Consider the following 72,089-nt stretch of genomic DNA (forward strand, 5'->3'; position numbering starts at 1 on the left):
TAATGAACCCCTCCCCAAAACTATCATTAGGAAACACATCAGAGAGTTCCCCTTCATTCATGAGAAAATACAGCTGCAATCTCCTCAGGCATTTTAAGGTATGAGTCTTCAGTGAGATATTTTTCTTCCTCCTTTATGGTTGAAAATTAGAAAAGCTGTTGCCTACATACACAGAGGCCTCTCCAAGCAGTCAGATCATATTCCAGTTTGGTGAGAAAGCCTTTGATTAAGCCAGCTTTCTCTTCAACTGCTATGACAGGCCCAGGAAGAAGATACCTGCCTTGCTAGAATGATTAACTGGCTGTGAGAAGGAGCTCTAGTATGAGAGCAGAGCTGGCTTCTCTATACTACGTTCTCAGATCAGAGAAACAAAGGATATGCAAAACTGACCCCAAAGAGAAAAAAGTCAAAAAGTTCATACGTTTTCACAGTGATCCTCCTAGTACTCAGAAACACACAAATATTCACTAACACAATGCTCACGCAGTCTCCACCTACATACAGGTTTGATATTAAATGCAACACAAAGGTTGCAAGTTCTCCAAAATGAGATATGCTTTTAAAAACTGGTTGCACATGAGACAGATCAATGAGACAAAAAGTTAACAAGAGTATCAAGGAATTGAATACAACTCTGTGCCAAGTGGACCTAATAGACATCTACAGAACTCTCCACCCCCAAATCAATAGAATATACATTCTTCTAAGCACATCACACATATTCCAAAATTGACAACATACTTGGAAGTAAAGCACTTCTCAGCAAATGTACAAGAACAGAAATTATAACAAACTGTCTCTCAGACCACAGTGCAATCAAACTAGAACTCAGGACTAAGAAACTCAATCAAAACTGCTCAACTACATGGAAACTGAACAACCTGCTCCTGAATGACTACTGGGTACATAACGAAATGAAGGCAGAAATAAAGATGTTCGTTGAAACTAATGAGAAGAAAGACACAACATACCAGAATCTATGGGACACATTTAAAGCGGTGTGTAGAGGGAAATTTATAGCACTAAATGCCTACAAGAGAATGCAGGAAAGATCTAAAATTGACACTCTAACATCACAATTAAAAGAACTAGAGAAGCAGGAGCAAACACATTCAAAAGCTAGCAGAAGGCAAGAAATAACTAAGATCAGAGCAGAACTGAAGGAGATAGAGACAAAAAATCCTTCAAAAACATCAACGAATTCAGGAGCTGGTTTTTTGAAAAGATCAAAATTGGTAGACCATTAGAAGACTAATAAAGAAGAAAAGAGAGAAGAATCAAAGAGACGCAATAAGAAATGATAAAGGGGATATCACCACCGACCCCACAGAAATACAAACTACCATCAGAGAATACTATAAACACACCTATGCAAATCAACTAGAAAATCTAGAAGAAATGGATAATTCCTGGACACATACACTCCCAAGACTAAACCAGGAAGAAGTTGAATCCCTGAATAGAACCAATAGCAGGCTCTGAAATTGAGGCAATAATTAATAGCCTACCCACCAAAAAAAGTCCAGGACCAGACAGATTCACAGCTGAATTCTACCAGAGGTACAAGGAGGAGGTGGTACCACTCCTTCTGAAACTATTCCAATCAACAGAAAAAGAGGGAATCCTCCCTAATTCATTTTATGAGGCCAACATCATCCTGATACCAAAACCTGGCAGAGACATAACAAAAAAAAGAGAATTTTAGACCAATATCCCTGATGAACATCGATGCAAAAATCCTCAAGAAAAAACTTGCAAACCGAATCCGGCAGCACTTCAAAAGCTTATCCACCATGATCAAGTTGGCTTCATCCCTGGGATGCAAGGCTGGTTCAACATACGCAAATCAATAAATGTAATCCAGCATATAAACAGAACCAAAGACAAAAACCACATGATTATCTCAATAGATGCAGAAAAGGCCTTTGACAAAATTCAACAGCCCTTCATCCTAAAAACTCTCAATAAATTCGGTATTGATGGAACGTACCTCAAAATAATAAGAGCTATTTATGACAAACCCACAGCCAATATCATACTGAAAGGGCAAAACCTGGAAGCATTCCATTTGAAAACTGGCACAAGACAGGGATGCCCTCTCTCTCCACTCCTATTCAACATAGTGTTGGAAGTTCTGGCTAGGGCAATCAGGCAAGAGAAAGAAATAAAGGGTATTCAATCAGGAAAAGAGGAAGTCAAATTGTCCCTGTTTGCAGATGACATGATTGCATATTTAGAAAACCCCACTGTTTCAGTCCAAAATCTCCTTAAGCTGATAAGAAACTTCAGCAAAGTCTCAGGATACAACATCAATGTGCAAAAATCACAAGCATTCTTATACACCAGTAACAGACAAACAGAGAGCCAAATCATGAATGAACTCCCATTCACAATTGCTTCAAAGAGAATAAAATACCTAGGAATCCAACTTATAAGGGATGTGAAGGACCTCTTCAAGGAGAACTACAAACCACTGCTCAGTGAAATCAAAGAGGACATAAACAAATGGAAGAACATACCATGCTCATGGATAGGAAGAATCAATATCGTGAAAATGGCCATACTGCCCAAGGTAATTTATAGATTCAATGCCATCCTCATTAAGCTACCAATGACTTTCTTCACAAAATTGGAAAAAATTGCCTTAAAGTTCATATGGAACCAAAAAAGATCCCACATTGCCAAGACAATGCTAAGCTAAAAGAACAAAGCTGGAGGCATCATGCTACCTGACTTCAAACTATACTACAAGGCTACAGTAACCAAAACAGCATGGTACTACTACCAAAACAGAGATATAGACCAATGGAACAGAACAGAGTCCTCAGAAATAATACCACACATCTACAGCCATCTGATCTTTGACAAACCTGATAAATACAAGAAATGGGGAAGGATTCCTTATTTAATAAATGGTGCTGGGAAAATTGGCGAGCCATAAGTAGAAAGCTGAAACTGGATCCTTTCCTTACTCCTTATACGAAGATTAATTCAAGATGGATTAAAGACTTAAATGTTAGACCTAATACCATAAAAACCCTAGAAGAAAACCTAGGTAATACCATTCAGGACATAGGCATGGGCAAGGACTTCATGTCTAAAACACCAAAAGCAATGGCAACAAAAGCCTGGGATTAACAAATGGGATCTAATTAAACTAAAGAGCTTCTGCACAGCAAAAGGAACTACCATCAGAGTGAACAGGCAACCTACAGAATGGGAGAAAATGTTTACAATCTACCCATCTGACAAAGGGCTAATATCCAGAACCTACAAAGAACTTAAACAAATTTACAATAAAATATCAAACAACCCCATGAAAAAGTGGGCAAATGATATGATCAGATACTTCTCAAAAGAAGACATTTATGCAGCCAACAGACACATGAAAAAATGCTCATCATCACTGGCCATCAGAGAAATGCAAATCAAAACCACAATGAGATACCATCTCACACCAGTTAGAATGGCAATCATTAGAAAGTCAGGAAACAACCGGTGCTGGAGAGGATGTGGAGAAACAGGAACACTTTTACACTGTTGGTGGGACTGTAAACTTGCTCAACCTTGTGGAAGACAGTGTGGTGATTCCTCAAGGATCTAGAACTAGAAATACCATTTGACCCAACAATCCCATTACTGGGTATATACCCAAAGGATTATAAATCATGCTGCTATAAAGACACATGTACACGTATGTTTACTGTGGCACTACTCACAATAGCAAAGACTTGGAATCAATCCAAATGTCCATCAATGATAGACTGGATTAAGAAAACGTGGCACATGCACACCATGGAATACTATGCAGCAATAAAAAGGATGACTTCATGTCCTTTGTAGAGACATGGATGAAGCTGGAAACCATCATTCTCAGCAAACTATCGCAAGGACAGTAAACCAAACACGGCATGTTCTCACTCATAGGTGGGAACTGAACAATGAGAACACTTGGATACAGGGTGGGGAACACCACATACCAGGGTCTGTCATGGGGTGGAGGAGGGGGGAGGGATAACATTAGGAGATATACCTAAGGTAAATGATGAGTTAATGGGTGCAGCACACCAACACAGTACATGTATATATATGTAACAAACCTTCAGGTTTTACACATATACCCTAGAACTTAAAGTATAATAAAATAATAATAATAATAATAATAATAATAATATCCTTATGTGAAAAAAATATGGTTGCAAAAAAACTGCACCTATTTTTTCCATGATACAAAAATCACCCTAAGACACGTAAGTTGGCAGATGGTATGCTTACTGTTAAAGGAAAATTACACAGGACAAGATGAGCAAACAGAAGTTTATTTTCTTCTGACATTATCACTAGCAATATAGGAGAAAGCACAGATGACTTCTTAGTGCTCAACTCCACTGAAACAAAAGGTGGAGTAGTTTTTAAGGACGGGGTGAACTAGGGGGAAAGTACTGGAGACTATTCATGGGGTGGCCAATCAGTGCAATGTGTCCAGTACATTGAATTATTCCTGAGTTTGCAAATGTTCTTCTCTGTGACTAGGTCATCTGTATTTGCTAACTGTTAGCTATAGAAGTTAGGGTCCCACCCTCCCACAGAGACCAGGAGCTAGGAACACCATCCCCAGTTATTTCAAAGAGATCATTTCCAGGTCCTTGACAAAGACGTTTCCTGGATTGTAAACTTGCAAGAGGCTGGGAGAAGATTTACATATCAATGGAACACAGAAAGTATTTACAGTTGCATGTTTCCTAAAATACGGAATTTCTGCTCTAGGGAACAGAAGTTAAAGACCTACAGTCAGGAGAAAACCTTTCTGAAGTTCAGTCAAGCAGAAGGGAATCTTAAAGCAGTGGTGCTCATTACCCATTCCCAGCTGTTCCTCAAGGAGCCCTCTCTCTGCCAGTGTGTCTACTTTTTTCAGCAAGATAGAAAACATTTTGAGGATTCAGTTTAGGTCACACTTCCTTACTATTTTCCCACTGTCCTACAAGTTGTGTCAGCTTGCCTTAACACCCTTTACCTCTCTATATTCTGAAACTTTGTTTTGTGAATATCATCTTCAGTTTAGTATTACAATATTTAGCACAATTTATAAACATTTTTTCTAGCCTATTAAAAAAACAAAAAACAAAACCTGTGGCTGCCAGACCACATCTGGCCACGTGGATAAGATCTGGAAATCTCAGTAGCATCAGAAATAAAATTATCTAATTTTTACAGGGCATATTTTAAGAATCATTTTTTTGTAACTTTAAATATAATTAGTGGCCAGGCGCAGTGGCTCATGCCTGTAATCCCAGCAGTCTGAGAGACCAAGGTGGGCAAATCACAAAGTCAGGATATCAAGACCGTCCTGGCCAACATGGTGAAACCCCATCTCTACTAAAAATACAAAAATTAGCTGGGCATGGTGGCGCATGCCTGTAATCCCAGCTACTCGGGAGGCTGAGGCAGGAGAATCGCTTGAACCAGGGAGTCGGAGGTTGCAGTGAGCAGAGATCATGCCACCACACTCCAGCCTGGTGACAGAGTGAGACTCCATCTTAAAAAAAAAAAAATTTTATATATATATATATATATATATATATATATATAATTAGTTAGCCAAGGTAGTACTTAGTTTGCCAAATGCAAAAACAAAATCATTGACACCAGCAATTAAGTTTTAGATTTGAATTTGGTTTTACTGGGAAAACAAATATTTCAGGTTTCTGGTTCAATCAATCAATCTATAGATAGACTGATAAAGATCTATAGAGTTATATCTATACATACACACACACATAGAGAGGAATAGAGAGAGAGAGAGAGAGAATTGTGCATGTGTCAGGCACATTGGTAGATTCTCTCACACAGAATCGCATATATTTCATGATTCTTTTCCCTTTTCCCTTCCTCACGTTCTCTGGTCCCTTTCAGGGTATTTGAGTCTTTCCCCAATCCAGGTTTTGATGGTTTGTATATATGTAGGGGTAAATTTAAGTTAAATGTATGCTTTTATTAGATGCACAGTCATAAAATCCTTTTGTCTGTGTACTGATATGACAGACCTTATCCTTGCTGAGAAAACAATACCCACTATTCAACCAAAAATAGTTTAAAATAAATAAATAATGGTCCTCCCAGAGCACACCCCATGAGGACCTTCTCCTCACTCCCCCATACTCCCAACTTTAACTTAACTTTTTTAGCTTAGCTTCAGGGACATTTCTAGAGGTTAGTTTCTTTTGATTCCTTAAGGTTACATTGATATCATAATCCAACCCTAGACAGGTGACTTCCTGAGAGCTCAGGGTCTTGAGGGGGACTGAAATCCATCCATGGGCCGACAGCTCTTTCTGTTCCACACCATGCTGGCCATCTGAGTACTAATCTAATCTTCATTGAATCCCAGCCCTTTGATGCAAAACCTTTGTGTTGCTGAGGGCAGCCTGGTGAAGGTGTGGCCACCTAGGACAAAACTGAAGCAAACTTATCTTGGGGAGTGGAGGAGTTACGATATTCAAGGGGTAGTGGAAACTTTGGGCCATCCTGATATTCATTTGAAAGAGTTTCAAGGGGTTACAAATCAGGAGACATTTTAAGAGAACTTCAAAACTCTGTTAAGTCATTTTGTGACACTATTTGACTAAAAATAACTACTGAAAACTTAAGTGTTAGACTTTGGGAATTTATCGTTGACTTGAAAATAGTTAAATGTAGGCCGAGACGGGCGGATCACGAGGTCAGGAGATCGAGACCATCCTGACTAACACAGTGAAACCCCGTCTCTACTAAAAATACAAAAAAAAAAAAAACTAGCCGGGCGAGGTGGCGGGCGCCTGTAGTCCCAGCTACTCGGGAGGCTGAGGCGGGAGAATGGCGCAAACCCGGGAGGCGGAGCTTGCAGTGAGCTGAGATCCGGCCACTGCACTCCAGTCCGGGCGACAGAGCGAGACTTCGCCTCAAAAAAAAAAAAAAAATAAAAAAATAAAAAAATAAAAAAAAAAAAAAAAAAAAAAAAAAAGAAAATAGTTAAATGTATCAAAATTGACAAGACTGTTAAGGGAACAGACTCAGAAAAATACACTGTGAGGAAGGCATTTCTCCATAGGCCCTGTTTGAATGAAAATAGCTTTCACTAAATAATTTATCAGTACTGTTCTTTCCATTAAAGAGCTAGCAGGAGGCTCAGAAAAAAAAAATCTATTACTTGGGTATCAGTAGGTTTTAGATTTTGAATTCAGTTCAGTTTTTTTTTTTTTTTTTTTTTTTTTTTTTTTTTTTTTTTTTTTTTTTTGAGACAGATTCTCACTCTGTCGCCCAGACTGGAGTGCGGTGGCACAATCTTGGCCCACTGCAACCTCTGCCTCCTGGGTTCAAGTGATTCTCCTCCCTCAGCCTCCCATGTAGCTGGGATTACAGCCACCCGCCAGTACACCCAACTACTTTTTTGTATTTTTAGTAGAGACAAGGTTTCACCATGTTGGCCAGGCTGACCTTGAACTCCTGACCTCATGATTCGCCTGCCTCAGTCTCCCAAAGTGCTGAGATTATAGGCATGAGTCACTGTGCCTGGCCTCAGTTCAGTGTTTTTGAACACCTACCATGGGAGAGCACTGTGCTAAGGAATACATGAGGAACACAATCCTTCCTGCATAAGCTCTAACACAATGAATAAAAACAGGATTCTAATATCTATAGTGAAAAACAGAAAGGATTAAAAGGCATGAAAGTGGCAATCAGGTGGCATGGGGCTCAGAAAATTAATAGACCTTGGGAGTAAGAAAAGCGTGATGAAGAAACAGGACATTTAAGCTAGACTTTAAGGAAAATCCTGGGGTCTGATTCACAGAGAGCACACCTGGAATTTCCTCAGGGAGTCAGAAATGTCCCTAAAGCCATGTCAAGAGTCTACCTTGAACACTGAGTCCAAACACAATTAACCTGAGGAGACATACAGACTAACTGGGGAGGCATTCGTGAATTAGCCATCTGTCACAAATTGTTATGGTCAACAGAATTGCTGTTAAAACAGCAATGACAGAAACAGAATTTGGGCACTGAAGGAACACTCACCAAGATCTTTTTGGGCCGTACATCATTTTTGCAGCTATTCTTCAAAAATTTCCAAAAGGAGAATTCACTGTTTAAAAATTGCAAAGAGTACAGTACTTGGAATGCACTGGAAGATCTGTTCAAGGGAGCCACAAAAAACTGATGGACCATGATCTAGATGGCGAGGTCACGTGTCACAGACCACAGCCTGTGGGCTAAATCTGTCTAAGACTTCTTTTGGTAGAGTAAGCTAAAAATGGTTAGGACATTGTTCAAATGTTGTTAAAAATAAAAATTAAAACTGAAACAAACAAAAATAAACCAGAGAATATATGATGGGAAGATTATCTGTGGCCATCAAAGCCTAAAATATTTACTGTCTACCTTGGCCCGTGACAGAAAACATTTGCCCACCCTGGTCTGGATGATGAATACCTGAGGTTTGATACTGGAGAGATCTCCAGTGATTTTGTGCTCACACACTAGTATTCAGATATTTAAAACAAGTGCTACTAAATGCCCTCAAATGCATTTCTGTGTGGTCATAACTGAACAAACACATCCAAACAGGACAGATGGAAGCACTGAGGCAGAGAAAGAAAAGGATAAGAATGTACAATAAAAGCCAGATCTCCAAACCTAAATTCTTGTCTTCTAACATCTAGATGAGGTGTACTGATGACAGTTGGTTTAACAAGCATTTATTAAGATGGTATATGTTTGTGTATTTGGAAAGAGACTCAGTATTGTCTTAAGGGGTATAATACAGAGAACTGTAGCCCCTTTGAAATATGTAATCTACACAAACAAACCCCAGAAAACTACAAGCATAGGACAATAACAGAGCACAGGTTTGAAAGGGAAAAGGGAACAAAAAGTCAGAGAGTGGTTACCGCCAGATGGACCACACAATGCCAGCTCACTGAAGGGCAACAAACTTGAGCCACGTTAAGCAAACTCATGTTACATATTAGGAGAAGAAAAAGATTTCCAAAATGAGGAAACAAGGACAAGAGGCAGATATGAAGTGGGGAAAAGCCAAAAACCAATTTTGGAAGTAGCAAGAGGCAAACTGAAATTCTAGAAAGTCAAGCAGCCCTATACAGAGCGGGTCAAAAGGAAACCTTTCTGGAAGCTTTTTAACAGTTTGGAAAGTTTTGTTTTTTTTTTTTTTAATTAAAACTTGATTTCTAGTTGTTAATACTGCTAATAATAGTAGTAGTAATATGAGGTGAAGTATGGTACTAAGGATGTCTATTAACTCATGTAACATTCATAGTATTTCTGTGAGGTACAAAATATGAAACATTAATAACTCTTTACAGACGAGACCGTGATTATCAGATAAGGGAAGTAAATTCAGGGGACAAATGCAGATCTCCTTAACTCTAAAGTGAGTGCTCTTAGCTACTCTGCTATAATATCTCCTGTTCAAAGGGGGTCTGGCAGTATATGACAAAATAGAGTAGAAACAGCAACTCTTATAAGGAAAAAAATGTTGCCAACAATAGTTTTGGAGCCTTTTATTCAGGCTCACAGAGCATGCCCGGAAAAGGAGCTGGTGATGAGCATCCATTCTGAGGGTCAGGCTAGATGCCTATGAAGAAATTGAATTGTAATCCTAACCAAGTAACAGAACAGAAAAGTTAATAAACCTCTTATCACAAAATTAGACACTTGTGAAGGCCACAGACGTTTTGTTTCCCCAAATAAAATAAGACAGAAAGCAATGCATGTGTGGAATTCTGCATTTCAGTGTGTCAGTCATCATTCTCATCTCTGCCATATGCATTTATTTGTATCCTTTGCCTTTATTTCTGAAACATAAAAGGAATATTTGAGGAAACATATAAAATGCAACTATCAGTCAAGGCTTTAGACAAATATTTTAGTGCCAGAATGTTTAGAGCATGAGTTTTGATGTTTCTAAATTACCATATGCTTTTATTGTAAACAGGAACTGCTTCATTTGTTGAATAACAATGATACATTATGTTGACAGTTTCTAACACTGTATGGAGTCTGAAACTTAAAGAGAAAACGTAACCCCTATAATATTGCCAACCTTGACTACCCTGTTTCAGAGACAAAAGCTGTTTGCATTTTACCACCTTCTGTTACTGTACAGTCTTTCGCAAATACATTCCAATTACCATTGGGCAAAATCATAAAAGTAAATAATTTGTTCCCATCTATGAATAGTGAGTAACACAGCAAAAAACAAATCCTTCCCATTTTGCTAAATGGCACAGAAAAATATTGCTGGGATCATAAATGTGTACCATTCCTAGTTTTTATCTGAGAGTGCAAACCATCTTACTTTAAAAGCTTGAAAACAATCCTTCACGCAACTAAATCTTGGCTGGGGTTGTGTGGGATGATGCAGCAAAGGCTGTAATGAATGACTCCGACATCCCAGAACTGTGTCTGCCTGACAGAGCAATGTATACAAACCCGTTCTTGGCTTTTATTGGACTGCACCAAGTGTACAACTCTCCAGTGAGCCCAGGAGTCAGAAACTGTCAATTACAAAGAAATGGTTGGCGGACTGAATGAATATTTGCGTGTAATTATCACAGCATCCACCAGCAGCAAAGACTCCGGAATAGTGAACACAAATATTACTGTCCTTTCCCTGAATAAAACACCCATCCTCACACTGCGTGATATCAATGCCGAACAGAGGTGACGAGGCAGGGTGCAGCAATTTATTTTGTCAGCCACATGTGACTCAAGATGTTACTCATCATTGAACAACAACTGCTTTTGCCAAAAGCATTATTTTCAAAAATTTAAGAGAATCCTAGCTTTCTTTTGGCTATCCTAGAGCCCCTTTCTCCTCTAGCTTTCTAGTCCAAAAGAAATATAGTCAGGGCATGCTTTTAAATAGTCGTGAGCTGTCGAGCCATGAGCTTTTCTAGAGTCCCTTTTCCTCATGGACAAAAATGGAGAAGTTGATAGATATCCTGGCTCAGATATTTATAATGTTGTTACACTGATATTTTCTTTCAGTAAAACCTTCAGAGCGGTAGCTCCCAAACTTGATCGCTTTGTGAATCCATTGTAGGTGGCACCAGCAATTCAATTGCTTTGTATCAACTCCTTCCGTTGTTGAAAGAAGAGAGAAAAAGAGTATTACCATCTTTCCTGCACAGTGATGAGGTTCTTTGCTGAGCTCCAATCCTTCTAAAACAGCATCTTTTCACCTTTTTATGAAGTCATCCGAAAAAAATTGTAAGAAATCCAAAAAAAATTGTAAGAAATAATATGCATGTATGCACACACACATAGCCCTACCTAAACAAGCCAACTTCTTGGCATGTGACTTATGCAGTAGCAGGGTATCTAGCTTGGAAGGTTGCCATGCTTGTTTTAATACTCTGCTGTTGCTATCTTGAAATTCTTATTAATTTTAACTTTGAACTTGTGTTTTGTAAGAGAAATCAATGGAATAGTGGAGCATGAGCAGAGAAAAAATGTAAAATATGCATGTCCCTAGTCCTTGCCACTCCATTCACATACAGTATTCACAACGTTTCAGGATCACAGAATTCCAGTGGACCCATAATGTATGCGAGTTCAGCAAGTCTGAAACCAAGGACGAGGTAAACTTTCTTTTTCAGAAAAGTCTCTAAGTTTGTAAATTGAACTTTTACCCTGGTAAGATGAGATTCTGATTTCGAAACTAAACCCAAAGGCAAGTTCTCTATTGTGTTCATCTCTTCTGACCCTGGACATAGAGTAGGAGAGGCAGAGTTCCTGTTGGACAGCGAGGGACAAGATAGTCTAGTCCCCCACTGGGCAGAGTCTGGCCCTTGACCCAGGCCAGCTCTTCATTCCCATAATCCCTGCAGGCCCAGCTGGAGACAGTAGTGACAACAGCAGAGGTGACAGGGTGGCTGTTACGTCAATTACACAGTAAGCAGGGCACCAACAGCCCTAAGAGGGCACGCTTTCAATTCAAACTAGAACTTTCTTGAAACCCAGGGAAAAAATAGTGTTCTAAGAAACACATACAGCCAAAGAACTCTATCGTATCCTCTCGTCACTGTTACTTACCCATATTAGCTGACCACCTACATTGAAAATGATGGCATAGAAGAAAAAGCAAAGATAGGGCATTCCACAGATTTTTGGCCTTGAAATCCTCTTTATGTATCAGAAAGCCACAGGCAGTGAGTGTTCATAGCATATGTGTGTACCAACAAGTGATATGAAACCAGCTGAGTTAGTTTTATGCAGTGCTTCCATTGTTCTGGTGAGAACAAAATACATATGCACAAAAGAAACAGAAATTGTGTAGATTTGGTGATTCTACCTACCGGCTAAATGCTTTTATATTTGCATTTTAAATAGCATCACACAATATAAATAAGAATAGCAAAATCCATGCTAATAATTTTAAATGTGTTCATTTTATACTTAGAAATTTAAAATGGCAATCAAAAAATAAACCATGGAAGAAAGGAAAAAACTTTGTATTTCAGCACCTTAAAGATACTACAGATTATAAGAGGGCACCTTTTCCCAGTTTGAACAGAAGACCGCATATTTTCACTTTGCCCAAAAACAAGAAATCATGTAGCCAGCCCTGTTCCAACAAATATTTTGCATAGAATTTCATGAGAATCCCAGATCCTTATAAGGTGACAAGTTAAGTTAAGAAGATATGTATGTGTGTGTGTGTGTGTGTGTGTGTGTGTGTGTGCACGTGCTCGTGTGTGTGTATTTTTATATAATTAAATCTTAATACTTTAGATATGATGAAATGTTTATATTTCATATATATTTTCTAAATAATAATATATATTTTCATATATATTTTCTAAATAAAGATTCATGGGTCAGCAAGGTATTCTTAATAGGGGAATACCCAGATATAGAGCAATTATTGATAATGTCAAAATTCAAAAGATTCTGCTACTGAGTTCACTCCTTTCTCTAATTCTCTTATTATATCAACACCTGAAAGATCTCTTAAAGTAACCTGTGACAAGACAACTTTACTCGTTTTTTTCAAAGAATAATTTTATAAGATAATCAGTAACAAAGATAAAATGAATTTGAAGACTTATATGCTAATAAACTGAGTCTGTTCTTGAATTATCCAGAGCTCTCAAAACAATAATTATCTATGCTCCAGTGTTCTACATTGTTTTTTAATGAATACACATCAAGAAAACATTATATGTATCTAGCTGATTCCATAAATTCCATTTATGTGTCTAAATACTTTCTGGCGCTTATCTAAAATTAATCTCTAATAGAATTTAGAGCCTTTACATTATTTTTGCTCTCAGAAACCTATGAAGTACTCATCAATCATGTTCCCAGAAATTGACCAAAGAAGAGGGAAGGGAACTTAGGCTGCAATTTCAAGAAGAAACACACACACCAGGCAGAATGGCACCATTTTTTCTTGTGTGATGTTAATTTTTGGATAGCAGAAATCCAACCACGGAAGGTAGAAAAATTATTTGGCTCTTGATGACTATAAGATCCTACATATTTAAACTTACTTTTATGCCATGTAACAACGGCATTCTTTTGATGTATGGATGACATAAATTTTATGCCCAAGCCAACCGGACTCAGTGAAAAATGAACTAAGATCAAAAGACCTGGGTTTCAGTATAATTTCTGACACTAAGTTCATGGCCCATTTTAGCTTAGCCAGCCCACCTTCATTGCTTCCTCTCTAAAGCAAAAAGAATGGCATGTGTCCTACCCAGCTTTCACATTGCTTGTAAGAATTAAGAGAATGTTTGAAGGCCTCTGATGGTACAGCCATAAGTCATACAACAATTTGTAATAGCTTTTTAAAATATTGTTTCACAGACTTATTTTTCAACTGATATCTGGCTTTGTTTAGTCAACTTCAAAATATTCGCCAGGCACATGTTTCAAGTGTTGAACTAAGCACTAATATCCCTAACACACAGGTTAATTGGTATATGCTTGGGCACACTGTTGACAAATAATTTGTTATTTTCAACAAACATATGAATAGGATTGAGCATAAACATGATATTATGTATTTGAATAGGTGAAAGCTTATTGTATTTAAAATCCACTTCTCTGGAATTGAATAAAGGCTATTAAGACTATTCCACTAAATATGTTTTGTGTTCAGAAAGGTTTATGATGGGTTTTGCATTCAGATTCCTTCTCAAACACTAGGATTAAAGAGAGCAGTAAAGAAAAGCCATCAGATTTCAGGGGAAAAAAGGCATTTAGACAGAACTGCTGGGCTCTGTAGGGGTCTCATGTTTTCAGCTGTACATCCTGAGTCAAGATAAAAAGTGGCTTCATTCCAAATAGACATACACAATCCAACGCTGCACAAAAAGATGCCAGGACTAAAGTAAGCTGTGTCACTTTTTTGAACCTATATTTTGTGTTTCAAGACTAATGTCACATTACCAATCCAACACTTATATTAGTACATCCGAAGTAGAAGTTCGCTATGTGAAGAAATTGTGAATTTTGTTGACTTTACAACCACTTAAGAGTTTTACCATAATTCAATGGCCTGCCCCCAAATTTCTCTATCACTTGAGCATTTGAGAAACAAGTTTTGTAACTTTGCCATAGACCTACTGAATCAAAGTCTTCAGAAGCAGGGTCCAGGAATTTATATATTGAAAGCTCCCATGAATTTCTAAAATCCTGCTAGTTTAAGAGCCACTAAGTTCACAGTTCTGAATGTAAAGCATGAAGATATTATAATCGTACACCCATGGCCTTCCTGCGATTGGTGGGTAGTTGCTTATTTTCATTGGTTGCTTGTTTTTGTTGAAAACTAACACCTCTTGGTGAACTAGAGGGTTAAATATTAGTGATGGGTGTTTTAATTCATTGTGATTCAACGAGCTTTAACATAATACATTGGTTCTCAGATTTTAATATGCATTAGAATCATCTGGGGTTTTATTAAAATGCAGATTCTTGGGCCCCATCTGTTACTATAACTCAGTAAGTCTTATGTAGGAAGATGAAATTAACATTTTTAATAGCACCCTAGATGCTTTGAAGAGCCAGTTGAAGTAATGCTGCTGTAGTAAGTGCAGTGTGTTCTAAGATCCTACCTTGCATTTGTGTGGTGATTTGCGCTTTATGAAGAACGCTAATATTCACACTCTTATTTAATCTTTACATGTTGGGAGGTAAGATAGGTATCAGTACTCCTGCGTGGCAGATGAAGTTCAAAAATGTGGCAAATATTAAATAGCAGATCCAGTAATCAAAACTAATACCATATCCAATGCTCCTCCCAGAAATGAAAATAAAGAAAAAAATACCAAAACATTATAAGGTGCTGCCAAATCTTAAATCAGACATTTACCTGTCTAAAGATCTTCAGAAATTACTTTCAAGGAAAATCTAGAGCAAAGTTGAATAGGTTGAGTGTCTGAAACAAAATCCAAATCTAAATTCTCTCTCTCAATTCAACAAATAATTTTAGAGAATCTATTTTATACTGGATACCATGGTAAGTATTAATAAAATTCCAAAATGGAATTTTTCAAAAAACAGAAGTTAACCAATTATTAAAAGTGTGAGGAGTACTGAAAAATATTGGAGAAGTGTTATGGACTGAATGTTTGTGTCTCCCAAAAATTCAAAAGTTGAAACCTGTATTAGTCCATTTTCATGTTTCTGATAAAGACATACCCAAGACTGGGCAATTACAAAAAAAAAAGAGAGAGAGATTTATTGGACTTATAGTTCCACATGGCTGTGGAGGCCTCACAATCATGGCAGAAGGCAAGGAGGAGAAAGTCACGTCTTACATGGATGGTGGCAGAGAAAAAGAGAGCTTGTGCAGGGAAGCTCCTGTTTTTAAAAACCATCAGATCTCCTGAGACCGGTTCACTATCATGAGCACAGCATGGAAAAGAGCTGCCCCCATGATTCGCTCATTTCCCACTGGGTCCCCTCCCACAACACGTAGGAATTATGGGAGTTACAAAATGAGATTTGGGTAGGGACATAGAGCCAAACCATATAAAAACCTAATCTTCATTATGGCACTATTTGGAAGTGGCACCTCTAAGAAAATAAGTAAGGTTAAATGAGGTCATAAGGATGAGGGTCTCATCTGATAGTATTAGTGACCTTAGAAGAGGTGCCAGAGTTCTCTCCTTCCTATGCATGCACTGAGAAAAGGCCACATGAAGACATGCAAAGATAGTGACTATCTACAAGCCAGGAAGAGAGGCCTGTTCAGAAACTGAATTTGCCAGCACCTTGACCATGGACTTCTACCCTCCAGAACAATGAAAAAATTAATTTCTGTTGTTTATACCATCCAGTCTGTGGTGTTTTGTTATACAGATTATATGAATAATACAGGAGGGAAGGCCTAGACACCAGGGGCTGTGGTTGAATTTAGTAGTGTGTGGTGTTGGGCCTAAAAGTACGACCCAATATTATGTGCTGCCTAGACATCTGGAATAACCACAAAGGCCTCAAATGGCCTAACTGCAAGTTCCTTTCCCCACTCTACTCCCATAGATGAGATCCGGCAGCAAAACAGCCTGACTTATCAAAAGATTTATTCCACAGTAGTGGCCTTCAGTTCCCTTCTAGCCCATGGAATTATTCAAACAAGTCAATCACACTCTCCCTTGGGAACTAGGGGTTACTCCAACCTCTTGATACTACAAAGCCTGCTTCCCATAGCCCATGCTTATTCACTTTGTTCCCAAGCACAACCCCATGTGGCCCTGCAAGGCCTGTGACATTCTCCTCCCTCAAGTTGTGAGTACGTGGAATTAATAAACTGTTGTCCTGTCACCTCTCCAGTATCGGGTATTGCATGATCAGCTATCTCCATAGTTACAGAATAGGAATTCCTCCCTCACCAGTAGGGTGAAGAGGAAAAGATTAAAACACATTGATAGGGCTGGATCTACCTACCACTGATATCAAAAGATTCAATGTAACAGAACAATCTTTTATCATTGGTTTAATTACAATATTTTTTGAAAATGCCATTGAAAATCATATTCGCCAGTCAGATTTTTAGAGCAGGGACCTGAACCAGTAGAGGTGGACCTCTTTTCACACATTAAAGGAGGTCTTCCAAATAAGTTACATTAAACTTGGGCAATGTCACATTTTACTTTCATTTCCAAGTGATTTTGGCTAGACCATTTGCCACATAATTCTGTCAATATTTAATCCATTTGACTCTTAAAAAAAATAGCTCATAATCTGTAAACAAAGATGGATAAATACTAGAAAATCTCCGTAAGGAAGAAAACTGTGTGGCAAATAATTTAAAACAAAGACATCATTTACAATGCATAGAGACCCCTACTACATCATGTTTCGAAGGACAATGCTTTTGTATTTTTAATTTCCTTAAAGAAAAGCACATCTTTGCAGCATTTCTCTTATTTCCCCATCTAAGTAGCACATGAGCTACTCAAAACTGACACATTCAAGTGCCACCAGCAAGGCCTGAATGAGAAAGACTTTGTAATTCACTTTCTGTGATCTTTTATATAAATATTGCTTTGAGTTGGACGGTAGAAAAGCCCAGGGTAGCACTATAATGCCAACTTGACAGACACTTTACAACCTCTGCCAGTATCATACTATATCAGAATCTTGCTTAAGCATGAAAGAAGAATGTTCCAGAAATCACTTAAGGTGATAAACTAGTCCCCAAAGAGACTTAGAGTTGATTTCTCAGCTAAGTATTTCTCTACCTTTTTCATTATGCCTCCTGAAAACAAGAATGCAGAGAAGGCACCATTCTACATGGAAAAGCTCCTCAGCAGAAAGTTGTGGTTTGGGCTCTGGGCTCTTGATATCTCACTGGCTTGAGATTTCTGCTGCACCCCTTACTACCTGCAAGACCTTCAGCAAGTTTTTCTTTCTCTCTGTACCTCAGCTTCTCCATGTTTAAATAGAAACAATTTCAGCACCTCAGTATGGAAAAGGAATGAATCAGTGACTCTATGCTAGGCCCGTAGAACTGTACTTGGTTTACAGTAAATGTTCAATAAATACTAGCCACTTTTATTACAATCTTTTTAGATTTTACTCCCCTTCAAACTGTGAGACATTTTTGCTTACAATAAAATCATCTATTCATTGCTGAACAGGACCTTCAAGACGATTTAATTCAATTCTTCTTTCCTTCTGTTTTATGGCTGAGGAAACTGAAACTCAGTATCATGTGCCCAAAGTCTTGGTAGAGTCAAAAACAGAACTCAGGAATCTGGATTCCCAGAATTTTAAGAGCAGAAACGCCCTTTCAAAAAGAACTCTCAGAGGTCTCATTAAATTGTGACCCAGATATCCGCCTTATGCAAACTGTCTTAGAGGAAATCTCAAGCTCAAATTTATTTTCTACTTCAGTATTCCTTTAAGTCAGATGGATCCTTTTTTTTTCCACTAATCCTTTAATGAGAAAAATGTGAGTTGTACATACCACAAAGAGCTTCAAGTTTCTATACCAACTCCAAAGACCAAACAATTGAACACAACCTGAAGCATCATTTTTAATGTGAAAAGTTTCAAAAACTTAACCCACAAAAACATCCCTATAGAGGTGTTATGAACATATGATGGGGAAAACACAATCTCTTCAATAAATAGTGCTGAAAAAACTGAGTACTCATACGCAGAAGAATAAAACTAGATCCCTGTCTCTCAACACATACAACAATCAAATCAAAATGGATTAAAAACACAAATCTAAGACCTCAAACTACGAAACAACTAAAAAAATACTGAGACAATTCTCCAGAACATTGGTCTGGGCAAAGATTTCTTGAGCAATATTTGAAAGCACAGACAACCAAAGCAAAAATGGACAAATGGGATAACATCAAGCTAAAAACATTCTGCACAGTAAAGGAAACATAGTTAAAAGACAACACACAGAATGGGAGAAGATATTTGCAAACTATTCATCTGACAAAGGATGAATAACCAAAATATATAGGAAGCTCAAACTACTCTATAGGAAAAAAAATCTAATAATCCAGTAAAAAAAAAAAAAAAAAAAATGGGCAAAAGATCTAAATAGACATTTCTCAAAAAAGACATACAAATGGAGGGGCGGAGCAAGATGGCCGAATAGGAACAGCTCCAGTCTCCAACTCCCAGCGTGAGCGACACAGAAGACCGGTGATTTCTGCATCTTCAACTGAGGTACTGGGGTCATCTCACTAGGGAGTGCCGGACAATCGGTGCTGGTCAGTTGCTGCAGCCCGACCAGTGAGAGCTGAAGCAGGGCGAGGCATCGCCTCACCTGGGAAGCGCAAGGGGGAAGGGTATCCCTTTTCCTAGCCAGGGGAACTGAGACACACAACACCTGGAAAATTGGGTAACTCCCACCCCAATACCGCGCTCTAAGCTAACGGGCACACCAAAAGAATATATCCCTCACCTGGCCAGGAGGGTCCTACGCCCACGGAGCCTCCCTCATTGTTAACACAGCAGACTGCGGCGATCTAACCGCAAGGCAGCAGCGAGGCTGGGGGAGGGGCGCCCACCATTGCTGAGGCTTAAGTAGGTAAACAAAGCCGCTGGGAAGCTTGAACTGGGTGGAGCTCACAACAGCTCAAGGAAACCTGCCTGTCTCTATAGACTCCACCTCTGGGGGCAGGGCTCAGCTAAAAAAACAACAGGGGAAGCATGAGAGGCCTGAGCAGACGCGAACGACTCTGTCTGACAGCTTTGAAGAGAGCAGTGGATCTCCCAACAAGGAGGTTGAGATCTGAGAACGGACAGACTGCCTGCTCAAGTGGGTCCCTGACCCCTGAGTAGCCTAACTGGGAGACATCCCCCACTAGGGGCAGTCTGACACCCCACACCTCACAGGGTGGAGTACACCCCTGAGAGGAAACTTCCAAAGTAAGAATCAGACAGGTACACTCGCTGTTCAGCAATATTCTATCTTCTGCAACCTCTGCTGCTGATACCCAGGCAAACAGGGTCTGGAGTGGACCTCAAGCAATCTCCAACAGACCTATAGCTGAGGGTCCTGACTGTCAGAAGGAAAACTATCAAACAGGAAGGACACCTATACCAAAACCCCGTCAGTACGTCACTATCATCAAAGACCAGAGACAGATAAAACCACAAAGATGGGGAAAAAGCAGGGCAGAAAAGCTGGAAATTCAAAAAATAAGAGCACATCTCCCCCTGGAAAGGAGCACAGCCCATCACCAGCAACGGAACGAAGCTGGTCAGAGAATGACTTTGACGAGATGAGAGAAGAAGGCTTCAGTCCATCAAACTTCTCAGAGCTAAAGGAGGAATTACGTACCCGGTGCAAAGAAACTAAAAATCTTGAAAAAAGAGTGGAAGAATTGACAGCTAGACCAATTAATGCAGAGAAGGTCATAAACGAAATGACAGAGATGAAAACCATGACACGAGAAATACGTGACAAATCCACAAGCTTCAGTAACCGACTCGATCAACTGGAAGAAAGAGTATCAGCGATTGAGGATCAAATGAATGAAATGAAGCGAGAAGAGAAACCAAAAGAAAAAAAAAGAAAAAGAAATGAACAAAGCCTGCAAGAAGTATGGGATTATGTAAAAAGACCAAATCTATGTCTGATTGGGGTGCCTGAAAGTGAGGGGGAAAATGGAACCAAGTTGGAAAACACTCTTCAGGATATCATCCAGGAGAACTTCCCCAACCTAGCAGGGCAGGCCAACATTCAAATTCAGGAAATACAGAGAACGCCACAAAGATACTCCTCCAGAAGAGCAACTCCAAGACACATAATTGCCAGATTCACCAAAATTGAAATGAAGGAAAAAATCTTAAGGGCAGCCAGAGAGAAAGGTCGGGTCACCCACAAAGGGAAGCCCATCAGACTAACAGCAGATCTCTCGGCAGAAACTCTCCAAGCCAGAAGAGAGTGGGGGCCAATATTCAACATTCTTAAAGAAAAGAATTTTCAACCCAGAATTTCATATCCAGCCAAACTCAGTTTCATAAGTGAAGGAGAAATAAAATCCTTTACAGATAAGCAAATGCTTAGAGATTTTGTCACCACCAGGCCTGCCTTACAAGAGACCCTGAAGGAAGCCCTAAACATGGAAAGGAACAACCGGTACCAGCCATTGCAAAAACATGCCAAAATGTAAAGACCATCGAGGCTAGGAAGAAACTGCATCAACTAACAAGCAAAAAAACCAGTTAATATCATAATGGCAGGATCAAGTTCACACATAACAATATTAACCTTAAATGTAAATGGACTAAATGCTCCAATTAAAAGACACAGACTGGCAAACTGGATAAAGAGTCAAGACCCATCAGTCTGCTGTATTCAGGAGACCCATCTCACATGCAGAGACATACAAAGGCTCAAAATAGAGGGATGGAAGAAGATCTACCAAGCAAATGGAGAACAAAAAAAAAGCAGGGGTTGCAATCCTAGTCTCTGATAAAACAGACTTTAAAACGTCAAAGAACAAAAGAGACAAAGAAGGCCATTACATAATGGTAAAGGGATCAATTCAACAGGAAGAGCTAACTCTCCTAAATATATATGCACCCAATACAGGAGCACCCAGATTCATAAAGCAAGTCCTTAGAAACTTACAAAGAGACTTAGACTCCCATACAATAATAATGGGAGACTCCAACACTGCGCTGTCAACATTAGACAGATCAACGAGACAGAAAGTTAACAAGGATATCCAGGAATTGAACTCATCTCTGCACCAAGCGGACCTAATAGACATCTATAGAACTCTCCATCCCAAATCAATAGAATATACATTCTTCTCAGCACCACATCGCACTTATTCCAAAATTGACCACATAATTGGAAGTAAAGCACTCCTCAGCAAATGTACAAGAACAGAAATTATAACAAACTGTCTCTCAGACCACAGTGCAATCAAACTAGAACTCAGGACTAAGAAACTCAATCAAAACCGCTCAACTACATGGAAACTGAACAACCTGCTCCTGAATGACTACTGGGTACATAATGAAATGAAGGCAGAAATAAAGATGTTCTTTGAAACCAATGAGAACAAAGATACAACATACCAGAATCTCTGGGACACATTTAAAGCAGTGTGTAGAGGGAAATTTATAGCACTAAATGCCCACAAGAGAAAGCAGGAAAGATCTAAAATTGACACTCTAACATCACAATTAAAAGAACTAGAGAGGCAAGAGCAAACACATTCAAAAGCTAGCAGAAGGCAAGAAATAACTAAGATCAGAGCAGAACTGAAGGAGACAGACACACAAAAAACCCTCCAAAAAATCAATGAATCCAGGAGTTGGTTTTTTGAAAAGATCAACAAAATTGACAGACCGCTAGCAAGACTAATAAAGAAGAAAAGAGAGAGGAATCGAATAGATGCAATAAAAAATGATAAAGGGGATATCACCACTGACCCCACAGAAATACAAACTACCATCAGAGAATACTATAAACACCTCTACGCAAATCAACTAGAAAATCTAGAAGAAATGGATAATTTCCTGGACACTTACACTCTCCCAAGACTAAACCAGGAAGAAGTGGAATCCCTGAATAGACCAATAGCAGGCTATGAAATTGAGGCAACAATTAATAGCCTACCCACCAAAAAAAGTCCAGGACCAGATGGATTCACAGCTGAATTCTACCAGAGGTACAAGGAGGAGCTAGTACCATTCCTTCTGAAACTATTCCAATCAATAGAAAAAGAGGGAATCCTCCCTAACTCATTTTATGAGGCCAACATCATCCTGATACCAAAGCCTGGCAGAGACACAACAAAAAAAGAGAATTTTAGACCAATATCCCTGATGAACATCGATGCAAAAATCCTCAATAAAATACTGGCAAACCGGATTCAGCAGCACATCAAAAAGCTTATCCACCATGATCAAGTGGGCTTCATCCCTGGGATGCAAGGCTGGTTCAACATTCGCAAATCAATAAACATAATCCAGCATATAAACAGAACCAAAGTCAAGAACCACATGATTACCTCAATAGATGCAGAAAAGGCTTTTGAGAAAATTCAACAGCCCTCCATGCTAAAAACGCTCAATAAATTCGGTATTGATGGAACGTACCTCAAAATAATAAGAGCTATTTATGACAAACCCACAGCTAATATCATTCTGAATGGGCAAAAACTGGAAAAATTCCCTTTGAAAACTGGCACAAGACAAGGATGCCCTCTCTCACCACTCCTATTCAACATAGTGTTGGAAGTTCTGGCTAGGGCAATCAGGCAAGAGAAAGAAATCAAGGGTATTCAGTTAGGAAAAGAAGAAGTCAAATTGTCCCTGTTTGCAGATGACATGATTGTATATTTAGAAAACCCCATCGTCTCAGCCCAAAATCTCCTTAAGCTGATAAGCAACTTCAGCAAAGTCTCAGGATACAAAATTAATGTGCAAAAATCACAAGCATTCTTATACACCAGTAACAGACAAGCAGAGAGCCAAATCAGGAATGAACTTCCATTCACAATTGCTTCAAAGAGAATAAAATACCTAGGAATCCAACTTACAAGGGATGTCAAGGACCTCTTCAAGGAGAACTACAAACCACTGCTCAGTGAAATAAAAGAGGACACAAACAAATGGAAGAACATACCATGCTCATGGATGGGAAGAATCAATATCGTGAAAATGACCATACTGCCCAAGGTTATTTATAGATTCAATGCCATCCCCATCAAGCTACCAATGAGTTTCTTCACAGAATTGGAAAAAACTGCTTTAAAGTTCATATGGAACCAAAAAAGAGCCCGCATTGCCAAGACAATCCTAAGCCAAAGGACAAAGCTGGAGGTGTCACGCTACCTGACTTCAAACTATACTACAAGGCTACAGTAACCAAAACAGCATGGTACTGGTACCAAAACAGAGCTATAGACCAATGGAACAGAACAGAGTCCTCAGAAATAATACCGCACATCTACAGCCATCTGATCTTTGACAAACCTGAGAGAAACAAGAAATGGGGAAAGGATTCCCTATTTAATAAATGGTGCTGGGAAAATTGGCTAGCCATAAGTAGAAAGCTGAAACTGGATCCTTTCCTTACTCCTTATATGAAGATTAATTCAAGATGGATTAGAGACTTAAATGTTAGACCTAATACCATAAAAACCCTAGAAGAAAATCTAGGTAGTACCATTCAGGACATAGGCATGGGCAAGGACTTCATGTCTAAAACACCAAAAGCAACGGCAGCAAAAGCAAAAATTGACAAATGGGATCTAATTAAACTAAAGAGCTTTTGCACAGCAAAAGAAACTACCATCAGAGTGAACAGGCAACCTACAGAATGGGAGAAAATTTTTGCAATCTACTCATCTGACAAAGGGCTAATATCCGGAATCTACAAAGAACTCAAACAAATATACAAGAAAAAAACAAACAACCCCATCAAAAAGTGGGGAAAGGATATGAACAGACATTTCTCAAAAGAAGACACTCATACAGCCAACAGACACATGAAAAAATGCTCATCATCACTCGCCATCAGAGAAATGCAAATCAAAACCACAATGAGATACCATCTCACACCAGTTAGAATGGCAATCATTAAAAAATCAGGAAACAACAGTTGTTGGAGAGGATGTGGAGAAATAGGAACACTTTTACACTGTTGGTGGGATTGTAAACTAGTTCAACCATTATGGAAAACAGTATGGCAATTCCTCAAGGATCTAGAACTAGATGTACCATATGACCCAGCCATCCCACTACTGTGTATATACCCAAAGGATTATAAATTATTCTACCACAAAGACACATGCACACGTATGTTTATTGCGGCACTATTCACAATAGCAAAGACTTGGAATCAACCCAAATGTCCATCTGTGACAGACTGGATTAAGAAAATGTGGCACATATACACCATGGAATACTATGCAGCCATAAAAAAGGATGAGTTTGCGTCCTTTGTGGGGACATGGATGCAGCTGGAAACCATCATTCTTAGCAAACTATCACAAGAACAGAAAACCAAACACCGCATGTTCTCACTCATAGGTGGGAACTGAACAATGAGATCACTTGGACTCGGGAAGGGGAACATCACACACCGGGGCCTATCATGGGGAGGGGGAGGGGGGAGGGATTGCATTGGGGAGTTATACATGATATAAATGACGAATTGATGGGTGCTGACGAGTTGATGGGTGCAGCACACCAACATGGCACAAATATACATATGTAACAAACCTGCACGTTATGCACATGTACCCTAGAACTTAAAGTAGAATAAAAAAAAGAATAATAATGAATAAGTTTACCTTAACATTCATGATTGTTGTAGTCCTAGAAATTTTAATATAAATGAAATTCATAAAAATAAAAATAAAATAAAATAAAATAAAAAAGACATACAAATGGCAAACAGGTATACGAAAAGTTGCTCAACATCACTGATCATCAGAGAAATGCAAATCAAAACTACAATGAGATATAATCTCACCCAGTTAAAATGGCCTTTATCCAAAAGACTAGCAATAATGAATGCTGGTAAGGATGTGGAGAGAGAGGAACTCTCATACACCGTTGGTAGGGATGTAAATTAGTATAGTTGCTGCAGAGAATAGTATGGAGGTTCTACAAAATACCTGATAGAATTACCATATGATCCAACAATTCCACTACTAGGTATTTATGCAAAGGAAATGAAATCACCATGAAGAGATATCTGCTACCCATGTTTATTATAGCACTATTCACAATAGCTAATCTTTGAAAACAAGCTAAGTGTTCATCAATAGAAAATCAGATAAAGAAAATGTGGTACATATAGACGATGGAGTGCTATTCAGTCATACAAAAGAATGAGATCCTGTCATTTGCAACAACATGGATACAACTGGAAGATACATTAAGTAAGCCAGGTACAGAAAGACAAACTTCACATATTCTCACTCATTTGTGGGATCTAAAAATAAAAACAATTGAACTCATGGAGATAGAAAGTAGAAGGATGGTTACCAGAGGCTTGGAAGGATAATGGGCAGTGAGGGGAACAGGGATGGTTAATGGGTACAAAAATATACTTAGGTAGAATGAGTAAGATCTAGTATTTGGTAGCACAACAGGGTGACTACAGTCAACAATAATTTATTGCACATTTCACAATAACTAAAAGAGTGTAATTGGAACATTTGTAACACAAAGAAATGATAAATATTTTAGAGACTAGAGGCCCATTTACGCTGATTTGATTATTTCACACTGCATGCCTGTATCAAAATATCTCATTACCCCATAAATATATATACTTACTATGTACCCATACAAATAAAAAATAAAAAACAAAACTTAAAAAATAAATACTAAATGAAATAGCAGAACAAATATCAGTATTCTTGTTAGGCGTGGCCTCACTACAGAGCATTACTGCATTATCAAATTGGTGCTGTCAGGGCCTCTCTTGCTTATATGATCTAGCCCTGTACAGAAAGGTATCTAAAAAATTGATCTTTGGGAAGACTGAAGCTTTGCTCTTGGATAGTAAGGACAAGAAGTTCCCAATCTAAAGCCTTGTATAAAGAAAATCACTGACAATATTAAATCTAGTTTAGATCTAGTTGAGATAATTTATAGGTGATTTTTCCTTCCTACATCTGTAACGTGAAATTGGAATTTTCATATACATTTACACTTGGATGTTCAAAAGCTATTTCAGATTTGAATCAGAATATAGTAGTAACATTTGTACTCATGTGCTACTTTTGCAGGAGGAATGTAGGGGGCGGGTAAGAAAGGGATGCCCTGACATACAGAGGTACAGAAATGGAAATTGTCCATATTCTTATAGGTGCTCGTCACAGTGTTTAAATGATGGACATTTGAGCCAAATTATTAAGTTTTGCTACAAAGGAGGCAGCAGCAATGTAATTCTAATTTCTTTTAACCAAAATGTAATTTCATCTTTAGCCTATTTAGTTTTAAATACTTGACAGTAGAATGGACTATGACATTTATCCCATAAATATTTATTTATTAAGTAAATATCTTAAAAGTGAGCCCAGTATAAAAGATACTGCCCATATGCCCTAATTTAAATGACATCATGGAATACTTACAGCAAAGTTTCTAAAGGTTCACAGCAATTTTTTCAACTCATCTAAGTCCATAACAAATGAGTATGGAATCTCCATAGATTTTTCTGCACATAATGAATTTTGATAATATAGTAAAGGTCAGAAACTCAAATAAGGTGATCATGAGTCTCATTAATTCCAAACAATATGAAATATGCTATTTAATATTCTTTTTCTCTTCTGTGTGCCCTTTCCTTAATTTTTAAAGCAAACAATTAATCCTATGCTTTGCACCAGCATGTTTTGATTAATAAGGATTTTATAACATATGAAACAATCCAATAGCTCACTGCATTATATAACGGAATAGTCAGCATAGAGGATTCTGGAAGATTTCATTTGAAAGTTTTCACATAATGAAAAGTCATTCTTTACTTTCCCTACAGAACTGGTTTGTGACTTATTCTGTGGATATTTCCCAAGTAAATAAATACATTAATTTCTTAGAATAAAAGCATATACATTTTAAAAGAAAGCCCCTGGAAGCACATCTACTCTTATTTTGTAAAATGCTGAGGTCATCTTAAGATGGGAAAACAAAAAGGTGCCCTTAACAACTGAAAAACATAGCAGTATTAAAACAAGACTTTGAAAATACAGTTGTTAGGGAGAATGTCCGGAGCCATGAGGCCCGGAATTAGCCGACCTCTGTTGCTTGATCTCCGCAAAGCGGAGACAAGAGGGCACATTCCCGGGTTCTTTATTTACAAACCCTTCCCGCGCGTGCCCAAAGCTTTTCCCGCGCGCGCCTCAGTTTCTCACGTGCGCGCCAAAACTGTTCCCGCGCGCGCCAACATTTCCCGCGCGCGCGCAAACATTTTCCCGCCCAGGAAGATATGCAGCCTAGGGCGCAGGCGCGATCCCACGCCCGGGAAAAGTACAAACCCACGGCGCATGCGCGATTGTAATTTGAGAAGACCCGGCCCCCCGTCACCGCCCTGGCCCAACCTCTTCCCCTGCCAGCCTATATAAGGCATGACCCTACACTCAATAAACGAGACTTGATCAGGCTGTTTGTCTTGTCTCCATTTCTTGTGTTTTCTTGTCTCCTCCATTCCCACTCCCCCTTCCAGGGCCCGTTCGACTGTCCTGCAGGTCGGGACACCTGGCGCCCAAACAGGGACCTGGACACGGGGGAAAAAGTGAGGAAGAAGGCACTAAAGTCAGCCGAAAGTGAAAGTGTAAGAAATGCCTTTGGACGTCGTGGGAGCCTGCCGCGTTGGAACCAGAGGTGAGTAACAGTGTCTGATTATGGGACAAGAATTAAGCCAGCATCAAATTTATGTAGGGCAATTAAAAGAGGCTTTAAAAACACGAGGAGTAAAGGTTAAAAGTAATGATTTAAGTTTTTTGATTTTGTAAAAGAAACCTGCCCTTGGTTTCCACAGGAGGGGACCATTGACATAAAGAGGTGGCGTAGAGTGGGAGACTGTTTTCAAGATTACTATAGTACTTTTGGACCAGAAAAGGTGCCGGTGACAGCTTTTTCTTATTGGAATCTAATCAGAGATATAATAAAAAGGAAAAAGAAAAAGATCCTGAGGTAATGGCGGTGGTTACTCAGACTGAGGAAATATTAAGAGGCAGCTCCCAGACCGACCTCGAAAACTCCATACCTAATAAAGAAATAGACCTTATATCGCTACAAAGCGACGAGGAAGAGGCTGGTGTCCCCTCAATGACAAATATAGAAACATCAAATAAGGAAAAGGCAAAAAAATACCCAGTTTTACCTACAACTAATGAAAGCAAAAGTAAAAATAACCTTAACCCTTCAGAAGTAAACTGGGATAATTTGGAGGAAGGGGCAGCAAAATATTATAATTCTGACTGGCCACAAACTCTTACTTATCCCCCTCCCTATAATAAGGCTTCTGCCCCCGCAGTTATGGCAGTAATAGACCCAAAAGAGGAGCTTAGAGAAAAAATTGCACAGCTTGAAGAGCAAATAAAGCTCGAAGAACTACATCAGTCTTTAATCACTAGATTGCAGAAATTAAGGACAGGAAGTGAGAGCGTTCAATACCCTAAAGGAATAGAGAAACCCTCTCACCCTCAGAGACCCGGACAGCATGTCCCAAAAGGAAGGTCGCTTGGTAGTAGGGATAGGGAGGATTCCTCTCCTCGAGATGTTTTTCCAGTAACGGAAACTACAGATGCGCAGGGTCGAGCCTGGAGACACCACGGTGGGTTTGAATTTACTGTAATAAAAGAACTAAAAACTGCTGTCTCGCAATACGGAGCTACTGCCCCGTATACCCTGGCCATAGTCGAATCTGTGGCCGAAAATTGGCTCACTCCCATAGATTGGAATACCTTAGTTAGGGCAGTTCTTTCCGGAGGCGACCATCTGATTTGGAAGTCAGAATTTTATGAAAATTGTAGAGATACGGCCAAGAGAAACCAACAAGCCAGAAATGGTTGGGATTTTGATATGCTAACTGGCTCAGGTAATTACACAGAAACCGATGCTCTGATGCAGTATGATCCTGGACTGTTTTCTCAAATCCAAGCAGCGGCTACCAAAGCCTGGAGAAAACTTCCTGTTAAGGGGGATCCAGAAGCCTCGCTCACAGGGGTCAAACAAGGACCTGATGAGCCTTTTGCAGACTTTGTACATAGGCTTTTAACCACAGCCAGCAGAATATTTGGAAATGCCGAGGCAGGGGTGGATTATGTAAAACAATTAGCTTATGAAAACGCTAACCCAGCTTGTCAGGCAGCAATCAGACCTTATAGAAAGAAAACAGACTTAACAGGTTACATCCGCCTCTGTTCAGACATAGGGCCCTCATATCAACAGGGTTTGGCTATGGCTGCTGCCTTTAGTGGACAAACCGTAAAAGACTTCCTTGCTAGTAAAAATAAAAATAGCAAGGGGTGCTTCAAGTGCGGAAAAATGGGACACTTCGCTAGGGATTGTAAGGGAGAGCTAGCTAAGACCTTAGAGGCAAAAGCTCCAGGCCTCTGCCCTAGGTGTAAAAGAGGAAAACATTGGTCCAACGAATGTAAATCTAAAATTGACAATCAAGGAAATCCCCTAACACCTCAACAGGGAAACGGATTGAGGGGCCGGCCCCAGGCCCCAAAACAAGCTTATGGGGTGGTCAGTTTTGTACCAACCAACAACAATCCATTTCACAGCTTAGTAGAGCAAACCCAGGAAGCGCAGGATTGGACCTCTGTTCCACCTCCCACACAGTATTAACCCCTGAAATGGGACCTCAGGCCCTAAGTACGGGTATATATGGGCCCCTACCCTCAAACATGTTTGGATTAATCCTAGGGAAAAGCAGCGTCACCATGAAAGGCCTACAGGTCTTTCCAGGAATAGTTGATAGTGATTATATAGGAGAAATCAAAATCATGGCCAAGGCTATTGACAACATCATTATCATTCCTCAAGGGGATAGAATAGCGCAGTTACTCCTGTTACCATTGCTAAAAACAGCTAATAAAGTCCAATCGCCCCTAAAGGGAAAGGGAGGATTCGGATCCTCAGACATCTACCGGGTACAGCCCATTACTAATCAAAAACCCTCTCTCACCTTGTGGCTAGACGGAAAGTTATTTACAGGACTGATAGACACAGGGGCCGATGTAACAATTATTAAACAACAAGATTGGCCCTCCAGTTGGCCCACTTCAGAGACCTTAACAAATTTACGAGGAATCGGGCAAAGTAATAACCCTAGACAAAGTTCCAAATACCTCACCTGGAGAGATCAAGAAAGTAATTCCGGTCTCATTAAGCCATTTGTTATCCCTGATTTGCCTGTTAACCTTTGGGGTAGAGATCTTCTCTCCCAAATGAGGGTCATGATGGGTAGCCCAAATGATATAGTCACTGCACAAATGTTGGCTCAGGGCTACCACCCTGGAAAAGGGTTAGGAAAAAGAGAAGATGGCATTTTACAGCCAATCCCAGCCATAGGAAAATTGGATAAAATGGGGCTTGGAAATTTTTAACCGTGGCCATTGACATGCCTGCACCCCAAAAATTTGCTGATCCAATCACTTGGAAGTCAGATGAACCCATTTGGGTTGATCAATGGCCACTAACCAATGAGAAGCTTGCCGCTGCCCAACAGTTACTGCGGGAACAATTAGAGGCAGGACACATTACAGAAAGCAACTCTCCTTGGAACACCCCCATATTCGTCATAAAAAAGAAATCTGGAAATTAGAGACTCTTACAAGATTTAAGAGCAGTAAATGCTACTATGGTCCTTATGGGCGCCTTACAGCCAGGGCTACCCTCTCCAGTAGCAATCCCTCAAGGATATTTTAAAATTATCATAGACCTTAAAGATTGCTTTTTTACAATTCCCCTTCATCCTACTGACCAAAAACGATTCGCCTTTAGCTTACCATCTGTAAATTTCAAAGAACCAATGAAACGATACGAATGGAAAGTGTTACCTCAAGGTATGGCCAACAGTCCCACCTTGTGTCAAAAATATGTGGCCACAGCCATACACTCAGTTAGAGAGACATGGAAACAAATGTATATTATACACTATATGGATGACATTCTTATAGCAGGAAAAATGGGAGAACAAGTTTTACAGTGTTTTGCTCAACTCAAGCAAGAACTAACCACAGCGGGTTTACAAATAGCTCCAGAAAAAATACAACTACAAGACCCTTATACATATTTAGGTTTTCAAATAAATGGACCTAAAATTACAAATCAAAAGGCCGTTATCCGTAAAGATAAGTTACAAACCCTCAATGATTTCCAAAAGCTCCTTGGAGACATAAATTGGCTTCGGCCCTACTTAAAACTCACCACAGGAGACTTAAAACCCTTATTTGACACCCTGAGAGGTGACCCCAACCCTAAGTCCCTTAGGTCGTTATCAAAAGAAGCTCTTTTATCACTTAATAAAGTAGAGGCGGCCATTGCTGAGCAATTTGTTACTAACATAGACTATTCACAGCCACTAACCCTTTTAATATTTAACACAACACTAACACCTACTGGTTTATTCTGGCAAAATAACCCTATTATGTGGGTCCACTTGCCTTCATCTCCCAAAAAGGTATTACTCCCCTATTATGATGCCATAGCAGATTTAATTATTCTAGGGAGAGACAATAGCAAAAAATATTTTGGAATTGAACCCTCTACGATCATACAACCTTATTCTAAGCCACAAATCCATTGGTTGATGCAAAATACTGAAACGTGGCCGAATGCTTGTGCCTCTTATGCTGGTAACTTAGAAAACCATTACCCGCCAAACAAGCTTATTCAATTTTGTAAGCTGCATGCTTTTGTCTTCCCTCATGTCACCAGTAAAACACCTTTAGACAATGCCTTATTAGTATTCACTGATGGGTCATCCACAGGAACTGCTGCATATACCTTTGCAGACACCACTGTTAAATTCAAAACCAGCCATACTTCAGCTCAGCTAGTAGAATTGCAGGCCCTAATCACAGTGCTGTCAGCCTCCCCTTAATAACACTTACGACCTCGATGTAGGATTCAATCAATTCAATAATTGTTCCACCATAGTAAATATTTTCCAATCGCTGTGTGCCCCAAACAGCTCGGTTTTTATATGTGGCAATAATAGGGCTTATACCTATTTACCTACTAACTGGACAGGACGCTGTGTCTTAGCCACACTTTTGGCAGACATAGACATTATCCCTGGAGATGAACCTGTGCCTATCCCAGCTATAGATCACTTTTTAGGAAGAAACAAAAGGGCAATACAATGTATCCCCTTACTTGCAGGATTAGGCATAACTACTGCCGTAGCAACTGGGGCCACAGGCCTAGGGGATTATCCCCTTACTTGCAGGATTAGGCATAACTACTGCCGTAGCAACTGGGGCTACAGGCCTAGGGGTTTCTGTTACTCAATATACCAAATTGTCTCGCCAACTGATCTCAGATATGCAGGCCATTTCGAGTACTATACAAGATTTACAAGATCAGGTAGATTCTCTGGCAGAAGTAGTGCTCCAAAATAGAAGAGGCCTAGATTTACTAACTGCAGAACAGGGAGGCATCTGCTTGGCTTTACAGGAGAAGTGCTGTTTCTATGCCAACAAATCCGGGATCGTCAGGGACAAAATCAGGCGTCTACAAGAAGACCTAGAAAAACGACGAAAAGAAATAACCGATAACCCGTTTTGGACTGGGTTCCATGGACTCCTTCCCTATCTTATGCCATTCCTGGGCCCCCTGCTTTGCCTATTGCTCTTACTCTCTATAGGACCTTTGGTCTTCAATAAGCTCATGACATTCATTAAGCAACAGGTCGAGGCTATCCAAGCGAAGCCTATACAGGTCCATTATCATCGTCTAGAACAAGAAGATCGCGGTGGTTTATACTCACACCCTTTATGACCACCTTCCCTATGCGCTGAACTGGACAGCCAATGACGGGTAAGAGAGTATCATCTCTCACTAACCTAAGACAGGAGGGCCGTCATAAGCTACTGCCTAATCCCATGACGGGTACCAGTGATGAGATGCATTACTCCAACCTAAGACAGGCGCAGTTCTCGGGGACAATCTTCTAGCCATAATTATATATAAAAAGGGGGGACCTGTCCGGAGCCATGAGGCCTGGAATTAGCCGACCTCTGTTGCTTGATCTCCGCAAAGCGGAGACAAGAGGGCACATTCCCGGGTTCTTTATTTACAAACCCTTCCCGCGCGCACCCAAAGCTTTTCCCGCGCGCGCCTAAGTTTCTCCCGCGGGCGCCAAAACTGTTCCCGCGCGCGCTAACCTTTCCCGCGCGCGCGCGAACATTTTCCCGCCCAGGAAGATATGCAGCCTAGGGCGCAGGCGCAATTCTGCGCCGGGAAAAGTACAAACCCACGGCGCATGCGCAATTGTAATTTGAGAAGACCCGGCCCCCCGTCACCGCCCTGGCCCAACCTCTTCCCCTGCCAGCCTATATAAGGCATGACCCTACACTCAATAAATGAGACTTGATCAGGCTGTTTGTCTTGTCTCCATTTCTTGTGTTTTCTTGTCTCCTCCATTCCCACTCCCCCTTCCAGGGCCCGTTCGACTGTCCTGCAGGTCGGGACAGGAGAAAATAATTTCTAGTACTGCAAGGTCTTCATTTATTCAATACAATGTCATTTGAAAAGACTTCACACCTATATAATCTTTCAAGAAGGAAATTACATTGAATATATGACGAAAACCTTATTTGAAGCAACATTATCTGTGTCTCTTTCTTCTCCAGCTCCGTAAGAGGATTGCGTCTTTAGTTAAGAGCCTTTTTGCTTTCAGTTCTATTATCTTGCTTTTTATAACAAATTTTGAGCTAACGCTACACCAAGTAAGATCAGTAAGTCTTAGTCTCTCAAACCTTGAAAAAATACACAGAAAAGCCAAATACTATCTTTTATTTTTTCTTATTATTAAACGTGTGTCATGTTGATTCATCTTCAAGAAGATGTGAGAACTCAACATCTAGTGGTAAAGTGGATAAATGGGAAAGAAATCAAAGCAGCAGTTAAATTGTAGGAAAGGACTATAAAGAAAGTATAGAAGACATGCTAGATGGAGGATCATGGCCAATACAGAGAAGGCGCAATGTCGCATGCCTTCAGGAAAACAGTTATTACGACTCCTTCCATCATCAGTCTCAGCAGAGAAAAAGAATGAGGGTGAGAAGTCTTATTACAACTATCTCTAATAACTTCCAGTCATCAGTCCTGGGTTGTAGCCAAGTTGGCCTCACTACCACCTGTCCCCACTTGTGCTGTGTTCATCTCTATGTTTTTCTTTGTCTTCTCTCTTTCCAGAGGACCTTCCTCCTCACTCTTCACTGGCTAGCCACATCTTATCCTTCAAGTAATCAAGTGTCAATTCTACCTCCTCAAGGAAACATGCTTCATCACAGCTGCTGTAAGTGATCTTTCCTCAGATAAGACCTTGAAGCTCTTAAATCTAGCCCCCAAATCTGTCACATGTTTACCTCCCAAAGAAAAGTTCTTTCTTCCTGCATGCACCATCTTGTTTCTCCTTTTCTTTGTAATTCCTATCACTCACCAAGATTCCCTTATCAGGGGAGATGGAATTTGAGATAAGCCCCAAGTGTTGGCTGGAATTTTTTTTTTTTTTTTTTTTTTTTTTTTTGAGACGGAGTCTTGCTCTGCCGCTCAGGCTAGAGGCTAGAGTGCAGTGGCGCGATCTCAGCTCACTGCAAGCTCCACCTCCCAGGTTCACGCCATTCTCCTGCCTCAACCTCCCAAGTAGATGGGAATACAGATGCCCGCCACGACACCTGGCTAATTTTTTGTATTTTTTAGTAGAGACGGGGTTTCACCGTGTTTGCCAGAATGGTCTCGATCTCCTGACCTCGTGATCCACCCACCTCAGCCTCCCAAAGTGTTGGGATTACAGGCTGGATTTTATACATATGATGAGAGAGACGGAAGAAAATCCCAAGTCAGACCTAAAAAGTTTAACCAAGAAATGTGACCTAAGACTGGGCAGGCCTTACATAGGGTAAAATGAGTACCTAAGATGTTGTGGAAGGTGGTTCATGCAGAGCATGAGTCCTTACTCTTGTTCAGGTTGACGGAAAGTAATAAACTGGTGCACGCAATATCACATAAACTATCCATAATGCAAACAATTCTAAAATAAAATGTGATTAAATAAAATTGCATATAGCATTAAAACCACAAACATATTTCTTCAAAAAACACAAATCTGTCCAATTAGACTTTTTTTTTTTTCCCTCAACATTTTCTGTTTGCCACTTGCTCACTGATCATGTAACGGACTGAAGCAAATTCCAAAGTTTTGTGGAGAGGAGATAGAGTGTGGGAAGAAAAAAATAATCAGAGAAAGTTGATTCATTAACTATATTGCTTTCTGAGAACTTTAGGAAAACTCTTATTTAATCTATTCTAGAAGTTTGGTTGAGAGTCACTGATTTAGGGCAATAGGAGAAAATGAAGTTACACAGTTAGAGAGAGGTCAGCTCACTTGCATGAGTCTGGGTTCAGCCACAAACACTCAAGAGAGCATTTACTTCTTCCCCTCCGTGTGAAGTCTCAGTAGAATTTAATGTGCCTAAACACTCCATTCAGATATGCTGCTTTAAAATATATATTTCCTCTACTTTTCCCTGAACTATTTTCTTCTTGCCTAGTTGATTGGTGTAACTGTGTAAGCATTTGGCATTCGAGCTGAATGAGAATGAGATGAAATGGCAGCTCTCCCAACCCTCTTATTTCACAACATAGAAGTAAAACTGGCATTGCAGAGAATGTCATAATTCGTGTGTGTCAGTCCTGAGGTGTGTGAAAGTGGTTGGGAGCAGGAATGCCACAGCCTATTCAAAACCACAGATAAGAACAGATACTCTATCCTGTTGTCCAGAGTGACATCTACTGGATCAGCAAGTCCAAGACATAAATGCAAAACATTTCTCCCTTTACTCTTAAACAAAAGCAGAGGGGTGGAGGTGCAAAGATATGTAAAATATGGAAAGGCCAGTGGATCCTAGAAGTCTATTTGGGCCCAGAGTCTCCCCAGTAACTGGAATGCTGATGTACCAACTTCTCAGGAGAAAAGTCTTTGGCCACTGGAAGAGAAAAAGTTTCAGAACAGGTAAAATGGACAGAAACTGGGATAATGTCATACCTCTTTTTTTTCCTTCTGAAGAGAGAACACCCTCTCCCAATCTGAACAGTAGAGTTACCAACTTCCTAATCTTACCAAAAAGAGAGTCAATTTTCCTGTTGAGAGAGAGGTAACAATGTTCAATCTGCCAAAACTAAATGAACCTATTAAAGTGCACAACTACATACCACCTACATAGCAAAAGGTCTATGCTGTCTGCTAAGAGAGCTGTGGCCTTGCTTCAACATTGAGTCTACTTTAAAAACAACAAATGAGGAGAGTATCCAGAGAGTTGCTTCCACATATTTCCTTTTACAGTAATATCAAATGGCTATAATCAAGCAACAATAATCATATACACATAGCACGTTTTAAATAGACTGAGGAGAATAGAGGTACAAACCGTGATTTCTGCCTCTTAAAAGCTTATAATCTTCTTGGGGGTAAATGACACATCCCCACACAAAAGTAACCAACACCAGGTAATGAGTGGTCAATATCAAGTAAGAGATCACAGTAACTTTTCCTTCCATCTATTCTTCATTCTGTAGGGGCTTTTCTTTCTTAATCTTCTCCATCCCCCACAAAAATTTTCAAATATCAATGTGCACTGAAAAATAATATTTTACCCTTTCCTTATAAATACCACCTTCTTCCTTTTACGCTCCACTTTCTTTAAAGACTAATACACCTTACTGTCTTCTCCTCGTCTAGCACAAGCCCCTCAACCCACTGCAATATGACTCTGGCTCCACAATCTCACCAAAACACAAACTCTTGCTAAAGTAGAAAATGACTTCCTAGTTGTCAAATCCAAAGGGTACAGTTCACCTAAGTTTAATTTAATGTCTCTTTGCTTGTGATTTTCTCTGTCTTGGCTTCTAGATCACTAGTTCTGATTTCACTTCCTCATTGCTAAATTCTCCTTCTAAGCTCAAGTAGTCCATCCATAAGCATTTCTGTGAAAGACTGTGTTAGACACTGGGGACATAGAAATGAACAAGTTGCTTTCCCTACTGCTAATTTCTCTTCCTCGAGATCATCTCTTAAACACTTGTGGTCCATGGGTTTTTTCGGTCCTCAGACCTCCTCTTATGCAATAGTCTCTCTAAAAGGAGCTTATCCAATTTCACTGGCTGTAGCCTCTACATGGATTTTTCTTATACCTGTATATCCAGGTCTCCTTTCTGCTGCTCTCCAGTCCTTGGTTTCCAACTACAAACTAAACATCTCTATGTGAATATCCCAAAGGCATATAAATGCCAACATTAAAAGCTGGATTCATTATCTTCTTTGCTAAAAACTTCCCTTATGCTCACAGTAGAACCTTGTCCTCCATTCACTTTCTTTTTTCTGTCGCATCCAGCTGAATAGCGTGTTCCAATAATTCTGTTAAAAATTGTTTTGTCCAGGTGTGGTGGCTCATACCTGTAATTCTACTGTTTTGGGAGACTGAAGTGGGAGGATCTCTTTAACCCAGGAGTTCAAAGCTTCAGAGAGCTACGACTGCATGACTGCACTCCAGCCTGTGTGAGAGAGAAGACCTGGTCTAAAAAAAAAAAAAAAAAAAAAAAAAAATGGTTTTGCCCCTCCATTAAAAAGTGGGCAAAGGACATTAAACAGATATTTCTCAAAAGAAGACACAGAAGCAGCTGACAAACATAAAAGAATGCTCAACATCACTAATCATTAGAGAAACGCAAATTAAAACCACTATGAGATACCATTTTACACCAGTCAGAATTGCTAGAAAAGTTAAAAAACAACAGATGTCGGTGTGAGTGCAGAGAAAAGGGAATGCTTATATACTGTTGATGGGAATATAAATTGGAACAACCTCTATGGAAAAGAGTATGGAGATTTCTCAAAAGATTAAAAATAGAGCTACCCTTTGACTCAGCAATCCCACTACTGGGTATCTACCCAAAGGAAAAGAAATCTTTATATAAAAAAGACACCTGCAGTTGCCGGTTTATAGCAGCACTATTCACAATAACAAAGTAACCTAACTATCCATCAACAATTTACTGGATAAAGAAAATGCAGTGTATACACACCATGGAATACTATACAGCCATTAAAAAATAATGAAATCATGTCCTTTGCAGCAACATGGAGACCAATATCCTAAGGGAAATAACTTAGAAGCAGAAAATCAAATACTGTGTGTTCTCACTTATAAGTGGAAGCTAAACAATGGATACACATGGACATAAAGATAGGAAAGGTAAACACTGGGAACTCAAAAGGGGGAAGAGACAGGAAGGCAGTGAAGGTTAAAAAATGGCCTATTGGGTACAGTGTTCACTATTTTGGCGACAGGTACACTAGAACTCCTACCATTACAAAATATATCCACGTCACAAACCAGCACATGTACCTCCAAACCTAAAATAAAATAAAATTCTAAGAATTGTTTTGATGTAAATTTCTACTATTAAAAAAAATTAAATTAAATAGCCTTCATCAGTTCTTTCTCTCTCCAGTCTCTCTCCTTGTAATCTTCTTCAAAACTTCTACCAAAAGTTTTTTCTGAAATGCAAATCTGTTCATGGCACTCTTTTACCAAAATTACCTCATGATTTCCTACAGCACAGAATGAATATTAAATTCCTTGGTAAATTGTTCTGTGTGCTCCATGAGCCCTCCATCCCCTACAATCTATCCAATTCAGAATCATCTTTCATTTCTCCCTGAGGCACTCCACAAACTGCAGATATACTGAACTGCTTAGCGTTCCCCAAACATGAGTGGTTATCTACACATGGATGCCTCTGAACAGGGCACTCCTGCACAGCTCTTTTCAGAGAATAAGGTCACTAAGGCTATTTGAACAACTCCAAAATTAAGTCCAGGAGCCTAGGCTTGAATAAAGTGCTAGAGAGTAAGAAACTGAAGGTGCAAAAGGGCACTCAGTTTATTTCTCCAAGAAGTTTTCCACGGGAAGAAAACCCTTGAGAAGTCAGGGTCACAGCCAGCCAGTTCTATGCATTAAACCAGAATAATGAAAGTGAGAAAATGTACCACAGAAAAAAGTCAGCCAGTACTCCTTGTGATTGCCATGTTGAGCTGCTCTTTGAAGCCAGACAGAGAATCAAATCTGATTCTTAAAGGGCTCACGGCAGTCTGAAAATATACATCAAATCACATTCAATAATCAACAAAAAGAAAGCCTTTCTTAGTTGCTGCTATATTTTCAAATCTCTATTTAGATTAATAAATACACTTCTGGAGGAGGTTAACCATATGAGGCAATTTCTCTCTTTTGCTAACAGCCAAGATGAAAAAAAATGATAAATTGCAGGCAAAACAAAAACTTGCACCAAAAAACTCACAATCCACATGTCAAGTAAACCAATATCTAATGTATGGCATGATTTTGAATAATTGGTAGCATGCATAGAAGAAAAACTATTTGAATTTGATTCCTATGGCATTCTCCTTTCAGCAGCACGAGTTTAGTGATACACATTTATTCACAGTACTGGGCTCTCCAAGAAATAATATTACTGAGCACTCTCTAAGTGCCATGCATTGCTCTGAAGACATTACAAGTACTCACATATTTAATGATCATAACAACACTATCGGGTAGATATTATTTTATGGTCATTTTACATATAGAGAAATTGAGGCACAGAGAAGTCATTTATCCAAAATTATGAAAGCCCAGCCAGAAAGTAGTGTAGTACAACTATCTGATCTTTGACAAACATGACAAAAACAAACAATGGGGAATGGACTCCCTATGCAACAAACGGTGCTGGGATAACTAGCCAGCCATACGCAGAAAATTGAAACTGGATTCCTGCCTTACACCATACACAAAAATTAACTCAAGATGGGTTAAAGACTTAAATGTAAAACTCCAAACTATAAAAACCCTGGAACACAACCTAGACAACACCATTCAGGACATGGGCACAGGAAAACATTTCACGACAAAGATGCCGAAAGCAATTGCAACAAAAACAAAAATTGACAAATGGCATGAAATTAAACTAAAGAGCTTCTGCAAGCAAAAGAAATTATCAACAGAGTAAACAGACAACTTACAGAATAGGAGAAAAATTTGGCAAACTATGCATCTGACAAAGGTCTAATATCCACCATCCATAAGGAACTTAATTTACAAGAAAAAAACAAGCCCATTAAAAAGTGGCAAAGGACATGAACAGACACTTCTCAAAAGAAGACATACATGCGGCCAATAATCATATGAAAAAACGTTCAATACCATTGATCATTAGAGAAATGCAAATCAAAACCACAATGAGATACCATCTCACACCAGTCAGAATTGCGATTATTAAAAAGTCAAAAATAAAGATGCTGGCAAGTTTGTGGAGAAAAGGGGATGCTTATACACTGTAGATGGGAGTGTAAATTAGTTCAACCATTGTGGAAGACAGTATGGTGATTCCTCAACTACTTAAAGAAAGAAACATCACTTGACCAAAAATATCTCATTACTGGGTACATACCCAAAGGAATATAAATTGTTCTGTTATAGAGACACAGGCATATGTATGCTCATTGCAGCAGTATTCACAATAGCAAAGACATGGAATCAACCTAAATGGCCATCAATGGTAGACCGGATAAAGAAAATGTGGTACATATATACCATGGAATACTATGCAATCATAACATAGAATGAAATCATGTCCTTAACAGGGTCATGGATGGAGCTTGAGGCCATTATCCTTAACAAACTAACACAGGAACAGAAAACCAAATACCACATGTTCTCACCTATAAATGGGAGCTAAATGATGAAAACACATGGACCCACAGAGAGGAACAACACACACTGGGGCTTATCGCAGGGTGGGGAGTAGAAGGAGGGAGAGGATGAGGAAAAATAACTAATGGGTACTAGGTTTAATACCTAGGTGATGAAATAATCTGTACAACAAACCTCCATGACACATATTTACCTATGTAACAAACCTGCACATATACCCCTGAACTTAAAAGTTTTAAAAAACATAAAAAGAGATCCTCAAGTACATTAGTTAGAGTACCTAAAACTAAAATTGTTAAAAGCAGTTGTCCATGGAGAGTAGAACTCTGAATGAGAAAGGGAAGGTAAAGAATGATTTTAGCTTTTCCATGTTATTTTCTTTGTTGTTTGCATTTTTCCCTTAAGGTTGAAAGCAATTTGAATGACTCTGAAATGATAAATTATTAATAAAGCAAGTTATAAAATGATATGCATACTCATATATGTATCTGTAAGTGTGTGTAGACATATATATGTGTGTGTGTGATCCCATACACATGCACACACAAGATGGAGAGTAAAAACAGATACAGACAGCTAGATATATTGAAAGAGAGATGTTAATATTCACAATAATTATTGCTAGAGAGTGACATTAATGCTTCTTTAGGCTTTTATTTTCATTTTTCTTACAGTAAGTATGTACACTGTTTCATAATTAGAAATATATATATATATTTTTAAACAGCATTGTTGTGTTTATTCATTGTTCAGAGGGTGGAAATGGAAAGGATTATTTACCTTATTAAAATAAATTTTTTTCTGCTAAAAAAATAAAGTTGCTTTTTAAACGTTTTATTTAACCTTCTAGAAGCTCCAATTCTTCAGGAATCTAGACCTTTCTTTGACAAGTTCATCAGTGCCAAGACCTCTTAAAGTCAAAGAAAACTGTACTTGTCTGACAATTCTACTGCTACATAATATTCAAATATCATTCAGCCCTGTATAACTCAGATCTTATGGAAAAATCTACTTTTCACATTTGACCCTCTTATTAAGATATAAAGCCTATCGGGCTTAAATGCAGATTTTTAATACTACAAACAAAAAGTCTTTTCCAAGGTGGGCATGCTTACAGTCACAGGACCTATCTGGCCTATGTGACAACTATCTATCATGAACCTTGACAATAAAATAAACACAGACGTTTAAGAAAATCCACATCAGCTGACACAATGTACAGTTTCCAGGGAAATGGAATGGATTTTACAGTAGCTAAAGAGCTCAATAAATCATTCAGCACAATCCTTCACCTTCAGGCGGATAAAACACCATTATTATCATATTACAGATAAATCAACTGAGACCCAGTGAGGGTTAGTGCCTTCCCCTAGGTCATAGAGATAATGTGTGAGAAAAGAGGAATTAAAACTCAAGCCATCCACTTTCCCCTGAAAAAGCTTCTCCTGACACAATACACGGTGTCATTGGATAATGGTGAGAGAGATATGCCCGTGTCACTAACTCAGAGATGATCTTCTTACTGACTTCTGTTCAAGAGACTATTAACAACAAGGTCTATGCAGAGTTCATCTCTCACCTGGATTCCCTGCAGCTTCTTCCTGAGACTTCAGATAGTCCCAGTGCTAGTCGCCGCTTCTCCAGATGTTTTTGATTTCCCCCAAGTGGTTTTCTAGACTCGCATTCACACCTCCTATTTATAACCAGTGGCAGTGTCTTTGCCCCTGCTTCTAAACCTTTCACCAGAAAAGCCTGCACTCTCCTTACCCTCTCAGACTGTCTACTTGTTCACATAGGTGTATCATGTTAACCTCCAAATACATTTTCTCCTGGGTCCTCAGTTGTAAAACCTTATCATTCTCTTTGTTTGTGAATCTCAAGAGATTCTGTAACTCCTTACACCGAACTCCAAAGCAGACAGCGAGTCACCCTTTCCTTCCTCTCTCAACACTTCTCTTTTTCCTTCATCCTTTGGTCGTGTGTAAATACTTGCATCCAACAGTATATTGGAGGGCAGCATGAACTGTGAGACCTATGTGCAAAAACCCCAGTCACCTTTACTCACTCATTTAATAAATGTCTTTTAAGTGACCACTATATGTCAGACCCTGGTATTCATGTTCAGTATTTGAGAATGAATAAGGTCAGAGACACCATCCCTAACTTTAAGCATCTCAGAGACTTGGGTGAAGAGAATGGGAGTGCCAAGCTGTAAGGCACATGTACAGTTAGTCATACTACCATGCTCTATTACACTGCAGTACTGTACTCAATATATGTGAAAAGTGCTAAGGCAAAAGAGAGGAAAGCAGTATTAATTCCACATGACATTTGAGCCAGGTTTAGAAGGGTTACTACAAAATCATCCGGATGCAGGGCAAGAACCTTCTAAGGAAAAGGAACAGAAGACTGGGATAAAAGAAGCCCGGTGAGAGGGGGTATTATTATTATTTAGTTCAATTTGCCAAGGTAGCATATGACATCATGTACCAGACGGCAGTAAATAAACGCTGCTGTCTGCAGTGGAGACACAGCCCGAAGTTAAACCCAAGTAAACTTGGCTCCCTCTGTGAACTGTCACCCTTGAATAAACCAACACTGCCTGGCTCCTGTGGCATCTTTTATTTTAAAGGACATTGGGAAGCTAATCATAAAGCAGCAGAAACAAAAGCTGTCTATATTCCCCTGCAAAAAAAAAAAAAAAAAAAAAAAAAAAAAAAAAAAAGTGCTCCTTTAGAGGAGATGTTGAGGCTAAGAAAACAAATAAAAGTTGTTCTGAAAGGAGAGGCAATTAAATTTTTGCCAAACATGACAGGAAGCTGAGAACTGAAGCAGACAGAGTAATGTCTATCTTTGGCACAGCAGACAGGCAGGAGAAGAGTATGTGTCTTTGATGGCAGACTTTATTTTAAAGGTGTTAACTGACATTTCGAAAGGACATGGAAACATAAGAGACGAGAGAGCTCTTCAGGGCCCTGCTGTCTGGGCTGCAGAAGCTCCCAAGTGCCCCCAGGGTTTTCATTTTCCCAGACTAAGGCTAGCACAAGATAAGGTGCGGAAAAGAAAAGAAGAAAAATAAAACAAGTCTCTACCTTAAAGCAGCCACATGAATTCATATGATGCATTTAAGTCGAAAGTGTAAAGAGAAAGACAGTTCCTGGCTCCTGAAAGAACCTTGCAGAGGTATGCTCAGTTGTTACAGAAGGGCAGAGTTATGTCCATCATCTGACCACTCAACAAAGTGCATATATGTCTTTATAAAGAAGCCTGTGACAACAGCAGAACAGGAACAAAAGCTCATTTCTAAGGCAACTGGTTACTCAAGTATTGGAGAAATCCCCCTTGTGGATTTCCCAAAGGCACTCTTAGAACTGAGCAGATGCTGGTAGTCAAGAACCGAGTGTACTGAGGCATCTCAATCTACAGCTCATTTCCCTTACCTCTCTTATTGCTTCCCTATCAGTCCTGCTCAATGAAGGCACAACCTATGTTTATTATCTCTTGATCCCCCTAAAGCATTTTATCCCACCAAAGAAGCTTAGATTTATTTGAATATTTCATACATCTTCATTGTGCTTTGTACTTCTCATAACCCAAATTTCTCCTTCTATCCCAGGAGCAGTAGGTATTTCCCTAGATCTTTAAAGTGAGGGGAATAAGAGTTTTCTCCACATTTAGGATTCACATCATTGAGAAAGGAGAATAAAGGATAGAAACTGGAAAGGTTGGATAGCCAATAAGAGTATGATTCAGAGGAATGATCTATTTCCAGTTCTACACTGACCAACATTCACTTAAGCTCAATATAAGTAAATACAGAAGAGGAAGAAGAGATGAAACATATAGGAAAATATCATGGGTACCCACTCCACCCTTTTTGGTTTCTCACATTAGGATTCTTCACAAAATCTCAACAACCTAGCCTTTCCAACTCACCTTGATAGCAACTCACTGTCTTCTCCAACCAATGCTACCATTCAGGAATATTTACCAAGTCCCCAATCCAGGTGAGATGTTACATTAGAGGATACAGAAATGAACATACTGTGCTGGCTTAGCAAAAACAACATAGGAAGTACCAGGACAGGGGTAGCAGAAGGGGTTTTGGCAGGGAGTTAAGTAACACATCCAACAGAGCAAATTGATTCAAATTGGTAAGTTCTGAGGTCTCAGAGGTCAGTCAGGGAATCAGAAATAACTGTCCTTGTAAGGAGAAGACACTGACATGTGTGCAAATCCCAGGACAAAGGTTATTGCTTCTCTAAACCATTTTAGACTTCTTGCTGTCTATAAAGACCGAGGACCTGGGGAAATAAATATATCCAGAAAGTGGTTCAAGGCTTCCAGGTAAAGCCTGCTGCTGAGAGAATCAAGGAACAAACTACTAAATTACTCCAGAAACTCAGAAGCATGTGTTGTTATTTAAATGGCTAAAACAGAAGTATACTTGGCTGTACACCAAAACAGCTCATGTCAGCCCTGACAACATTTCAAAAGGACAACAAAGGTAAGAAAAGAGAAGAAAAAAGGGAAAACTGAAATTTTTTGTTTATTAAATGATTAATGTATACACAAAAGCTCAAGGAAAAACAAAAGTTTTGCAAAGATTACCAAAAAAGCCTTCTCAATTGTTTTCAGAAATGCAATCTAACCATGAGAAAAAATCTCCCTAATTTTCTGAGATGAGTAAAAACAAGGCCTGTTTCTTAATTGCCTGGTTGCTAAACACGTTAGGAAAGGGATAGAGTTTCAAGATTGAGATGCTGGCCAAATACTATCTTTTGTATTTCTATTTTGTTTAAAAAAAAAAAAAAAATAGAGTGACTCAGGAAAATGAGGAGCTGTTTGTTAGGAAGTAGAGTGGGAAAGAAATTACAGCTGAGAAAAAAGTGAATTTTTTTTTAATGACAGATAAGGAATAATAGTTACAAACCTAAATACCTGAAGATGGTTCTCCAAAATTAAACTGAAATAAAATAAAAACACATTTTCAATTTACTATTGGGGGATTGCTGCAAGAAGCAGATAGGAAAATACTCTTTCCATTATTTTGCAAAGCATAGAGAGTGGTTTTCTAGGCAATTTCAGCCCTTTACAAAATGCCCAGAAGGCACAGATCTCTGCAGAAGAGGTCACACGCTCATAGGTTCAAGATAGAAAGCAGAGAGATTCAAGTCAATAGAAACATTAAATTAGTTTGTTGGTTATTGAGTGGAGAGGGCACTTTTATGCCCTGGCCTCCGAACTACTGCCTCAGCCACTCAGAGCAAGTCTGACATTAATCTAGAGGAAATATCAATTCAGTGTAAAAAAAAAAGAAAGAAAAAGAAAAAAGAAAAAATTCATAATGATCCAGATTGGCCATCTGTGTATCTTAATTTTCTGAAGCTAAAAACAAATAACTGAAAGAAGTGCCTGATATTTTGCAATAACATAATCTGAACTTTCATATATTAGAATAATTGTTTAGCTTTTTAGATGTTTGTGAACTTCTTTTTCTTTCCTTAGCTACTGATGGATCAAAAAGTATTCATGTTATAAATGTGTATGAAGTGATTCTTATGTATAAAATGAGATGGCACACAGAGAAGGGAGTCAACCAAATGACTTCTTTGGATCCTTCCAGTTCTGAATTATTATGGTTTAATGGCATTCATAACTCTTACTTAAAATGATCTAGCTTGAGAAAATAATACAAATATTAAACATTCAGCATTTATGAAACATGTATATTAGGTCCTTAAACGACTGTTAAATGAAAGAATGTTTTCTTGCAGTAACTATATACAAAAGCAATATATAGTAGGAATTATATGTATTTATTATACATATATATGAATTTCCTACATATAGGAATATAAAGGAAATTTTATATATATTCATGTATTTCCTATATTTTTCTAACTATAGGAAATATACACAGGCACAAATACATATAAAATTTATTTGTGTGTGCATATTTTTAAAATTCTATCATTTCTCTGTATTTATTAGCTAACATTCTTATGTAGAGAAAACTTTCCCTCATGAATTTGGCTATTTGGTTTGCCAGAACCATTTTTCCTACTAACAAGCAGACTATATGTATAATTCTTTCTCTTCAACTGCCAATTTTTAGGATAAGTTGACTGAATAGTCATTTTCAATGGTGGCAAATAATTTAAAATTTTTATTTTACTTTAAGTTCTGTGGTGCATGTGCAGAACATGCCAAGTTTGTTACGTAGGTATGTGTGTGCCATGTTGGTTTGCTGCACCTATCAACCTGTCACCTAGGTTTTAAGCCCCACATGCATTACCTATTTGTCCTGATGCTCTCCTTCCCCTTCCACCCCCCAACAGCCCCTGGTGTGTGTTGTTCCCCTCCCTGTGTCCATGTATTCTCATTGTTCAACTCACACTTATAAGTGAGAACATACAGTGTATGGTTTTCTGTTCCTGTGTTACTTTACTGAGGATGATGGCATCCAGTTTCATCCATGTCCCCGCAAAGGACACGACCTCATTCCTTTTCGTGGCTGCATAGTATTCCATGGTGTATCTGTACCACATTTTCTTTCCCCAGTCTATCATTGATGGAAATTTGGGTTGGTTCCATGTCTTTGCTATTGTAAATAGTGCTACAGTAAACATACGTGTGCATGTATCTTTATAGTAGAATGATTTATATTCCTTTGGGTATATACCCAGTAATGGGATTGCTGGGTCAAATGGTATTTCTGGTTCTAGATCCTTGAGGAATTGCCACACTGTCTTCCACAACAGTTGAACTAATTTACATTCCCATCAACAGTGTTAAAGTGTTTCTATTTCTCCACAGCCTCACCAGCATCTATTGTTTCTTGACTTTTTGAAAATCACCATTCTGACTGGTGTGAGAAGGTATCTCATTGTGGTTTTGATTTGCATTTCTCTAACCATCAGTGATGTTGAGCTTTTTTCCATGTTTGCTGACCACATAAATGTCTTCTTTTGAGAAGTGTGCCCTTTATCATTTTTTATTGTGCCTATTTGATTCTTCTCTTTTCTTCTTAGCTAGTGGTCTATTTTGTTAATTTTTTCAAAAAAAAAAAAACAGTTCCTGGATTCATTGGTTTTTTGAAGAGGTTTCGTGTCTCTATCTCCTTCGGTTCTGCTCTGATCCTACTTATTTCTTGTCTTCTGCTAGCTTTTGGATTTGTTTGCTCTTGCTTCCCTCGTTCTTTTAATTGTGATGTTAGGGTGCCCATTTTAGATCTTTCCAGCTTTCTGATGTGGGCGTCAGTGCTATACACTTCCCTCTTAACACTGCTTTAGCTGCATCCCAGAGATTCAGGTACATTGTGTCTTTGTTCTCATTGGTTTCAAAGAACTTCTTGAGTTCTGCCTTAATTTCATTATTTACCCAGAAGTCATTCAGGAACAGATTGTTCAATTTCCATGTAGTTCTGTGGTTTTGAGTTTCTTAATCCTGAGTTCTAATTTGATTGCACTGTGATCTGAGAGACTGTTTGTTATGATTTCCGTTCTTTTGCATTTGATGAAGAGTGTTTTACTTCCAATTATGTGGTCAATTTTAGAATAAGTACCATGTGGCACTGAGAAGAACATATATTTTGTGTTCTGGGGTGGGGAGTTTTGTAGATATCTATTAGGTTCACTTGATTCAGAGCTAAGTTCAAGTCCTGAATATCCTTGTTAATTTTCTCTCTCATTGATCTGTCTAATATAGACAGTGGGGTGTTAAAGTCTCCCACTACTATTGTGTGGGAGTCTAAGTCTCTTTGTAGGTCTCTAAGAACTTGTTTTATGAATCTGGGTGCTCCTGTATTGGGTGCATATATATTTAGGATAGTCAGTTCTTGTTGAATTGGTCCCTTTACCATTGTGTAATGCTCTTCGTCTTTTTTTTATCTTTGTAGATTTAAAGTCTGTTTTGTCAGAGACTGGGATTGCAACCCCTTCTTTTTTTTGCTTCCCATTTTCTTGGTAAACTTTCTTCCATCCCTTTATTTTGAGCCTGTATCTTTGCACATGAGATGGGTCTCTTGAATACAGCACACCAATGGGTCTTGACTCTATCCAATTTGCCAGTGTGTATCTTTTAATTGGGGCATTTAGCCTATTTACATTTAAAGTTAATATTGTTGTGTGTGAATTTGATCCTCTCATCATGATGCTAGCTGGTTATTTTGCATGTTAGTTGACGCAGTTTCTTCAGAGTGTCACTGGTCTTTATATTTTGGTGTGTTTTTCCTTTCCATATTTAGTGCTTCCTGCAGTAGCTCTTGCAACGCAGGCATGATGATGATGACATCCCTCAGCATTTGCTCATCTCGAAAGGATTTTATTTCTCCTTCACTTATGAAGCTTAGTTTGGCTGGATATGAAATTCTGGGTTGAAAATTCTTTTAAGAATGTTGAACATTGGCCCCCACTCTCTTCTGGCTTGTAGGGTTTCTGCTGAGTGATCTGCTGTTAGTCTGATGGGCTTCCCTTTGTAGGTGACGTGGCCTTACTCTCTGGCTGCTCTTAACATTTTTTCCTTCATATTGACCTTGGAGAATCTGATGATCATGTGTCTCAGGGTTGACCTTCTTGTGGAGTATTTTACTGGTGTTCTCTGTATTTCCCGAATTTGGATGTTGGCCTGTCTTGCTAGGTTGGGATAGCTCTCCTGGACAATATCTTTAAGTGTGTTTTGCAGCTTGGTTTCATTCTCCCCACCTCTTTCAGGTACTCCAATCAATCATAAGTTCAATCTTTTTACATAGTCCCATGTTTCTCAGAGTATTGTCCATTCTTTTTCATTCCCTTTAATCTTATCTGCATACTTTATTTCAACAAGATGGTCTTCAGTCTCTGATATTCTTTCTTCCACTTGATCTCTTTGGCTATTGATACTTGTGCATGCTTCCTGAAGTTCTTGTGCTGTGTTTTTCAGCTCCATTGGGTCATTTATGTTCCTCTCTAAACTGGTTATTCTACCTAGCAGCTCTTGTAACCTTTTATCAAGGTCCTTAGCTTCTTTGCATTGGGTCAGAACACGCTCCTTTACCTCAGTGGAGTTTGTTATTACCCACCTTCTGAAGCCTATTTCTGTGAGTTCATCCATCTCATCCTCCATCCATTTCTGCACCCTTGCTGGAACAGTGTTGCAATGATTTAGAGGAGAAGAGGCACTCTGGCCTTTTGGAGTTTCAGCAGATTTTGTTGATTCTTTCTCATCTTCATGAGTTTGTCTAGTTTTGATCTTTGAGGCTACCAACCCTTGAATGAGGTTTTTGTGGGGACTTTTTTTGTTGTTGCTGATTTTGTTGCTTTCTGTTTGCTCATTTGTTTTTTCAATAGTCAAGTCTGTCTTCTGCAGGGCTGCTGTGGCTTGCTGGGGGTTCACTTCAGGCCCTATTCATCTGGTTCACTCCCATGCCTGGAGATGTTACTTGAGGAGACTGGAGAACAGCAAAGATGGGTGTCTGCTCCTTCCTCTGGGATCTCTGACCTCGAGGGGCACTGACCTGATGTCAGTAGGAATGCTCCTGTATAAGGTAGTCTGACAACCCCTGTTGGGGAGTCTCACCCAGTTGGGTGACATAGGAAGCAGGACCAGTTTAATGAAGCTCTTTGGCTGTCCCTTAGTGGAGGGGGCATGCTGTGCTGGGGGAAAACCCACTTGTCTGGGCTGCCTGAATTCTTCAGAACTAGCAGGAGGAAAGACTAAGTCTGCAGTCAGTGAAGTCTACAGGCACGCCTCCCCTTAGGTGCTCAGGCCCAGGGAGATCAGAGTTCTATCCCTGAACCCCTGGCTGGAGTTGTTGGAGTTCCTACAGGGAGTCCCCACCCAGTGAGAAGGAATGGGTCAGGGTTCAGCTTGAAGAGACGCTCTGGCTGCAGTCTGCCACAGTCAGTGGTGGGCTGTGGGGAATATCTCTTGAGACTAAGCCATGTAGCCTCCCTTGCTTCAGCAGGGGAAAGCATGGCCTAGAGCTATAGAGATGGATGCTGCCCTTCTCCCCACCCAGTAGCTTAGTGTGTTAGGCAGCTAGCAACCCTAGTGTTTGCTGCTGCCACTCCCCCAAGGAGCTCAGATGGCTTAGACAGTAGGCAGCTGCAGCTGTGGTGACTGGCTGCCCCTCCCCCCAGGAACTCAGCAGGGTTAGGCAGATTCTAGCCAAGTGGCTGTTGAGAATCTGAATAGACCCACGATTGGGACCCTAGGCCCTGGTGATGCGGGCCCACTAGTGGGATCTTCCAATTCATGGGTTACATAGTTCCATGGAAAAAAGTGCCGTTTCCCAGGCTGGGTAGCATACTCACTGACCACCTCCCTTGGTTGTGGGGTGGGGGCTCCATTGCCCCACGTGGCGCTCAGGTGGGCCACTGCCCTACACTGCTCTTCCTTTCTGTGGGTCATACCAGCTGCCTAGTCAGTCCTGATGACAGAACCCAGATACTTGATTGCCAGTGCAGGATTCACATGCTGTTTTGGCTCTTCTCAATGGGAGCCTTTAATCACCGCTGTTTCTAGATGGCCATCTTGAACATGCCCCTAATAATTTATTTTTTAAACTTTCTCTATTTTTATACTATTGTGGATTCTTGGATATTTATATAATACATAGGTTACAATCAATTTTAGTCATTATTCTTTCAGATGCTCAAAATGTACCGAGACCGACCAATGAGAACATCTTAAAGCTTGCCCAACTCTTCAACTCAACTCCATTAGTCAAGGAGTATTTCCTTACTTTCTACCACAACAAGGCAACCTAAGTTCACCTTGTACTTTCATTGCCCCAAACCTGCAAATAGCCATTTCTCCAAGTACTCTTCTTTTAGACAACGCATATTGTGTCACTATTGTAAGCTGCAACAAAATCCATTTTAAATGGATTACAATAATATCCAATGACACCATTTATCTCCCTTCTTTCCCACTCTCCCCACCCCATGATTTAGTTTTGTTATTTTTACCTTGGTAGAGCGTAAAACAACAAACTCTCCTTTTTCCCTTGTTCACAACTTTGTTTTACATTTGCAATTTAGGATTAAATATATAAAATAGGTACCACCAATACCTCTAAGTATCCACTATCTTTATTTTTTATAAAGCTCGTATTCTAGTAGTTTCCTTAAGAAGGGCTTCTAGGTACACGATTCCCTAAGTTTTTGCATGCTCCATAGTTATTTGATAGACTTGGACTTGAGTAACAATTTGAATGGAATGGCATTATTCACTCCCTTTCTGTTCATATCTTAAAAAATGGCACTCCTTTATTTTCTTACGTTGAATGTTTCTGTTAAGAAAACTAATGCCAACCCATTTGCTTTTTTTGTTTTTTTTTTTTTTTTTGTTTTTTTGTAAATAACTTAGTCTTTCTTTGCTATATTTTAGAGATTATTATCCTGGGTCAATGTTTGTAAGTGAAAAATGAACCTTATAATTTCAGGTCTTCATTTCAACAGAATTTTTTGAGAATGGTTCTAAGCTTTATTTAATTTTGTCCCATTTTTTGCTTTTCTTCTCCTGGGACACCAAAAATATGTATTTGTATCTTCTGTGTTTTATCTTCTATATCTATAATTTTCTCTTTAATTATTTTTACTCTTATCATTTGTTTTCTTCTCTTGGCTTTTCCCTATTTCTATCCTCCATGTCCCCTACAGCACTTATACTTATGTATAGTTCCCTCTGTTCACTGCTATGGACCAAATTATGTATCCATCTTCACTAAAATTCATATGTTGAAACCCCCAGCATAGACTGCATTTGAAGACTGGGTCTTTAAGAAGTAACAAACATTAAATGAAGTCACAGGATGGGGTCCTGATCCCACAGGACTAGTGACCTTGTAAGAGAAAGTTAAGGAGAGAGTTTCTTCAAATGCATGCACTGAACAAAGGCTATATGAGCACACAATGTCTGTAAGCCAGGAAAAGAACCCCCATCAGAAACCAGACCCTGCTGGCCCTTGACCCTGGACTTTCCAGCCTCCAGAATGGTGATAAAATATATTTTTGTTGTTTAAATCATGGTCTCTGGTACACTGTTACGGAACCCGGGAAGCCTGAGCAGCTAAAACAACCAAATACATAAATGTATATTTATTTGTACCATGACAATGTACCAGATACATAAATTTGTTACTTCAAATTTCTCAGATGATTTTGCCATTTTCTTCATTTCTTTCCTGCATTCTGTTAATTACCTAGTTTTACATTGGTTTTCTTTTTGTATCCTTTGTTTTAAATTTCTAATTCATGATACTCTTTTGTAACTGTGATTTCTCTTTATACTGTTTTTCATTCATTTTGAAATATCATTTTACAGTTTTATGGCTGTAATTTTTACATTACATGTTTTAATATGTCACATAGTTTTTATTCTTATTCATCTGTTATCTCTTTGTGTATTTTGGTATGGATACTGGGTCCCTAATTTTTTTTCCCAGACTTCAATCAACATTTTAATTACCAAGTCTATATTTAGCAAGACAATGTGGGACAGATAAAGAGGAAGAAGCGGGTAGGTGGTAAAGGGGTCTCAGAGAAGCTGATCCATTTTCTGCACTGGCTGCAGAACCTTGCAGTCCTGGTCAGGGGGAGTTCCTGGTCTTGTGCCTTTCAGAAGTCCCGACAGGTATCAAGGAGGTGCGTAAGCAGCTACCCCTCAGTGACAGCTGCAGACCCCATCTAAGAGACATATCATTAGCACTGTCCTTTTGTCTTCCTCCTGTCTGTAGCTACAGGAGTGAGGATGGGTTCCTGTCTTTATTTTTCATATTTATTTGTGTTGGATTTTCCTGGTCCAACAAGAAGAGATCTTATGGTGGGGGAAGATAAATGGATAGGTCTCCCACTTTTTAAAATCTATTTATCTCTTTTTATTGCCACAATAAAAAGCAGTTTTTAAAAATAACTTCCCCTCCTCCTCCTCCTTCTTCCTCTTCTTTTTCATACTACATTACTTCAGCAGTACTCATCTCTTCAGCCTCTGCCTTCTTTCCTTAACCACTAAGGCTCCAAGGAGACACTCCTCCTTCCAATATATCCTCCTCTTTCCCAGAAGTGGCATCTTCTCTATTTTGCCAATTCTTGTCTTGATCACTTTTCAAGCTTCTTTTTACTGACTCCTCAGTACCCAGTGCCCTGACCCACAAGACCTTACACATATTCCTGATATTTCCACTCAAGGTACAGCCCTCTTGTTCTGGGGTTAACATTGTATGATCTCTGTGTTCCACCACCTACTATACTCTCCATATTTAACTCTTTTTCACACAACCTCCCCCTGATCCTGCTTGGGTGTGGGCTCCAAAGATGACTCTGCTTGTTTATAGTGTTTATTTCCCTTACTCACTGTAAATTAAAGCAATTTCTCCTAGTTATAATACAACCAAAGGCCAAGGTATTCTGATTGAATATTTCTGTTGATATATGATTCTCAGGATGTGCAGGTAGATTAGTAGATAGGGATCTATCATTATTACACAGAAACTCAAAAGCATAACATAAATTAAAATTAAACTTTGAATCCAAACTTTCCAGATGGCCTTTAATTACAGAATTAAAACATACCTGCCTAACTCTTCTGTTGATATGAAAAATGAGAGCTGCATTTTTGAATTATGCCATTTCTAGATACCCAAATGAGGTGTGCCCTTGATTTGTGACCTCGCTATTCTTCCTGATTGGTACCAGAACCACATATTGACATCTATGAAAAATGAGAGCTGCCTTTTTGAATTATGACATTTCTGGATACCTGAAATGGATGTTCCTTTGATTTCTGACCTTACCGTTCCTTCTCGATTGGTACCAGAACCAAATACTGACATCTATCGCATGCTGTTCTCTTCTCCTCTTTTGAACATGAAGCACAGTATGTTAATTGCACCACATCTTAATTAATTTTTTAGGGTTGACAATTGTCTCTGCACAAGCTATTTCCATGACCTCTCTTTTTTCTTGCTAGACGTTCTGACTGGTGTAGACAGGACAATAGCTACCACATACCCTCTTCTGTAGTTTTGACATGATATAGAGGCATTTCAGTTATTCTTCACAGTAAAATTATTTATGTTGAGAGTACTTTTTCTCCTGCATCTCCACAATTCTAGATTTTTGGCCATGGATAACAGACAAGCCTCACACCAAATTCTGTATTAGAAATGATTATTAGGTGTCTATTGTATGAAAGGCAGAACACAAACAAGAGGTACAATGAAGATTACATTGTTACTGTCTTCTAGGAGATTCAAGTCATTCTCTTACAGATTGAAAGAGACAGAGAGAGAGAAAGAGAGAGAGAGATTACATATGTATCCATGTATGTATAAGGTACGTTGGGAGTTTAGGGAAAGAGAAAAAAATCTTATGGTAGTGAAGATTCTGGAAAAATTTTGCAAAAATAGTGGCCTTTCAGTCTTTCAGTAGAAAGACTTTAGATGTAACAAGAGCAGAGGGAGCTCATATAATAAAACAGAGAGTGCACTTAAAGAAAGGGGTTGGAAAGGGGAAAGTTTGTGTTTGGTATGGCAAATAGCAGTAGTTTAATTGGGTTGAAATAGAACCAATAAAATCAAATAATAAATAATATTAAGATAAAATTAACATTTTCAAAGATCAGAATAAAACATTTGACTCTTGTTATAGAAACAATTTGAGCTTATTCCAAGTTTCGAGCAGATGAGTGATATCAGAGTTTCCCAAAGATTAATCAAATAGCAGATTGCAAAATTGACTTGAATAGGGAGAAACTGGAGTCACTGAAACAAGTTAGAGGCAATTCTAATTGCTCAGACAAGAATAAAATATACCTCTGTATATAAATACAGAATATAACAGCCAATCTTTATGCAAGTGTATCTCTTTTCGATAGGAGAAATATTTGATGGGAAAGCTTTGTGTTCCATGTTCACAGCATGTAAAAAAGAAAAAGAAAGAAAGCTTTATGAATATATGTTATTTAGGCATTTGTAAGAAAGAAAATTCATTTCTGATTCAGTCATAAAACTTGAGACTTTGGATTTGCCCAAATCCATTCACCTGCTCAGTCATCTATAGAATAAGTAATATACTCTGCATCATGCCAAAGCATTCTGACACACTGAATTCTCATTTAGAAATCTTAATTTAGCATCTCCAATAGGGAAAGTAAAACTAAAAACTATTCTAAAATTCTCTCTCCCTTCATCCCTCACTTATTTCAGCTAATTGTATCTCTTTCCCCGCCAAAACCAATTTCAAGAGGTTAAAATTGCCATATAATTATATTTTATCTTATGCAAGGTTGGTCACTGACAAATCTAAGCTAATCCAGGATATTTTTTAATAAAAAATCCAAATAGGGTCACTTAGGCTGAATAGAGTGATTTTATCCTTTCATCAAATCAAATATGAGGAATTCACTTTTGCTAAAATTACCTCTGTGGGTCTTTGCCTAGAGTGTGATGAAGGTCACTGAGTTGATTAAATAGTTTGTGGCAATAATGGGGTCTTCTGCAGATGCAATCTTAGATGATCAAAAAATTGAGAGCAAAAAGGGGCCTAAATGGTTCAATGGAGATAATATACCTGAAAAACTCTAGCCCCTTTGTTGAATAATTATTGTTCCAAGCAGAAGGGAGTCTGTGAGAATAGAGTGACTAGACTTTTTTTCTCCCTTTGAAACTGAGAGAACATGAGAAAGAAGATTAAAACTGAAAGACAAAAGATGAAAGTAAGGCAGAGAGGAATTCTAAGTGTGGAAATCTAAGTCACTGGAAGAATTAGGAAGTTTCATCCATCGGACATATGAGACAGACATGCATTTGTCTGGAACACAGAGGGAAGGACAAGATGATTGGTATTCACTTATCACCCTACCAGGCCTTACCTTGCTGAGTCTTGTATGTAGGTCTTGCCCACTAATCAATCTGTGAGTTACCTGAAGGCAGGAGTGCTTCATTAATTTTCTTTGTATCTCTAGCAACATGCATAGGGCCATGCTTTTGAGATGCTTAATATAACAAATATGACAACTAAGAGTGGTCTTAGAAGTTTCCTTTATATCCTATGACAACTGAGTTCCTTGAGGGCAAAGACTACCTCTTGTTCGCCATTATATGCCCCAAAACCTAAAGCGTAATAGACTCATCAGAAGCATTTGTTACATTCTATAGGTAGGTATATTTGGATAATTAAATGCAAACAAATGAATGAAAAGAAATTTAAAATCCCCATGGTCAACTCATCCATACCTATTCATTCAGTGTTTGCTAGATAGGCAGCACTGTGCTAGCTGAATATATTGAAGAATACTACTGCTAGGATTCTCTATTTGATTTATACCATTTAACTAAAGAAGTCATAATTAGTATATTTAAAATGATTAAATATTTTTTAAAAATTCCCCTAGGGGTAGTGAAGTAAAAAGTATCTCATATAGTTCTGCTATTTGAGTTAGTTTCTAAAATAATGATTCCTGTAAGGGGACTTAAATGTTTAATTTTTTTTTTTTAGCAGTAAGTAAAGCCCTGGGATAGTAATGGAAGATTAGACAGCTCTAGAAACAATGAAAAGAGGAAAGGAAATAGTAAAGAATCACACACTACTGAAATAGGCACACAAATTTGCATGCACATGAACACAAACACACATATACACAAAATGCAGCTCTTTTCTCAGACAAGGTAATGTCCTTCCATGAATCACAGCATATAATCTCTTCTAATTTCTATGGTTATGATATTGCAAGCATCCTGATAATTTTTTACTGTGACTGGCAGAAAACAGTCTCTAAAGATCCCCTTTATGATTACACATTGGAACAATGATCTCTATGCCATGTGCATGCAAGAGAGGTGAAGCAACTTTTTGCATTAACAAAGGCTTACTTTATACACAATTAACCTGCTCACCAAATCAAAATGCTGCTACTTCTGACCCCAGTGCCTATGGTACCATGAAATTATTTGTACAAAAGACTAAAAATTCAAATTTACTAAACAGAAATTTTAGGTGGAATATTTTATATTAAATAGAAGAGCTTCCAGTGTCTTGTGTTTAAAACAGGCCCTTGCTGACATACATGTGTACAACTTCATTAACCCATAATTGCTTTTTGTGGAGCAGAACATACTAGGTATGCTAGGTATGAATGATGCACAAAGTATTAAATAGTCACTGCAGCTGAATCCAAAACAATAGCTCAGAGAGAACCAGCTGTTCTGTCTCTTTTACGGAAAAAAAAAAAAAAAAAAAAAAAACGAAGCAAAACAAAAAATTTTTAAAGAAATTTTTTGAAAAGAAATGACTCAGAGCTTCTATTATGGGGATTTTCTGATACTGTCATGTTTTAAGAAATCAGTGCCATTCCAAAGTTGATTACTTTAAAAAAAAAAGTAATGACAGAGAAGGAAAATGAGCAGAGAAGAGGGTTTTTTATTTCCCAGCCACATCTTATTAAATGAGTTTAAAATAGGTCTCTAATGACTACCACTACAATGGTGGTACCTAAAGGAAGTAAGGTATTATGAAAAAAACACTCTATTGGGAAAAGATATATGTGGGTTTAGTGTTAGGTATCATCAAATTATTTTGGTCAGTCCAACTTAGCAAACATTTTGGGGGCTATCACTTTACTATACAGCGGGAGTTGAACTAGATTGTTTCTATGGTCATTCCAACTTTGACATTAATTTCTAGGGTACCAGTTACCTAAAACAAATACACCCAAGTCTCTGGACAAGCAGCACTCACTTGCTTCACTGGCTCAAGGCTTCCTAAGAAGGCCTCACCATGCTTGAGTGTCCACCCCTAACTAGGCCAACAACAGAGTAAAGAAAGCAGCAGTTCCAATTTACATGTACATAGGGAATATTGCTCCTTTACTAGCCTTCACTTTTTGTCAGCAAGTTATTAACCTTCTTCATACACCAGGTTTTTACTTAAGAATATTCTCCTTGATGGGTAACTTTCCTAGCTAAGCTAAAATTACAGTCTTTAGGATGAAACTTGTATCCCCTTTTCTCCTTTCTCCTTAGCACTTATCAACCTGTATTTAATCTGATTTATTATTGAGAAGAATATGAGTTCATTGAGGAGCAGAATTGAGGTCAAGAATTTTTGCCTCTATTTTTTCACTGCTGTATCCTCAGTATTTAAAATAAAGCTTGAACCAGGTGTGGTACCTTACGCCTGTAATCCCAGCACTTTGGGAGGCCGAGGTGAATGGATCACCTGAGGTCAGGGGTTAGAGACCAGCCTGGGGTGAAACCCCATCTCTACTAAAAATACAAAAATTAGCCAGGAGTGGTGGTAGGCACCTGTAATCTCAACTACTTGGAGGCTGAGGCACAAGAATCACTGAAACCTGGGAGGTGGAGGTTGCAGCGAGGCAAGATCAGGTCACTGTGCTGGTGACAGAGAAAGACTCCGTCTCAAAAAATAAAATAAAATAAAATAAAGCTTGGCATATAGTAGGTAGTCAATAAATATTTTTAAAATTAATGATTCTGTATTTTGTTGCTAGAACAATTGAGAACTAAATTCTCAGTTAATACCACTAAGATTTCACTGCGTCTTCTTTCCAATCGTATATCTTCAACGTTTTACCTGCTATACAGATTACAAAAGACTTTTTAAAATTCTGATTTTACATCAGGATACTTCTAGTGTGCAACATTACATATATTTGCAAGCATACTACAAATCAGCACATACAACACCGAATGGCTCCTTTAAAATCTACCTAAAATTTTAAATTAAAACTCAGACATGTAAAAAGTGTGTTAAAATACTTCATAGTTATCACTGTTTAATATAATTACACAACTGAGACTAAACAAGTTTGTTATAGACATTCCTTCTTATATTGATCCATCAGTAGCATCAACTATAGCTGAAGAGCCCTAAAATCAGCTTTGGATGACAATCAGTTAGAAATGTTTCAAAATCACGATGATGTTATAACATTGTGGTTTACCTTGAAAGATAAAAGAAATCAGATGTAGAAGGAAACTGAGGGAGTCAAATGTTTCAAAGACGGTTTCAAAATCTCCTCAGGTAAGGAGTGGTAGGCAAGGCTACTTAAGGGATGATAGGGAGGGTAAAGGCTGGATATGTGTGGGAAGGGTTTTGAACAAAGACAGCAGAAAATTCATTAGACAGTTAAGTAGATGAGTGACAGTCACTCTAGAGCCATGCCAAGAGCTTTGCCGTGAGCCAACTCAGAATTATTTTATTACTCACACACATACAACCTTCAGAGGTCTTTATTTCCAATCACTTTATTTCACAAACAAGCAACAAACATTAAGGAAAAGAAATTAGTTCCATCTGGACATCAAGACTAAGAGTCAGAGTTCTAAGAATTCATTTACGATCTTCACAACTTGGTAGAACATTGAAAATACACACCTGTTTCACTTTAATAGAAAATTCAGACAAATGGAGACTTTCACACCTTATTTCTGAACGTAGAAAGGAAATCTACTAAATGATAAATGAGAATATGGGGAAAAAATTACCCAACTCCCCGCAAAGGTCTCTGATGTATTATCTCTGATGTGGGGCTTTGGGGTTCAGATATATTATCTTTTAAAAGCCCATCTAGAAAAGTTTCTTTGCTTTGCAAAATTAATGTTTGAATGATAAAAAGTAAATCAACCAACTAAATTCAGTCCTTTTGACAGGAAAGAAATGAAAGCAGAGACCCTCATCTTTGGCATTTGTGAAAATGAAGAGATTGCGATCTTAAATTCATAACATAGAATTTGTAAAGGTTCTACCTATTCGAATGCTTTGTGGATTGACTATATACAGCAATTATTTTCAAGAACAGCAGCAGGAAGTAAAAAGAGTAGATGGGAAGCAAGGTTCTGCATCTTAAGCAGGTTTTTTAAACGGGAGAAAATCTTGCACAAACTATAAGCATAACGAGACTCAATGAAGGAAATAGACAACATGATGGAAAACCAGGGAGAATTTTAAATGTCATTGCAAATGACAGCAGCCATAAGGGGCCCAAGAGCACCAGTGGGGTAAGCAAGAGCTCTTCCCACCCACCCACCTCTTCTCTACTCACATTCATTAATGGTGATCCTCCCTGAAGCTATAGACAGATGCTACTGCCTGGCTGCTTCCCCAGGAAGCAATCTCAGATGAAAACTCTAGTCCTTCCAGTAAAATTGATTTAATAATCTTAATTCCAGAGAAAATGCTTTTCGACATTCATGCACCAAAATGCCCAAGTAAAAGAGGCTGATGGTATGATGAACACACAAGTTTTCATAAGCAGTAGTGAGAATGGAGAGATGGAATTCCGCATGGGTGGGGGTGTTCATAATTATTAAAAAGTCATTATGTAGGAGGGACAATATTCTTGGGCATTTGGGTATTGTCCACTCTGATCCTGGCCCTTTAAATAAGTAAATGAGGACAACCTCTGTCACACCATAGGGACCTCTCCGAAGCCTGAACAATCTCCTGCATTCTTGTTCTACCCTCCCATCTCCAAATAACCTTTAAATGGCCTGATTCCCACATGCTCTTTTGCTCTCCTACCCTTGCCCCTTGAATCCCTCAGCTATATGCCTCACATGTTGCCTAGCACTGCCTCATTGTCATGATCCAATTGTACTCAATTTTCCAGTTTATTAACTCAGCTGATCCCATTCAAATATCATTTTTATACCCTCTTGGTTTCAATGTCTCTTAAGCTCCAAATAAAGAATAGTCTCACTGAATCAACTTGGACCAGGATGTTTCCCCAGCCTTCCAGTCAGGGGAGTGGGAACAGACGGGAGCATCCGATCTGCTAAGTAATGAATGCTGTATACTTATTTATCTAAATATTGTTGCAGTCATTTACAGAATCCCTGGAACATGCCCCTGATTCCTTGAAGAATTTAACACTTTCTTTACTGTAATTCTAACACTACTCCTTTCATAATTTTTGGTGATTTCAGTATTCACTAGATAACTATGCAAAAATACTCTGGTTCCGCCATCCTTGAACTTCTCTGCCCCAGTGACATTGTCTTTGACCTAAACTGTAGCACTTACTCTCATGATGAAATCCTGGCATTACTGATAGTGGTACCTCTCCACCAAATTCAACTATAAGCATTCCACTTATCCACACTCCTTCATCCAAACATGGATCATTCCTATCCATATTCACATGCGGCATTATCTCCCATTTAGAAAGGAACTTCTTGATTCCACATCCCTCACTAACTTTATAAAAACAGCAATAAAATTTCTGTCCCCCATCACACCCTATTTCATCTATCCTACTTCATTTCTTTCATAGTGTATATTATACCATGGAGACAGAAATTACATATTTGTTTGCTTATCATCCATTCTCACTAGAAGGTAAATTTCACAGTGGGAGAGACTGTGTTTCTTTTGTTGCATAAATACATCTAGTGCCTGGACTGGGGCCTAGATGATGGAAGGGACTCAATAAATGACGAATGAATGAATGAATCAATGAATGAATGAATGAACGAATCTTTTATGAAAGGCTGAGACATCTTAATGAGTTTTTCCCCAGTGATAACCATTAGGGGACAAAGCTGTTCCCTCTTACATTTCTATTTCTATAATATCTTTAGATGTCTTGATTAAGGTCATTTTTAAAATTTTTCTTTTAGCTGTTTTTGTATCATAGCAGATTCAAAAAAAAAACAGTTTTTTTGGACCCCTACGTCTTCTAAATATCATTCATAATGCATTTCTCTCTTTTGCCTCAACATTCACACTGTCCATTTTTCCCTGTTTTGTCGCACATCTGAAGCCCACATTCACATTATGGCATTGTCTTAGTCTGTTCAGATTGCTATAATAGAATATCACAGATTGGGTGGGTTTTAAACAACAGAAATTTATTTCTTACAATTGTGGGTGCTGGACAGTCCAATATCAAAGTGCCAGCAGAGTCAGTGTCTGGTGAGGGCCCACTTCCTCATTTACAGTCTGCTGTCTTTTCTGGGTGCTCACATGGTGCAAAGGAGAAAAGAGCTCTCTAAGACCTCTTCTATAACAGCACAAATGCTATTCATGAGGACGCTAATGAACTAATCACCTCTCAGAGGCCCCACCTCCAAATACCATCACAGTGGGGATTAGGTTTCAACATATGAATTTTGGGAAGACACAAACATTCAATCTATAGCAGGTTATTTGTGCTACAGTCAGATTCATATAACACATCCATACACAATACCAAAAATCACCCCAATCATTCTATTCAACAATGAAAATCCAACATCTCCAAGTAGATGAGGCAGAGAGAGGATACTGTGAGCAGAGGCTGTTTCAGTATTAGAGCATTTCCATCTATGTCTACATGTATAATGACTGCAAGTCTATTTAAATATACATTAACTGCAAAATCTAGATCAATCTTCTGATAACCAGATCTTGTATGACAAACTGTATTTCAGATTGCTAGGGGGCTAGATGGACCAAAAAGGGACCACTGATAATGTTAGTTAGGACTACAGAGAAGTCTAACTGGTACAGAATAGAATGCACGTAATCTATCTGATATGGCTGGGCTCTGTGTCCCCACCCAAATCTCACTTTGAATTGTAATTCCCATACTGCCTACACAGCAAGGGCAGGACCAGGTGGAGGCAACTGAATCATGGGGACAATTTACCCCATGCTGTTCTTGTGATAATGAGTGAGTCTCATGAGATCTGATGGTTTTATAAGTGTCTGGCATTTCCCCTACTTGCACTCATTCTCTCTTCTGACACCCTGTGAAGAGTTGCCTTCCACCATGATTATAAGTTTCCTGAGGCCTCTCCAGCCATGCAGAACTGTAAGTCAATTAAATCTCTTTCCTTTATAAATTACCCAGTCTCAGTTATTTCTTCATAGCAGCGTGAGAATGGACTAAACATGATCTAAATTGTGTGGATCTTTTTCCAAAACATCCTATACCGGCCGGGCGCGGTGGCTCAAGCCTGTAATCCCAGCACTTTGGGAGGCCGAGACGGGCGGATCAAGAGGACAGGAGATCGAGACCATCCTGGCTAACACGGTGAAACCCCGTCTCTACTAAAAACTACAAAAAACTAGCCGGGCGAGGTGGCGGCGCCTGTAGTCCCAGCTACCGGGAGGCTGAGGCAGGAGAATGGCGTGAACCCGGGAGGTGGAGCTTGCAGTGAGCTGAGATCCGGCCACAGCACTCCAGCCTGGGTGACAGAGCGAGACTCCGTCTCAAAAAAAAAAAAAAAAAAATCCTATACCATCTATTATTCAATTATTACCAATAGTGGTTAATAAGTAAACATGAAATCTCAGGCATTGTTCTATAGTGACTTGTCTCTGTTACCAGGCAAGTACTTGAAGCTATTTTGTTACTCCACAACGATGCAACAAATAATATGGTAATTGATACTATTCTTTATATATCTTACTTCTCCTGAGAAGTATAACAGAAATAATATTCTCCTTACTAAAGGTATTTATTCAAACACTGCTGTTACGAAGTTAATGCCATTTTTCTTCACAAAATCCTTGATTTGAAAGTGAAAAGTGACACAAATATTTAGTGTGATTATTTATACACAATTCCAATCATCCTCAAACATACTTCTGTGAAAGCCAGCAGCAAGAAAGGTCACGCTGGTAGCTTCAAGATGACAATATTCAATATTCATTGTTTTACTGCATTCAATGTCAGACATGAATCATTTGGTAGACTGATTAAAAATATAAATAGAAAGCAGCTACTTAGTATTTTAATCAAAATAGCCTCTTAAATGGTACCTTATAGCCTTTGAAATAAAAAGGCAACTAATAAGAATAAAAGCAATCCTGTGAGGATGACTTATTAAAATCAAAACAAACCACTTAGCTTCAATTCTGTCCAAAAACTGTTAACCCCTTAAACAGTGCTTCTGCTAATGTGCAACTGTAAATTCAAGAAGACTGAAGCGTCACTCTCTCTCCCTCAGACTGTGAGAACATTTACAAGTTTTTGTCAATTTGTTGTTGCACCAAACATCATATAGTCAATACGTTTTTCTCGTAAATGTATATTCTCAAAAATATTCATGATATAGTCCCAAGCACTTCATTAGCCTATGGGGCTAGATAACGGGGGTGGTGATGTGCTATATTTACAGACCACAGGTCACTATGACAGAAAACTTCCTTAAGGTAACCAGAGATACATCTTCATTTCCTTTAATGTTAAAAATACCAGGATATAGAATTATTCTTCACCATGCCTTTTTTGATTTGATGAGCAGCAACAGAATTAGAGGAATGATATTGACCAAAGGCCAAATGTAAGAAACTTAAAGGATTCAAGTGAACCAGAGTTACCTAGGGATAGATGGCCATCAACACCTTTCACCATCAGCCCAAATCCAATCATGTTGTTCCCTTCATCCACAATGTAGTACTGATGGTTTATATTTCAAAATGTCTGCTTTCTGATCTTTATAATATTTAGGACAAACCACAAACCATTCTGCATCCTCTAACAGGAAGGTCACACTCTCTTGTTCTCCATTTGGTTTGTGTGATTCCCACCTTCTGAAATGTCCTATACCTACACCCTTATAATAAAATCTTAACTTCCTTAAGGTATGGTTTAATTCTTACTTCTTTTGTGACTCAGAAACCATAAAACGTAGAACAATAAGGCAATTCTAGAACCATCTGTGACCCAACTCCCGTTTTAACAGATAAGGACTCGGGAGTTTCAGAAAGATTCCGTGATTTAAGCCTGAGCGGTCAGAGTGGTCTGGATCCCAGGTTCACATCTTCCTAACTCCCAGTCCTTAGCACCCTAAGATTTCTCCAGCTTAGCTCTAACCTCTTTTTTTCTCTGATATCATTCAGTCTTGAATGTCCATTGCACTTATTTGGTCATCACTAGGTACTGCCAGTGGCCTCTCATCCTGTGGTCATGTGTGTGTGCCCAGTATCTCCACCTGGATCATAAGGTTTTCCCCGAAGCATCCAGCACATCTAGTGGCCCTCATTAAACACCTGTCCTACCCTCCCACAACAGTTAGAACAACCAACATCCTTACTCTGATAACATTTTGATAAAGCCATGAATTCAACTGAAATTATATCAGCAATCTGCAAGATGAAACTTACTTTATTTTCTCTTGGTCTTAAAGCTCTAAGATACAGAAATTTAAAAAAAAAAAAAAAAAAAAAAAGTTGTATAGAAGGTCCTTGTGAATGGTCCATCTTTTGTGCCAACAATTTATAATTTTTTTATTATCATTCTTTCTTCAAGTTGTCCAGCCCCATTATAAGTGACCACAACTCCCCAAAACAGGCAACCTTAAAATCTTCATGCTATTCACACACTTCAATGGCAGCAACCAGTAAGCATTCCCAAGACATGTCTTCCGTGGACACTGCATTCTAGTGGCCTAAGTATATTTTGAAATGTACTGGAAGATTATTTGAGAATACCTAACTATAAATAGACCTATATACAGGTAAGCATGTGCATAAGAATATGAATATAAATGTAAACTATACATGCATACTCATTTATGTACCCAAACTGCCTTTCTTTGTTCCAGAGTAGGTGTCAGTACATTTATTTGTAAAGGAAGAGACAGTAAATGTTTTAGGTTTTCTGGGCCACATGGTCTTTGTCACAACTACACAAAAGTATCCATACCCCATACGTAAATGAATACACATGGCTGTGTTCCAAAAAAAACTACTAAAAAAAGCAGATTTGGCCCTGGCTATAGTTTGTTCACCCTTGTTCTTGACTAGTGTTTTTTTTAAATGCAGATTGTTCCACATTGTCTGCTACAAAGTAAGTTTTGTGAATTACAAAAGGCATTTTCAAAAGCAAAATAGAATAAAACCGGAAAATTATACTATATAGCATATTGTTGGAGTTAGTATTATTTTGCTAAACTTTCTAGCTCTTTTATACACATGGGTTTGTCTACGGGATCTTGATGTAAAATAAATTTATTCATATGAGTCATGGTAGTCAAAAAAGTTTGAAAGTCACTATTCTAGTCACAGTATAGTACCTGTATGTGGAAAATAAACCCCTTGGCTCAGCCAATAATTTAAAGCAAGAAATTTAACACTTGCAAAAATGATCCTCTTTACTCTGTTCTGTGCATGGAACAAAGATCCTATGCAGCTTCCAGGACAGTAAACACCCAAAGCTAGGGAACCAAATCCAAGGGAACAAAAAAATGTGGAGTCAGGTTGTTAAACTGAGTGACGTGCTGAACAAAGTGACGTGCCATGTGGCACAGAAAATATGGGCTGTTCATTAGGCATTTATCATGATTTCCTAGGAAGTTCCCAGACTTCTAGTGTGCTGATGCTGCAGAATCTGGCAACTCTGACCCTTCAGTGTCTCTGGCTCAGACAGCAAGACAAAGACTTCTGGGTGCTCAGGTGTATTCTCCTCTGTCTCCTAAAAGCACATCTCTGCCATTCTCAGTTGACTCTGCAGGCCCACGAGATCTTGTCTCCAATTGAAGTAACAGGTGCCACCCTCGCTGCCACAGCAAGCACCTGTTCCTAGAGTAATATCCCGCATGCAGAGGGTTTGAACAAAAAGTAGAACAATTAAGACCTTGTGTGGCAGGTGGCCAATACCACCTACTCTTGTCTCCACTGCTCCTGCCAAAGCCACCTCAAGAAGATTTTCAACAGAGTATTTTCCTTCCCTTGTGCCAGATACTTGAAACTCTCGCAGATTCATACCTCTCCATTCCCACCTCCCACCCTACCACACACCCAAAGTCTCAGGAATCCCTGGGTCCCAAGTGTCAGGGAGATTTATCCTCCCTATGCTCTAAGTGGAGGCTATTTCCTTGTGAACTAACTTTCTCCATCTCCCAAATACATCTGATCTTTCTCTTTTTCTAACAACTGAGTTTCTGCCCTTTATTTTGGTGAACTAGGATGAAGTGTTCACTGTATCATTATTGTCAAAAAGGTTCTTGATCTTAGGCTCTTGCTGAAAATTCCTTTTAAGGTAAGAAGCTTCATCATAAGTACTGTTAAGGAGCTTTCCCTTTTCTCCAGGAAGCTTTGCAAGGCGCCTATTGTTGGCTTTGCTTCCTCCTCTAGCAACCACCACCTGATGTTACAACACTGCTGTCTCTCCACTGTAATTTGAAGCCTCTGTCCTGCATCTTCAGATTGTGGTTCTTTCTGTGAATTCTCAGGCACTTTCTAAAGCTCTATTTATCCTGTACCTCTTTGTCAAAAAGAACTGTTTGGCATTCAAGCTGAAAATTTTATTACTGTGTGGAGACACACTAAGACATTTCCAGTCACATTCAAATCCAAAATCAGCCAGCTCCAAATCAGGTCCATTATGCTAATGCTGAAGACAAATGGATATAGGAGTCACCACCACTGTTAACTTCAAGCAGTATTTGTTATACAACTACCTGCTTAAATATGACACAAACAATTAACCACCATGAATACTATTCTCTTGAAAATCACAACCAAAGACAGATAAACCCTAAAATGCATTCAGAAAATATTAAAAAATGCTTAAGCCAATATACAAATAGTTGAATAAATTCATACTAGGCAGATGAACATTTTATTCTTACTGTTACCCTTATGCCCTGAGTTCCTACAATTACCCAAGGAGAAAAGCCAGAAGACAAAGTATTTTTTTTATTAGTAAGCAGCAAATATCAAACCTGTCTTCAGAAATTATCACGAACCATAAGATCTCTCCAACCTCATTTCTATCTGATATAAAATATAGATATAAGTTAGAATAATTTAGAGCTTCTATACAGTATTATTTCGTTTGTCCAGAAACCACACAAATAGCCTAGCGGTACAAATGGGCAGAAGCAAATAGTCTTGAAAATGTCCCACAGGGTACAAAACGGACTTCCCCACGGAGATAAACAGGCAATAGATCAAGATGCAAAGGTTTGCTAAAATTGCTTATAGGTTACTATCTGCTTCTTGTTCCTCACATCTTGTTTAGTGTCTAGACTATGCTAACTGCTGACAATGACTGGCCTTAACCTCCAATTGAGGGACAACAGTGGTTGTTATTTTTAGCTGCTTATTAGTCCATAGACAGACTCAAAAATGAAGACAAGAGTCCACACTGGTATCTGTGATAAAACACTGCTCTTTAGGATTGTTTTATGAATAGAGGTTTTTATTGCTGTCTCAGGGTAACTTTTAGTCAAAATGCAAAAGTATTCCTACAACTTGGCTCATTCTGAATGATCACCTAAGCATGGCCTATGTTTAAGCAGATTTGGGAGAAAGAAGAAGAGCATATTTAGAGCAAAATCTCCAGCTTCTCTACTTGTAAAGGCAACCTTCTACTTACCTACATTTATAATCTCTGAAAGTACATTATTAATGCTACCTTTCAGTGGTGATCAGTCAGCCACATCTGTCATAACCCAGGCTGCCCCGCCAACCACCATCTGAATCAGACAGTCTAGTTACAGTAGTAAATCATGGCTTCTGACATGTTTGCCATAGAAGTATATTCTTTGCAATTAATTTTCCCTTAATTTCTGACCAGCATTCATGACAGAACATGACATGTATTAATGGCTCTCTACTCATCCACAACTTCATGAATAACAGGAAGAAGTTAAAAGAATTTTTTTATCTCCAAAACTGAGGGCAATTATCATTTAAAAAGGAACAAAAATACAATATTTGAATGGGTAGGTAGTACAAGCACACCTCATTTTATTGCACTGTACTTTATTGTGCTTTATATATACTGTGTTTTTGCAAATTGAATGTTGGTGGCAACCCTGTGTGAAGGAAGTTTATCAGTTCCATTTTTTCCAAACACATTTGCTCACTTCTTGTCTGTTACCTTTCGATAATTCTTGCAATATTTCAAACTTTCGCATTATTATTGTATCTATTACAGTGGTCTGTGATCTGTGATCTTTAATGTTACTATTGTAATTGTTTTGGGATGCTACGAACCATGCCCACATACGATGGCAAATGCAATTAATAAGCATTGTGTGTGTTCTAACTGATATGCCAGCTGGGCATTCCTCTGTCTCTCTCCCTCTCCTCAGGTCTCTGTGTTCCCTGAAAAAAAAAAAAAAAAAAATACTGAAATTGGGCCAATTACTAATCCTACAATGGCCTCTAAAGTGTTTAAGTAAAAAGAAGAGTTGCAGATCTCCCACTTTAAATCAGAAGCTTAAAAATGATTAAGCTTAGTGAGGAAGGCATGTTGCAAGCTGAGATAGGACAAACGTTAGGCTACTCATGCCAATCGGTTGGCCAAGTTGTGAATACCAAGGAAAAGTTCTTGAAGGAAATTGAACATGCTACTCCAGTGAATACACGAATGATAAGAATGAAACAGGTTTCTTGTTGTTATTGCTAATATAGAGAAAGTTTTAGTAGTCTGGATAGAAGCTCAAACCAGCCACAACATCCCCTTAAGTCAAAGTCTCACCCAGAGCAGGACTCTAACTCTCTTCAGTTCTATGAAGGCTGAAAGAGGTGAGGAAACTTCAGAAGAAAAGTCTGAAGCCAGCAGAGATTTGTTCATGAGGCTTAAGGAAAGAAGCCTTCTCCATAACATAAAAGTGCAAAGATAAACAGCAAGTGCTGATGTAGAAGCTACAACAAATTATCCAGAAGATCTAGATAATGGACGAAGATGACAACACTAAACAATAGATTTTCAATATTGACCCCCAACAAAAAAAAGCCTTATATTGGAAGGAAAATACCATCCAGGACTTTCATAGCTTGAGGGGAGAAGTTAATGCCTGGCTTCAAAGCTTCAAAGGATAGGCTGACTCTCTTGTTAGGGGCTAATGTAGCTGATGACTTTACAATGAAGTCAGTGCTCACTGACCATTTTGAAAATCCTAGGGCCCTAAAGAACTATGCTAAATCTACTCTGACTGTGCTCTATAAAAGCAAGAGCAAAGCCTGAATGACAGCACATCTGCTTGGAGCACAGTTTGTTGAATATTTTAAGTCCACTATTGCGACCTGCTTCTCACACAGAAGATTTCTTTCAAAATGTTACTACTCATTGACAATGCACCTATTAATAGTTACCCAAGAGCTCTGGTGGAGATTAATGTTGTTTTCATGCCTGCTAACATGACATCCATTCTGCAGCCCATGAATCAAGGAATAATTCTGACATTCAAGTTTTATTATTTAAGAAATACATTTAATAGAGCTATAGCTGCTATATGTAGTGACTCCTCTGATGAATCTGGGCAAAGTAAATTAAAAACCTTCTGGAAAGGATTCACCATTCCAGATGCCATTAAGAACATTCATGATTTATGGGAGGAGGTTAAAATAGCAACATTAACAGGAGTTTGGAAGAAATTGATTCCAATCCTCATGGATGACTTTGAGGGGTTAAAGACTTCACTGGAGGAAGTAACTGAGTATGTAATAGCAAGAGAACCAGAATGAGAAATAGAGCCTGGAGTTGTGACTGAATTGCTGTAATATTATGATAAAACTTTAACAAATGACAAATTGCTAATTATGGATGAGTAAAGAAACTAGTTTCTTGAAATGGAATCCACTCCTAGTGAAGACGCTGAGAACATTGTTGAAATGACAAACAAAAAAAATTTAGAATATTACATAAACTTAGTTGACAAAG

This window comes from Rhinopithecus roxellana, chromosome 17 (genome assembly GCF_007565055.1).
Source record: "Rhinopithecus roxellana isolate Shanxi Qingling chromosome 17, ASM756505v1, whole genome shotgun sequence".
Classification (NCBI taxonomy): Eukaryota; Metazoa; Chordata; class Mammalia; order Primates; family Cercopithecidae; genus Rhinopithecus; species Rhinopithecus roxellana.